Genomic DNA, 72,089 nt, shown 5'->3' with positions numbered 1-72,089 from the left:
TACAGAGGGACCCACCGGAGGCACGTAGCGACACCCGACATGGTGGCAGAGACGAGATGGTTCAGGTCACCGTAAGTGGGTGTGGTGAGCTTCAGCGTGCGGAAGCAGATATCGTAGAGGGCCTCATTGTCGATGCAGAAGGTTTCATCGGTGTTCTCGACCAGCTGGTGCACCGAGAGGGTGGAGTTGTAAGGCTCCACAACGTGTCAGAGACCTTGGGAGAGGGGACAATGCTGAAGCTGTTCAGGATGCGGTCTGGGTACTCTTCCCGGATCTTTGAGATTAGCAGGGTGCCCATCCCCGAGCCGGTGCCTCCTCTGAGGGAGTGGATGAGCTAGAAGCTCTGCAGGCAGTCGCACGCTTCGGCCTCTCTCCGTACTCGGTCGGGGACACCATCCACCAGCTCCCTACCCTCGGTGTAGTGGCCCTTGGCCCAGTTGTTGCCGGCACCGCTCTGGCCTGCAAAGCAGATATATACCATTTCCTCCATGATACCAGGATAAGTAGGCTCTTGAAGTGGGATGCAACATTACCAAATGTTTGCAGCTTCTACACATGAAGGACCTAGAGACAGTGTTTGGGAAGCACGGAAGAGGCTAATAGCGGCTGCCTGGGCAATAAAGAACACTGTTCGAAACGAAGCCATGCCATCTCCAGATATAACAAACAGCTGAGTGGGAGATGTGAAACCGTGTGGTGGGGAAATTCAGGCTGATAATCGCTGGCATCATTTCATCATCAGCATCATCATCATCATCGGCTGGGCAAAGGCCTCTCCCATAGATCTCAAATATCCCGGTTCTGTGCTAACTGCGACCTATTTATCCCTGCAAACGTCTTGCTCTCATCTGCCCATTTAACGTTTGTGGTACCGGGTTCTTGCACCCGGCCGCGGTTCCCCAGAAGGACACTGAGCCCCCTCGATCACACCTTTACTGGGAGTCCCGCTCCGCCAAGGTCCACTGCTCAGCCGATCCGGCTGCACACACGTAGCCCAGCCGAGTCCGCCATGTCCTCCCTTCGCTCGTGTCGCGCCACATCTTCCTCTTCACCCGGCACATGTCCATCCTTGGGGATTGTCCCCCGCCACTGTTGCCCAATTACCACACTCTCCGAGAGTGTGGTAATCCGGCAATAGTTGCGGGGACAATCCCACGGGATGGACATGTGCCGGCTGAGGATGAAGAGTTGGCGCGGGACGAGCTAGGGCGGAACATGGCGGACTCGGCGGGGCGATGTGTGTGCAGCCGGATCGGCTGAGCAGTGGACCTTGGCGGAGCGGGACTCCCAGTAAAGGTGTGATCGAGGGGGCTCAGTGTCCTTTCTTGGGAACCGCGGCCGGGTGCAAGAACCCCGGTACCACAGGGTTCTTGCACCCGGCCGCGGTTCCCCAGTTTATTGCAAAGGATCCTGCATAAGCAGCGGAACTGGACCCGCACTTTTTGGTCCGTTTCTGCACATCCTTGTCTGGGAGTGCAAACAAAGCCATGCACTTGTCTTGCACTCATCTGCACAGCCAGTGAGTTTAATGGTGCGGTTTGGGTGCCACAATCTGTACTGAAAAAAATGGCGAAGTGCTGCACCACCTGAAGTGGTTCACATGCTACAGGCGAATCACAAACCCTCTGTTTGTGCTGGTCGGCTCGAGAAATTGCATGGCAGGCGGTACGCGTGTGAGGCATATTGTACTGAAAAAGCCTTGTGCTGCGGGCTTGTTGGTACATACTTGACAGACAATAACAGCGCTTAAGCGGGACGCAAAAAAGAAACGGGACGCAAGAAAAAGGTACGGGACGCCTCGTCTTGTCAATCTTTCTTGCTTCCCGTTTAAGCGCTGTTATTGTCTGTCAGGCATATTGCACCCCAGACACACTGCATGAGGTTCAAAGTATGGCCACCAAGGACAACACTAGGTCAAGGGCCGAAGACAAACAATAGTCATTGTAGCTCAAAATAAATGTGACAACCAACATGCACCAAGAAAACTTTCTAAGCGGCATCTCCAATTCATATGCACCTTTAATCGAGTATAGTTTGCTGTTGAATTGCAGCGCAGTGTATCATTTAAAGCACCACGAAGTCTGAAATGGGGCATGGAAGTTGTATGTGCCAAGCAACCTCTTTGTTCACCTCATTCTTTGGTTCGTTTAGCTTTTCCTTGCAGTGCTGCTCAAAACACCGCCTGTAGAAAGTGGAGTACCAACAGGTGCTATTGCTTGTTGGCCGTGCTTGCATCGACGTATCATCTTGTGCTATACTTCAGCATGCACATTATATGCTAACTGTTCCTATTTCCCAATCTGCCTAACATTGCATGGAGGTAACAAGACAGCCTGAGGCAAAACTTCCGGGTAAAACTTGTTTATTTGGAGTAGTAGAAATACAGATTGGGACCCATTACCAAAGTTGTGGGCGCGCGTGTGGTCCAACTCCCTTTGCGTTGCCATTCACCTACCTAGGATCATGCTGAAAATAACCAAGAGTCACCGAGCAGGGCACAACAGCGTGAATATAGCTAGAATGATCATTCTCAAGGTAAGTTCAATTAAAACAAATATCGTTACCTTTATTTTCAGCATGCAGTCAAACCCGGTTATAGCGAACTGTAATATGCACCGCGATTAGTTCGATATATCGAATAATTCGAAATAGCCTAACCCGTCTATAACAAATTTTTTTGTTACGAGTTCGCAATACACGGGACTCTACCTGCCATGCCCTGGTAGAGAAAAAAACGCATAAATGATGCCATTACCTTGCACACAACAATAAATTTATTGCATGCAATAAAGCTACTTTCCCCCTGAACTGCCTCTTTCACAAAACAGCGGTGATTTTTGTTTTCACTTTCGTTTCGGCGGAGTCGACGTTTGCATCAGTTCAAGTCCGTGTCCTTCTATATCGAAGTAATATTGGCAGAGCACATCGACTGGCGAAAGCGCTTCATTAACCTTCATTGAATCACCGAAGAGACTGAGGATGTCCCTTGTGACATTTTCAGTCCCTTCGGTGCTTTCAGCAGCACCAGCTGCCATGACATCAGTGACGGCAAAGTCGCCGTTGACACTCAGGAAATCCTCAAAGGACACTCCTTTAGGCACAACATCTGGAACGTTGGCGAGCTCTTAGCGCATTTCGCGGATGATGCCGTCTTGGTCCGGACTCGCTGTCTGGAAGGGTTCCGTCATGAATCCGGTGTGTCGGAAACGGTTACGGAAGGTTACAGGCGTTACGTCGCTCCATGCAAGGCTCAACATCTCAATCGCCGCTCCGAGACCATGCATTTTGGTGGCAATTGTAGGCGCGCCCAGTTCCATATATTCGATGTGAACTTCGTTATGAGGAATATGTTTCGCTTGAATTTTCGTAACGAATTTGCTTTTGTTCGATATACAGCATACTTAGCTCTATCCGGGTTCGTTATAATCGGGTTTGACTACATATGAAGTAAAAAGGCAAGCCCGCATGTAGTTCTAAGAGGGCGGGGGTCATTCGTTAGATTGCAACTGTAAAATGGCCTGTGGTATGCCACTGATTATGACATTTCTGCCATGCAGTCGATGCCAAACGAAAAAAGTACGTGCAAGGTAAAAAGCAGTCAACTTACACTCGGTGATTCCAACAAGCTGTCCACACTCACACATTCTGTCAGTCTCTTGAGTGCATTAGCCTCTACGACTGGGTTCAACATTACGGAAACCTAAATGTCAGCTAGGCTGCGAGCACACCGCAAGAGTTTCTAGAAAACTCGCTTGTCTACTGTAAGGCATGGATGTCCCATGCAACCATATGTCCTTATATTGCGTAAATAATCAATGTCGACTTGCACACAGAACAATATAGGACAGGTAATTGGAGACATCTAGCATGCAACGGCAAGGAAGAAACAATCGTGTAAACAGCACATGAACTCGCAGCCGAGCCCGCACGCATTTTCATGTGAAAGCAAAACAATTTGTAAAGTAAATATAAAGGATTCTTTACAATAACAAAACATGGTATCCCATATATCAGCAGTGACAGCCTTTATATTGAAGGCCAAAAGATCTCCCCAAAATCCCCATACGTCCTGATTTTCACGCCAGGTAAGTATTCCTAGGTGGCCTAAATTAACCTACAACCCTGCACTGAGCTACAGGCAGTTTTGTAAAGCAAGAAATTAAAAACTGTTCTCACTAGTTTGATTAGTGAAGTCAATACAGTCGAGTCCACTTATAACGATACCGTTTATAACAATATATCGGATATAACGATGAACAGCTATGGCACCGTCCGCTTTTGTATGCTTTCCATGAGAAAATGAACCGCTTATTACAATGCTTCAGTGCCGCGATATCGGATATAACGATTGAATCGGGTTACAGCAAGCACCGAAAATTCGAGGTGCCGCCGGCTCTCCACGCCAACCAAGCCGACACCATGCGCCGCGATGCGCCTCGCATCACGTCCATCCCTCAGGAAACGAGGGAACTGCGCAGCTTACGAGGAAGCTAGAAGAACAGGGGAACAGTTCTCCTTCCAAACACCTCTCTCGATGCCGCCGCTTTGGCCCCGTCCCCGTGCCTGCTGCTTTGGATTTGGCTGGGTGCCTCTTCAACTACCTCCGTTTTTCAAAGGATCAGACGTCAGGGCCGGTGTTTTGGAAACGTCTGAGTGCCTCGCTGAAGAGGCGATCGTTGCGCGGATTCGTGCTGCGGACAGCGGTGGCCGTGACAACTCTGACGACGCGGTTGCACAGCCTACTCGGGTAGGAGCTTCGCAGGAGGCCGAACACATGATAGTCCCTCAGGGACTTCGTTTCCACCAAGGACCCTTCGCTCAGCTAGGTGAAGCACCTATAGAAGCTCTTGCAAAAGATGTGCGCCAGCTTCATGTGCAGCAAACAAAGTTGACCGAGTATGGCTTCTTTTCCACAAATAGGTAGCAGTACAAACTTGCTTGCCTGCAACTAAAATGTTTGAGCTCTGCTGTCTTTTTATTTAGCAACCCGCATATAACAATCATCGGTTATAGCGATGGGATTTCCTTGGCACTTGGATATTGTTATAAGTGGACTAGACTACACACAATACCAGACCCATTTCCTTTACATTTTCTTCAACGCAGTGTCTAGAGTTACGTCCGACGGAACCCAAAATTGAAAACTAGAGTTACGTCCGACGGAACTTTAAGCCAGTTTCTAGAGTTACGTCCGACGGAACCCAGAATTGAAAACTAGGGTTACGTCCGACGTAACTTTAAGCCAGTTTCTAGAGTTACGTCCGACGTAACCCAAAATTGAAAACTAAAGTTACGTCCGACGGAACTGTAAGCCAGTTTCTAGAGTTACGTCCGACGTAACCCAAAATTGAAAACTAAAGTTACGTCCGACGGAACTATAAGCCAGTTTCTAGAGTAACGTCCGACGGAACCCAAAATTGAAAACTAGAGCTACGTCCGACGTAACTTTAAGCCAGTTTATAGAGTTACGTCCAACGGAAGTTTAGGCCAATGTTTTGAGTTATGTCCGGCGAACGTAAAGCATTAAAAAATTACAGCTAACGGCACCAAATACCATGACGCTCCATGGGTGTAGCCCGAAACAACCCATTCCCGTTTGAACCCGCCCCGCTTGAACCCATTCCCGAAACGCCCTTCCCGTTTGGCCCGTCCCGTGTACGCCCGTTCCCAAAACGCCCTTCCCGTTTGGCCGCTTTCTGTTTCAACCCGTTCGCAAAACACCCTTCCCGTTTCAACCCGCTCCCAAAACGCCCGCTTCGAATAGCTCAGATAAGTTTCTGAGCTCGCAGTTCACTTCCCAGTGAACGCAAGCACGTCTTGTAGAATTCTCAAACTTATCTTGTGTAGCCGTCCAAGACATCTTGATCTGCACATTAGGACAGCTACCACACTTCTATACGACATCTGGGCAAGACCTCCAAGATGTCTACGCAACACCTGAAGATTTTTATAGACATTGCCAAGACTGGAGATAGCCATCCTGTAGCTCGGCTAACGCGACGCTATGCCTGAGCTACAAGTCTTGCAAGATATTCTTGATGATATCTCAGAGACTGCTAAAAATTCCAACAAGACGTTTACAGGACGAATACTAAACACCTCATAGCTATCTGGATTGAAAGCAACAAAACGTTTATTCTCCGTTTTGACGACATTCTCAAAAATTTTGAATAGCAATCTACGAGAAGACTTCTAAGCATGCCAGATAGAGACATAATGTCTTGTGAAGATGTTTTCTAGTAATTGTGGAGACATAAAGGAAAACCTCTTACAGCAGTTTACGCCAGCGGCATTGTAGCCATCTTGCTATCATCTTATTAAGATGTCATCAAGACGACTCTTATAGCTCTCTTCCTGTTTTACGCCCAGGGGTATATAGAAATGTGGTTATCAGAATAAGAGTGCACATATATAACTTATTTCATCTAAAACAACTTTGATATTGTATAGATGGGACAGCATAACCACATTTTACTGCATTTCGTGTGGCCTGACAAATCTGACTGAGCTAAAGCGTCTAGACACACCTTAAATGCAGCAATAAGCACACTGAGCAACTTTTGCAAGACTAGCAATTTTATTATTCAAAATACACATGACAAGTCAAAATAGAATAAAAGGTGGCCAAAAGATGTGGGAGTAAAAAAAAACTTGATAGGCATAAAAGGCAAAAATTAGAAACAACCCGTTCTATTTGGCTGCCATAGCAATTAAAACATGCTTATAAAAAATGACTAGATACTGAATGCCTTTCAGCCTTTCAATGTTATAGCAAAAAAAAGTCAACTGCAAGAACTAAAAAGAATGATCATAAAAAATAAGTAAGGGATCACCGAAAATATATCAAAACAAGTGAAAACCTATTCAAAGTGGCCGAGTCTTGATGATGTTTGAAGTGCTGGAAATCCAGGTAGGCTGATCCAATGACGGAGAGTTAACCTTCCTGCGATGAGGTAAACACACTAATCTGAGTATACACAGACACGCACCCAAATGAAACACCCGATGGACACATTTTTGTGTAAGGAGACTTTTTTAGACCACAAGGCAGGGCAAAGGTAAATGCTTAAGGTAGCTACTATTTTACAGGTAACCAGTGAACTCTTGCTGAAAAAATTTTTAATGAACCATTCTTTTGATACATGGAAGGCCATGGGTAGGGGAAGTCAACAGCGACTGATGATAGGGGAAGGGGGCTAGTGGGTATACATTTAAGATGCTTCAGAGTGCCACTTATGCAAGATGCCAATAATATGCCCAATATGACAACGTCAGGTTAATAATCCAAATTAGTTGCAGGAAATAGTAAAACGTTGCTTGACAACTATTTTAGGCAATATAAAGCAGCATAAAATCATTTCATCAATTTCCACAATATTAAAGCAAATTTAGAAGAGGGGCAACACAAACACAGGGGGTGTGGAATATTGGCTGCATTCTCTTCCAGGCTACTACCCACAATAGAACATTTTTTTTGTGGTGGACATTTGGCAAAATTGTGCATCTTGCAATGACAAAATATTAGGCTTGTGCGAATAGTGTTATTTTAGTTCGAAGCGAATTCGAAGCAAATAGTCCTGTGTTCGAATATTTTCGAAGTGAATTCGAATAGTCGCGCAGAAAACCGGGCTAGTTGGTACAGATTCATCTTCGCAGCGCACAAATGACAGCCCAGCCGAAAAAAACCATTGGCCAACCAATTGGACCAATTTGCCACCCAATGGGTCCAAATGTAATCCCAATGGGTCCATTTGGAAACCCAATGGGTCCATTTGGAAACCCAATGGGTCCGATTGGACCTATTGGATGGATCCGAATTGGGCCCATTGGCTCGATTAGGATGGCCAGTTGGGCCAATTGGACCCATTGGCTCCAACTATAAAGTTAATACTACTGACTGCTCTAACATGATGACCCAATCGGGGAGCCATTTTGGATAGTATTTGGATAGTATTCAATTACGACAACAATTGGCTGAAATTTAATTCTCTCTCTCACCCTTAATTTGAAACCTTCAGAAATGTTCAGAACTTCAACCTTTACAAATGTATATTTATGAGGCAATTAATTTTGATATTACAATCAGCAATTCAAGATAAAGTTCTTAAAAAAACATAACAAACAAACACAAATGAAAACTTTCCGACACGAGTAGCAAAATTGTTTTGAAATAAAACCCCGATCCAATCCAATCGAATCCAATCCATAGACGGACAGTGGATAAGTGGTACTAGTGGTATTCAACGTGGTGTTGGCGGTGTAGGTTGTAGGCGTGTTGGTCGGTTGCACACGCAGTCTTCTCTGACTGCATTGCATTGCAAATGTAAGGTTGTCTGCAAGAGTGTGAGAAGTGGCGACGGTGATGTCGCACACCCATAGCAGTGTGTTTCAAGATGCATCTTTACGCTGAACGCCGCTAAGCCTCGCACCGAAGGAAGCGTGTATCTGTTTATGTGAGTATACTGTTTATGTGAGTTTTTCTTGCCATTTTCACTCCTCATAGCGTGAGCGGTGTTATTAAGAATTAATTTGTCTTCCTAAATTTATTTCAGGGCTGTTCATGTTACGATTGACGGGTTCACGACATCGCCGCGCAACGCACTTCGCCATGCATGGGACGTTGTTGAAGAGGTGAGCTCACGCCACTCAACATTTCAGTGCCTTGTTGTTTTAATGCGCGAAACTGCGCTTTATTACAAACTTAATCCATTGTTCGCTTTTGCCACTCACTTTGTGAAGGTCCAGCCAGCCTGCGGCGAGCGGAGCACGGCATGGACAATGGCCTGTGAAAAATTGCTTAAACGACGAACTGTCTGCATGCTGTGTATACAAACAGGGCAATAAAGATATTCATTCATTCCAAGCGTTCTTGTATTTGTGATACATGTAACCAACGCACTGCAGCGGCATCTCAGATGGAGTGGCTGCGGCGGTGGGATAAACCAACTAAAAGTGCAACAAGTTGGCGGCCAATGGGAAGACCTATTGGCGTTCCAATGGGTCGGCCAATAGGTCGCCCAATTGGACGGCCAATGGGTCGCCCAATTGGCCGGCCAATGGGTACGCCAATGGGTGCCTAAAACATTAATGGCCGACCAATTGGCCGACCCATTGGCATTCCAATTGGTCAGCCAATGGTTCTTTTCAGCTGGGAGGACAAAGGGGAGGAAAGGCAGGATACATCTTCAGCGCTTGTCCAGTGTTTTCCTCCTCTTTGTCCTGTCATTTGTACGCTGCGAAGATGAATTCGAATAGTTGTCAGGTGTCCGAAGAACAAAACAACAGTTGAAGTTGTTCTATGCAAAAGTTTTTATTTGTGAGGTTAGAACATACAAAGGCATCACAGAGAATCCTGTGATAACATGATAAAAAATCGCGCCAATCCACCCCGTGAATGTGGTTGGAAAGCAAAGCTGTAAACGGCACCCATAACAATTACCCATGCGACGTCACTTAAATTCACTCACATCGCTCTACAAATAGCAAAACCAGAGAGAAGTGAAATGCACTTAACCACACCATTTATTACTTCAAAGAGACATTCTTGTTAAGGTTAAATCAATGCATGAAGCATGAACGGTGTTTGGTTGAGTTGTATTGGTGTAGCACAAGAGTGGAAACTTTTTTTATAAAATTAAAGTAAGCTCCAACCCGGTGTTAGACGATCTGTCTTCTCCGTCTCTGCGCCGCGGACGGAGGCGACGAGATTTGCGGCAGAGAAGGAGCAGGGGGAAGAAATACTTCTGTTCAGATTTCTGAACGGCCCAGAGTGCAGCCCTGGGGAGTGATTCCTTCTTCCGTGGGGCTCATATGCAGTCCGCGCGCCTGTGTTCTGTCCACCCACTGAAGCTGTGTAGGTAAAGAGGGCCTGGAGAGCAGCATCTCCCATTGCTCTGGTTGGGTAGTTGACGGAAAGAGAGGAGGGTGCTCAAGGCTAAAGCCGCACACCCCGATTACGGGGCGGAGTGTTCCTACTTCTGAGCAAAATTTACATTCAGCGTCGTAGCGATTCGGATGCGTTAAGTGAAGACGCGTTGGCTGTGGGAAGGAGCCCGGATTGTATAAGCCGTAGGGTAGTTTGTTGTTCTCTGGAAAGGTCAGGGTAAGGCGAAGGTACGGTCTGTCTCAGAATGCGATAATGCTGGGTTATCTCCCTGAACGTGACAAGCGGGTGACTGACCTCGTGCAGCTCCATAGCATGGGAGGTAAAAGCACAGGCTTGTTGGGTGGGCGTATTTGTTGTCCTCCATTGAAGTGTGAGGGGGGTGTCCAGATGAGCTGAATGAAACCGTTTGGGGAGTGGTTTTTTAGCACGCGCAGTGCAGGTCAGGACACCCAACCCTACTGGTAATTCCAGTAGGTTTGCTGGGAATCAATGACTACCCTCCGAACCCCTGGTTGAGCGAGAGCCAAGGTGATGGCTGCCTCTTCTGCTGGCGTCATTTCTTGGGTCCTAAGAGAGGTACACGCAAGGAGGTTGGTTCTGAAGGTAGCCACGATAATGGCGTATCGCTGCCCTCGATGTTTGGAGACGTCTGTGTAGATAACTGCATGATTCCCATCGAGGGTGGTGTTTAGCGCTTGAGCCCGTGCTTTTCGGTGACCCTCGTCATGTGAGGGGTTCATATTTCTAAGCAAAGGGAGCATCTTTAGTTTTACTTGCCAAGAGTCTGGGAGTACGTCAAGCGGAGTGACATTCTGGGCTGCCCAGCCAATCTGGTGAAGCATGCGGTTACCCATCGCAGTTCTGAGTCGGACCTTATGGTTAGAAAGATGGCCTTATATCAGCTCTTCCACGGTGTTGTGGAGCCCCGTGCTAAGCAGCCTCTGTGTGGACGCACTCATAAGAAGACCAATGGCCTGCTCGACCGCCTTTCTAATCATTATATAAAGCGTCTCTATGTCTTCCTTGTCTAGAAGAAGACAGGGGGTTGACGTAAGTAACTCTCGAGAGGACAAAAGCTTCAATTAATCGAAAGGTACCGGATTCCTTTAGGCCTCGCTTCTTGGTGGCAACTCGCCTGATCATGTGTATGATTTGATTAATGCTGTTTTTGAGGCGCTGCAAGGAGACGTCACTCCTGATGTTAGCCTCGAGATGTAGGCCCGGCTAGGATCTTGATGCTGGGGCTTGGAGTGATGGCCTGGCCATCAAGGATTATTTGAGTGTATTCCTTGGTTTGGCGTGAGGGCGGATGACAAGGAGCTGTGATTGTTTACGTGAACACTGGATGCCACAGGCTTTAGCACATTGGCGTAGTAGAAGTGAGATGTCATGCATTGGTGTGAGCTTCCTTTAATTTTTGTAACTCTTAGCACATGAGTAAGGTGCGCACAGGGCCGCTAGATGGGCGTGACTGGTCGCGTGACGCTTTCACGTGGCATTCAGCGAGAACGCAGGGGGTAAACCCGTAGATGTGCTTGGTTAGTACACCACCTGTCTTCCCAGTCTTCGTATGGGCTCGTAGCTAAATCGGTAAGACAACGGGCTCTCGCTTTGTTAGTTTATTAGTTCCAGGTTCGATTCCCGGCGTTGCCAGTAAATTCTTTTATTTGTTAGATGGAGTTTTCTGGTGACACCAACGGTCGCGAAAGAACCCTTGGGGGGTAGAGGTAAAAAGCTTTGCTTTAAAAGAACTTATATATCTTAGATATGCTGACAACCAGGTCATGCGCAGTGACGAATGTTGTCGCGTTCTGAATCAAGTATTCGCCAAGTCGTTTTCGAATTGTCCTGCGGATGTTGTGCCGCAATTATGCGATTACAACTTTTTTCCAATGGATCCTATTGTAGTAGATCCTGTTGGAATTATGAAGCTGATTCATGACCTTAAACCTTCCAGTTGTGGCGTAGACGAAATTAATCCCAATCTCTTAAAAAACACCGAAGTTTATTCGTCACTAATCCTGCCACACATCTTTTTTCAATCCCTTCAGTGATGTGCTGTGCCAATTGATTGGAAGGTGGGGAAGGTCGTCCCTGTTTTCAAATCCGATATCCAAAGCATATCGTTACCGTGTTTACGTTACCGTTTACCGTGTTTGCGGGAGTAGACTACGCAGCGCGAGAGTTACCGCGAACGGTAACTTACCGGCACAGGCTTCACCGTCACCAGCGCTTCCGGTAACACGGTAAACGGTAACGCAAACACGGTAACGATATGCTAAAACTGCCTATTAATTACGTTACCGTTTACCGTGTTTGCGGGAGAAGACTGCGCAGCGCGAGAGTTGCCGCGAACGGCAACTTACCGGCACAGGCTACACCGTCGTCAGCGCTTCTGGCAACACGGTAAACGGTACCGCAAACACGGTAATGATATGCTAAAACTGCCTAATATCGTTAACGTCTATTTCCTGTAAACTTTTAGAGCACGTCATTTATTCTAACCTTCTATCATTCCTGGAATCCAACTCCTTTTTCAGCCCATTTCAACATGGCTTTCGGAAAAATTACTCATGCGAAACTCAGCTTCTAACATTCACACACGACGTTGCATCAGCTCTGGATCGCGGTTCATCTGTAGACTGCATCTTTGTAGATTTTCAAAAAGCGTTTGGCAAAGTGTCTCATCAATTATTACTTCTTAAGCTCAGTACCCTAAACATTGACCCTAATGTGGTTAAGTGGATAGAATGCTTTTTGACCAATCGCACCTAATTCGTGACTGCTAACGAATGCAATTCTCTCCCTACTGATGTTAAATCCGGTGTACCACAGGGTTCGGAGTTAGGTCCTCTGCTATTTTTAATATTTATTAACGACCTTCCTAATGGTATAAATTCCTCCATAAAATTATTCGCTGATGATTGCGTAATTTCGCGAAATTTGTGACCGAACGGACAACTTTAATTTACACGCCGAACTCGACACTGTCTCTAAATGGTGCAGCAAATGGCACATGATGCTTAACACAAACAAATGCAAAAGCATGACCATTACGCGCAAACGTTATCCCCAGCAGCCCTTTAATTACAAAATTACCGGAGCCACTCTCGAATACGTTACATCCTACAAGTATCTTGGTGTTCATATCAGCAATGACTTAACATGGCACACAGACATTAATTATGTCTGCAGCAGCGCAAACCGTTCCTTAGGATATATTCGCCGTAATTTCTCTCATGATCCATCCCCCCTCAGGTTAACACTTTATCGGACACTAATTCACCTTAAAGTAGAGTATGCCTCGGCAATCTGGGACCCTGCACAACAAAACCTAATTTCTCTTCTGGAATCTGTACAAAACCGCTCAGCTCGATTTATACTTTCCGACTACTCCCGTACCTCCAGTGTTTCACTAATGAAAAATAACCTGGTTCTACCAAGCTTGCACCATCGCAGAAAAATTTCACGACTCTCTCTGTTTCACAAAATCTATTTCCATAACCCATCTATAAGACGCGACCTTTTCTCACGGCCCACGTACATATCATCCCGCATCGACCATCCGTTCAAGGCAACAACGTTCCATCTGGCCGCACCAACGCATTCTCAGATTCATTTCTCCCCAAAATGTCTGAGGAATGGAACCACCTTCCCCACCACATTGTGTCCATTGAAGATCCGGCATCATTCAAGAATGCACTTTCTGTACATGTAATGCAATAACCTGGTTTCCGGAAATATGCTTTTGTTTACATACTGCCTGTACTTCTACAATGTTACCTGTTTTCATGCAGTGTTCCCACCCCCTCTGTAACGCCGTAAAGGCCCTGAGGGTACGTACTCTAATAATAATAATAATAAAACCATGCTCTCACCAAATCCGACGCCAAGACCAACGCCGACGTATACGCTCCCTTCCGTCGCCACCGCTGCCACCAGCTGCCTGGACGACCGCCGGCTTGCCCAAGAAGGGAGGCGACGCACGTAGTTCCAGCAACACAATGCCCGTCGTTCCTTCAGCGACGCCTATTTTGTGCGCTACCTAGCCAATCAGAGGGTGGCAAAATAAAAAAAACGAACTAAGCGATTACAACAGCCCGAAGACGGGACACGAGAAAGGAGGAGACAAACATGTGCACTGACTATCAACCACATCTTTTTTATTGCATTAGGGCGCAACCTTTGTACGAAATAGTCAAATCTACGCAACAATAAATAACAAATAGAAGAAGGCGACGGTGCTGTACGAATTCTTAAAGCACACAATGATGGTAGGAAACCCGTATCAATTCGAAAGATATGCGATCCCTTTTCCGTTCATGCGAGACACTGGGCATACGAATACACTCGTCGCAGCATTGTGCGATACAGAAAGCCTCGTGGGTCACGCGTGCCCTTTCTTCTTTTTTTTTCCAATGCACAGCAAGCTGGCTGCTAGCATGACCCTTTGAGAAAGTTCTCGTAGTCACGCAGGCGATCGTCAATGCAACGTCCTGACAAGACAGCGGGATTTTGTAAACAATTCTGTGCCTGCATTCCACAACCGAGCATATTTCTTTTAGCAAGACTTTTCTGCGTTATGCACTGCGTTCCAAAAAAGTGCGGGCCAATTCACCCTGTGGAGGGCGTTTCGAAAGCGACGCTTTATACACCACCTACCACGGGTGCCTACGGCCCGGTTGCGTTATTCACACGTCACACTGTACCTGTAACACGTTATTTATTATTTCACTTCAGCACAATGTTCAGAACGGACTGATGACCGGTGTGATACGCACTCAGACTTTGCGTTTTCAGCGCAGTTATATTATTCGTGAAAGTTAACTCAAAGCACATTCCACGTATGGTAGTCGGTTGTTTGGTATCGGTATTGCACACGAGTCCAAACTTTTCGAGGTCTACCTGGAAAAACCACTGGTGCACACGGCCGCCACACGTGCCGTGGACGGAGCGCACAGAGGCGCGAGAGGCGTGACGCTATCACGTGGCATTCAGCGAGAACGCAGGGGGTAAACCCACAGCTGTGCTCGGTGAATACACCGTTTGTCTCCCCTGTATCTGCGTGTGCTCGTAGCTCAATTGGTAAGACAACGGGCTCTCGCTCGGTTTCTCTATTCGGTATATGCACGAACAGTAAGCTGTCGGTTTTCAGAAGGTACCTTATGCAGGAAACACTAGAGTAGGTGGTGATAGAAAATTCCTCATACGTCTCCTTCGTGAGGAACTCGCTTGGATCGCCGCAACTTCTTTTAACATCTTCCAAATACATAGGCATGGTAACCTCCAGCCACTCAAGCCTGTCATAGTCAGCATCGCCGTAGTGCCGGACATCGGGGAACTTTTGGTGCAGGTGCCGGGTTGTATTGCTCATGTCCAGAAGTATGAACTCCTGATAGAAGTTCCTCATGAATGTGATGGTGTGGCCTGCAGTTGCGAACAATGGGCTGCATGTGTGCCTGGCTTGTACTTTTAGGTGTTATAAGGCAGCGGTCACAGCCGGAGGCAGAACTTGAATGGTCCTTCTCACGTTCATCTTTTCGCTATTATTCGTATGGACGGGCTTTCGGTGTAGATAACGGACCGGTTTCACCGTCAGGTACTCTTGCAGGTCATACACATACTTTAGGTAAGATACCTAAATTTTCCCCTAAGGTCCTACGTCATGAGCGTGCGTTCTTCATTCTTCAGCACATCGCAGGAGTCGAAACTTAGGAGTACAGGTTTGTTACAGTCGCACGGGGGTTCTACTTCAAACCCCAGAGTGCCCTGGTCCAGCATCTTCATTTTGACTCGGTGGTGGTCGGTGACAAGTTGCACTATGCGGCAACCACAGTTTTTTTTCCTTTTTTCATCACAAAGAGTACTAGCTCGGGAAGCTGACTACCCGTTGGACGTTTAGTGAAGAAGTAGCCTACTGGGATTGCGTACGACGAAGACAATCCACTTAAAACGAAGCAGAGGAGGGAGTGGGCTAAAACAACATCGTTGCTGCTAATCCAACATCCGCTTGCCTAACAAAGCATGCAGTCCCGCTGCTTGTTATACTGAAGCTTTTCCCTAAAGGCCAACTGCACTCAAATTTTCGACGGCGTAAAAATAAGGCCATCCAACAGGGCCAATAAAAAAAGTGCGACATGCAAATATACTGCGTTTCAAGCGTGAATGCGCGCGACGCAAACAGCTCGTGAAGATTGGTGTTTTGGGAACCTAAACTGAAAAACGCGGCCATTACCGGCGGCCGGGCGTCACATAGGTGATGGAACGGAAGCATGCGCATCAGAATCAGAGGCCGCTCACAGCAGCCTCCAAATGCGCGTGATAACGCCGCGTGTCCCATTGTTATTTCCACAGAAGAAGTCCCACTAACGTCTGCCCAAGCTAATGAAGTTAGGTGCAATTCCAACACCACGTTGCCATAGATCAGGATGAAGAAGACCGTCCGACAGTTATTTTTGCATCAGAAAAAGTTGCAGTGACATGTTGGACGCGATAGCGTTACTTTGACGCCGAATGAGCGTTTTAGAAGGGAGTTGCTGCGTTTACAATTTCTGCTTTCCAGTTACCGAAGGTTAGCCAAGATGGTTTTAAATTGCCCTGACACACAAATAACAGACGCCATCTACGCTTGTGTGGCTGAACATGTGGGAGTGAAGGTTGCGGCTGCTTGATCTTGGTCAGTTTCAGCGACAAGGCGACTCTATCTGTCGTACAAAGCGCTTATTCCCTCATGCCGTGGCTCGTCTATGCATTTTGGTTTTGGTTTTTACTCTACGCTACCTCGAGCAGTATTCGCGGGGTGACCAGTTTTGCCCTTGCGCGCTAGAGGTCAAACTACACCCCCTTCCGTAAGCGCCCGGCAGCGTATTCCCAAACCATATCGGGTAAGGGACCAGGCCGACCCCCCCCTCCCCCCTAAATAGCGCCCCAGCATCGTGATGTCACCGACGTCACTTCCACTGAAGCTGTAGCCAAAATGGCGGCGCCCATTTGAAAGCAGTCCTGCTGTGGCGTCTCAGGCTCTCAGGCATTGCGCTTGCTTTGGATCCCAGGATGCGTGCTTTGACAAACTACGCGCACCGCTACGTATTGCTCAAGTCGTCGCTACGCCTTTGCGAAAGTTCGCTGCACGTTTGCTTATGTCGTGAGAGGAGCGCAGCGCTGGCGCAGTTAGAATCTCGGTGATTTGCACGTAGGAGGCATTTGCACGCAATCTTTTGGCTGATACCTTCAGTGCTAGGTGCATCTACTCCAAATCATTACGTCCCCAAAGCACTGGAATCGCGAAACAGTAGCCTATAATCGATATGCATGTAGGTAGGGGGTAAGTGATTGCTATCACATGTACTCGCTCGCACGCGTACGGAGTGAATTGGCGTAAAGCTTGGCGACTTACCGCACAATTATTCTTCCAAATCTCCGCCTGCGCGTCGCTTAGGCCTGGGCGGTGCTCTATAAAATAATTTTGCCCTATTTTGAGCATGTTAGATGCGTTTTGCAATAGTGGCCAATAGGCAAGCTCTGAAATTGTTCGACACGTATGCATATTGCGTAAAAATTCTGGCCTGGTGCAGAGGTAGTGCAGAGTGCTTCCCCTTCTCTACACACACGCCCACACAAACATTTTGCAAAGTATATTTCACCTTACGCGCTGCGCTGCAACGGCGTACCCGTACGAAAGCAGTCGCTGTTCGTTTTAATCGAGACAAGCTGCTTTCTCAAGCTGGTCCACTTTCAGGCGGGAAAACTCTTTATTCCTTAAAACAAACTGAACGTCTATATGTACCCTTGTTTCATCTTCAAATAGGCAGCGTTGGTATAATGTCGACACATTTTATAGCAAAGTTTTTTTAAAGCAAAGCTTTTTACCTCTACCCCCCAAGGGTTCTTTCGCGACCGTTGGTGTCACCAGAAAACTCCATCTAACAAATAAAAGAATTTACTGGCAACGCCGGGAATCGAACCTGGAACTAATAAACTAACAAAGCGAGAGCCCGTTGTCTTACCGATTTAGCTACGAGCCCATACGAAGACTGGGAAGACAGGTGGTGTACTAACCAAGCACATCTACGGGTTTACCCCCTGCGTTCTCGCTGAATGCCACGTGAAAGCGTCACGCGACCAGTCACGCCCATCTAGCGGCCCTGTGCGCACCTTACTCATGTGCTAAGAGTTACAAAAATTAAAGGAAGCTCACACCAATGCATGACATCTCACTTCTACTACGCCAATGTGCTAAAGCCTGTGGCATCCAGTGTTCACGTAAACAATCACAGCTCCTTGTCATCCGCCCTCACGCCAAACCAAGGAATACACTCAAATAATCCTTGATGGCCAGGCCATCACTCCAAGCCCCAGCATCAAGATCCTAGCCGGGCCTACATCTCGAGGCTAACATCAGGAGTGACGTCTCCTTGCAGCGCCTCAAAAACAGCATTAATCAAATCATACACATGATCAGGCGAGTTGCCACCAAGAAGCGAGGCCTAAAGGAATCCGGTACCTTTCGATTAATTGAAGCTTTTGTCCTCTCGAGAGTTACTTACGTCAACCCCCTGTCTTCTTCTAGACAAGGAAGACATAGAGACGCTTTATATAATGATTAGAAAGGCGGTCGAGCAGGCCATTGGTCTTCTTATGAGTGCGTCCACACAGAGGCTGCTTAGCACGGGGCTCCACAACACCGTGGAAGAGCTGATATAAGGCCATCTTTCTAACCATAAGGTCCGACTCAGAACTGCGATGGGTAACCGCATGCTTCACCAGATTGGCTGGGCAGCCCAGAATGTCACTCCGCTTGACGTACTCCCAGACTCTTGGCAAGTAAAACTAAAGATGCTCCCTTTGCTTAGAAATATGAACCCCTCACATGACGAGGGTCACCGAAAAGCACGGGCTCAAGCGCTAAACACCACCCTCGATGGGAATCATGCAGTTATCTACACAGACGTCTCCAAACATCGAGGGCAGCGATACGCCATTATCGTGGCTACCTTCAGAACCAACCTCCTTGCGTGTACCTCTCTTAGGACCCAAGAAATGACGCCAGCAGAAGAGGCAGCCATCACCTTGGCTCTCGCTCAACCAGGGGTTCGGAGGGTAGTCATTGATTCCCAGCAAACCTACTGGAATTACCAGTAGGGTTGGGTGTCCTGACCTGCACTGCGCGTGCTAAAAAACCACTCCCCAAACGGTTTCATTCAGCTCATCTGGACACCCCCCTCACACTTCAATGGAGGACAACAAATACGCCCACCCAACAAGCCTGTGCTTTTACCTCCCATGCTATGGAGCTGCACGAGGTCAGTCACCCGCTTGTCACGTTCAGGGAGATAACCCAGCATTATCGCATTCTGAGACAGACCGTACCTTCGCCTTACCCTGACCTTTCCAGAGAACAACAAACTACCCTACGGCTTATACAATCCGGGCTCCTTCCCACAGCCAACGCGTCTTCACTTAACGCATCCGAATCGCTACGACGCTGAATGTAAATTTTGCTCAGAAGTAGGAACACTCCGCCCCGTAATCGGGGTGTGCGGCTTTAGCCTTGAGCACCCTCCTCTCTTTCCGTCAACTACCCAACCAGAGCAATGGGAGATGCTGCTCTCCAGGCCCTCTTTACCTACACAGCTTCAGTGGGTGGACAGAACACAGGCGCGCGGACTGCATATGAGCCCCACGGAAGAAGGAATCACTCCCCAGGGCTGCACTCTGGGCCGTTCAGAAATCTGAACAGAAGTATTTCTTCCCCCTGCTCCTTCTCTGCCGCAAATCTCGTCGCCTCCGTCCGCGGCGCAGAGACGGAGAAGACAGATCGTCTAACACCGGGTTGGAGCTTACTTTAATTTTATAAAAAAAGTTTCCACTCTTGTGCTACACCAATACAACTCAACCAAACACCGTTCATGCTTCATGCATTGATTTAACCTTAACAAGAATGTCTCTTTGAAGTAATAAATGGTGTGGTTAAGTGCATTTCACTTCTCTCTGGTTTTGCTATTTGTAGAGCGATGTGAGTGAATTTAAGTGACGTCGCATGGGTAATTGTTATGGGTGCCGTTTACAGCTTTGCTTTCCAACCACATTCACGGGGTGGATTGGCGCGATTTTTTTTGTTCAGGCAAAGCTTGTTATAGCGAATGGTAAACTGCTGGCCGCTATCCTTTCCGTACTCGTACAACTTTTTTCTCATGCTCCTCGTTGCCCTGCAAAAATCTTCGTTCACGACCACGTCAGACTCTTTCAGCTTTTTTTTGGAATTCAAGATGCTGTTTCTTCATTTGGATGAGGAGAACTTTACAATAATTGGCCGACATTTACCAGGAATGAACTTGCCTAACCTGTGGGCGCGAGATATTCGGTCGTCGCTAGTAGTCAAGTTTAAGTTCAATACGGAATTCAGAACTGCACAAACCTTTTCTTGTGGTTGTGCCCACGTCTCGGAAGAGCTGTCTGCAAGGCAATGAAATATTAAATTCTCCCTTCGTGAACGATCTTCAAAGTCATCTAGCCGTTGGTTCAGCGCCATTACTTGTGGTTGATAATTTTGCGTGGGCAGCCCTTCGGGGCAGCTGACATGTTTTTCAACTTCCGAAAGCCTATTATCGAGATCCGTAATCTGTTGCTCAAGGGATGATTGCGCCTCTTTCACTTCACTAATAGACTCCATCAGTTCATCGTGCTTTACATATATCTTGTTATGCAATGACTTAATAAGGAAAAGCAGCTCGTTGTAGTGTTTGCCAGGGACATCCTTTGGGGGGCCGGGGTTTGATTCAATATCGCCAGACATGATCAGCAGTTTTACAACATGAACACATTCGCTTGTCACAGCAATCATTACACAAGGGCATGGAAGCAGCAGCAAGCAAACATTGTTTGATCTTTTGCTATAAAGGGAAGGAGCAGAACCCACCCGCACAAGAAAAGCGAAAGGGTTGCTGTAGACTCGCATTGTTGCTGCACTTCCATGCCCACTGAAGGCGATCCTCGGGTCCCAGCTGTTTAAGTAGAGCTGCGGTGATGCGTCGGTTACTTTGGATGACGGCGGTGCGCAGAGGGCCGGGGAGTCGTTCCACAAAAACGGTTGCTGCGCTTGGCAGTCCGGAGTGTTTACTGCAGAATGCAACGCCTGGAAGCCTTGGCCGCCGAGTTGCGCAGTTGGCTGCAGTGTCTTAGCCGGAAGCGGAAGAATTTTCCACGAGGCAAGGAAGGTCAAAATCTGCACAACAAAAGCGAAAGGGTCGCTGTAGATACGCATCGTTGCTGCACTTCCATGCCCACTGATATCGGCTTGTTTGACTTCATGTGAGCACTAACGCAATTTGGTTGGTAGTCGAGGATTTTTGACTTTTCTAGATATAAGCAGTACATCTAAGAGCAGAACTTTTGTTATCTGCAGTCATGATGCAGACGTCGGTAACAAAACCCAACCTAATGTTGCTCACCGAAGGGCTAGGTATCACACGGAGAGAGCCCACGCGGGAGACAGACGGTGCACTCACCGAGCACATCTGCGGGTTTACCCCCTGCGTTCTCGCTGAATGCCATGTGATAGCGTCACGCTACCTTTCGCGCCGCTGTGCGCTCCGCTCACGGCACGTGTGGCGGCCGTGTGCGCTCCTTGTGCATGCGCTAGGATGCGGTTATATAAATATAAAAGGAATCTCACAACGCATGGCATCGCACTTCTCTTTCATCTCTGACACCGATCCCGTCGCCTCTGTCGGAAGCGACGGAAACAGAAGTGAGATCGTCTAACACCGGGTTTGAGTTTCCTTCATTTTGCAAAAGTGTCCACTCATGTGCTACACCGATACAACTCAACCAACCACCGTTCATAAATCCTGCATTCATTTAACCTTAACAAAGAACATGCAAGAAAGGGTATGGTTAAGTGCATTTCACTTGTCTCTGGTTTCATCTTTTGTAGAGCCACGTGTGTGAATTCAAGTGACGTTGCATGGGTAATCACTGTGGGATTCGTTTACAGCTTCGTTTTCAAACCACCTTCGTAGGGTGGATTGGCGGGCATTTTTTGCCCACAGGGATTGTTTTTGCTTACGTCGATGAAACCGTTGGGGGGGGGGGGTAGAGGTATACAGCTTTGCTGTAAAAAAATGCCTGCAGTATGTGTTGTATTCCACTCCATGCCCATGATTCCACTCCATAGAGCCAGTAATGCGCAACGGCTCCTGGCCTCCCTGGAGGTGGTACCTACATTTATTAGTTGGTCCTTTCTACAGTGATGTTTTTGTAACTATAATAGTATATCACGGCTGTGATAGTATTGTTTCGCGTGCAGAGTATGTTATCCCAACTACAAATTCAGGCCGACCGATTACAAGCAACTTCTGAATAGAGTAGTTCCATATGACAAGTCTCAAGCTATGAAAGCTTTGAATATGGGCCGTTTGATTATCCTTGCTCCTGATTTGTTCGTATGCGTGCCAGCACGAATCGCTGCGTAGTTTACGTAACTTTTGCTGTGCTCATTCATACCTGACTTACAGAAGCAATAGGTGCATGCGTCCTCAATTATGGCGCGGCCTTGATAGTTTCCGCGCCACAATACGTTTCCCCATTACATTTAGCACGCGCCTTCTTACAAGTGCAACTCATGGTGCATTAAAGTGAGGCGTCTGAAAGGGACAGACAACCGATTATTGTCGAGTATATATTCTCTATCCCAAATGAAAGGGCATCACTTAAAGCACCTTGACGAGAAACGGTTTTGCTGATAACGCCCTAAAACTTTTTAAATCGAAATTTTTAGATCTGCGAATTTTTAAAATGTTTAGAAATACATATACAATTTAACATTGTACAAATACTTGTGTTGAAAGGTTTTCAATACGTGCATAAACGTTTCAGCAGTTACAGTAGCTGCTAGGTTTGCAGGTCGGCTACCGAGTCGGCTTTCTAAGGAAAGCCACAACGCATTCACAAGGCCCACCTTCACCTGGAACCATAAAACACACTGGCGACGGGGATGCGTACTGAGATCGCATTTTAGGCGTGTGTATTATTCAAATCCAATCCCGAATTTTAATTTTAAAAAATCTGAGAGCTGACACTATAGCTGATTAGCGATCGCAGTGACATAGTTTGTCTCGGGTGTCTGCTAGTTTCTGCATAGTGTGTCTACTAGTTTCTACCTTTAATTTTATGCGTGGTGAATAAAACTTCATGTAAAGATCATTTCAATAGCCAACACGCCCCTTCACCAAGTGTGTAATCATTTCCTTAGCCGGTGCAGTATTGCACTCTGGGTCAATTTTCCTGCTTGGAACTTCTGATTATGCTAGGTGGCAAGTTGAAGGTGAACTTGAGTGAGTTTGTGTTGTGGGTGCCCAAGAGTTTTTGTGAGGGAGTAAAGGTGGGCAGGTGAAGGGCCGTTTTGTAGGCTTTCCATGGAAACAGTGGTTCCAGAAACATCTTTTTTTTTTGCTTTCCAACCAATTCTGATGAAACTTCATAGGCTTGTTCAGTTTTTTTAGCTGATTTCAAATATCTAATTAGTTTTGATGTGAGGCAACTAGTTTCTGTGTTAATTTTAAAAAAAAATTCCTTGGTTGTTTATGAGAACAGTAGAAAAAAAAAACTATTCAAGATTGCCAGCAAGACATGAATAGATACCAGAAGTTGTGGAGAATGAAACATGGGAAGCAGTTTTTTGTTTTGTAATCATATACAAGTTTACACCAATTCTAACTTCTCGGTTTGAACTACTATTGCTAACCAATTAAAAATAATGCTAATTAAACAAATACTGAAATGCAAGATCTGCTTCCCATATCGCATGGTTTACACATTCAGCTTCACAGTGCGAAAGAAGTGATCATTTCTAGTTGCACTACATGCTGGGATGTACTGTCGGCATCAAATGAAACGCGAACATGAAAATATGGACTAGAACGTGCAGAACGAGAACGGGCTAGGGCAAAGGCCAGTTCTTCGTCCTCCTTCGGGTGTTTGGTTTGGGTGGAGCAGGGGTCAAGAACTTTGCTCGAGCAGTCGGTGGCGGCTGAAACCATAGCTCCACGTGGCTGTGTCAATACAAACAACGTGCAGATTTCCTCGAGTTCCTGGACTCGCAGCTCTCTCCGCAGGGGTGGAGATCTTGTCGAAGGCGGTCTTCTCATGTAAAATGCGGAGGCTGTCTAATAGGTGTCTGCTCGCGGTTATCTTGGTGAGGTGCTCCAGGTGCGCAGTGTGTTGCACGGCTTGCACCTTGAATTGTTCTTCGAAAGTGTTGCGCGCACCCAACGCGTCATATTTTTCGTTTGGAGCGTGCATGGGTATTCCTAGGGCTTAGTAATGCTCATATCTTGATGAGGCTGCTTGGCTTGCAGTCATTTTAAAATATTTACGGAATTGTGGAGTTGTTAGGGGTTTGTGTGAGGGAGAGGCTGGAAGATGGGTATTTGTTGTTAAGGGGGGATATGGCGATCCACCCGCCCCAGTTGACTGAATATTGCTTCACTACAGTTCGCAATTTGGGTTCACTTCAAATGTAAGCTGAATAATCTTGCGCAAGCGCTGTTGGGTAATGAAATTGTAGGTGTAAAATTATATTATGACCATTGATCTAAATTCCTGCGTAGGCTAAATAAATGGTGGGAAGCGGCAGCGTCCCGCGGTGTCCTACGGCTGCGGGTCGAATATGACAAGCGTTAGGTCGGCGGGGGCGATGCTACGATATGAACTATACATTCTAGCTTCACCGTACTATCAGATCCGTTCGCCCCTAACGAGATCCGCGGCTTGTTTGGTTTAATATTCAGTATCCTGGAGTAGCTACCTAGCGATGATAAATAAGAGTATCTAAACAAATGGCGTAAACATGCACAAGCAAACCGCGGTATGTACGTGCGTTGCTTAAAATAAGCTGCCGACAGTTTTTACCTACGATTGCCTTTGTGCAGTCGCGCGGGCGCCGGCTGGCAGCTTGTTATGTAGCTTTGTTCTTTACACAAATATTGACGCCCAGGTGCAACATACGACGCGGGGCGCTGCGCGTTTCTCGCGCAAGCACGACCATTGCCCAGGTAAGGTTAGTTTTTCCAGACTGCTCTCACACCCATATCGCGGCCTCTCAACGCCGAAAGTGCACAACAAACGTCTTCGAATCGAGCACGCATTAATAAAAAAAAGTAAAAGCATTGCACGCACGGCATAGGACTCGCCGGCCAATAAGATGGCTCTAGCGGCGCCGGAGTGCGCGGTGTGCCGGAGCACGACCGCCTTTATGAATAGCGACCTGCGCACGCGCCCTTTTCCTACGGGGTTACGCGGTCCTGTTTTTTCCCGCCGTATACATTTTAGGGTTTGGACAATTTATTAGGCTTTGTTGACATTAACAGAGCGATGACAATGCTGACAACCTGGCAGTTGTCATTAGCATCGCGCCACAAAGGCGGTGCGTTCGGAGAGCTATTTTTCTGCCCTACACTGAAGGTGCGGGGAGTTTCTTTGTGCAGCTGAGCCACCCACGCTTGGACCACATGATGGAGCGTGTTTATGCTGCTGACTACTGCGCCGGACGACGGGTCGTCTGCAGCTGGCGAGCCTGCTGAAGCGGAGTGGTGCAGCCTGGCCGAGGGAGTCGGCAGTCTCTACTTTGCGGCCACGGGCCATCACGGATGCACCGCCACCTTAGCAACGCTTGCTTGGGCTGGCTGGTGCGATTCTTCACGGATCTACCTGCCTGCAGACATCAGCGGGTGATGACCGCGCCTGCTGGAACATTGCCAGCGGTGGCATTGGACAAGCGGAAGCCGGCGTAGGGAACGCTATGCAGTGACTAACGATTTAATCGACGAACGAACTTTCCGTCACCTCTAGTCCAGTAGTCAGCTCTCGCCGGCGTACGCAAGAAATTTAGGAGGGAGGGATGTGGGGATCGCGACTTTCACGCGAACCCCTTTCTGGCTAGCTTCCCATCGCGGCTGGCGTTGCACAATGCGCCTCGCTCGCGCGACGGGAACCATACGAGAGGGCGCCAGCGACCGGAGTCTTCGTTGTCGCCAGGGTGGAGGCGTTGACCCTTTTCCCCTCTGCCTTACCCGAGAACCAGTTCTTCCTCGGCACTAGCGCCACCAAATTGCGAGGTCTGGTGGGTTGTCGCATGACGAGAGGACGCGCTCTTGTCTTGGGGATGCGGTGGCGCGCGGACGTTTCGGCGGCCAGTCCGGACCTGGGAAACGCGCCACAATGGGACGTGTCCGGGCGAGCTGGGAGACTGCAACCGCGCTCGCACGCGCAGCGCTCCGCTGCTCCGGTATGCCATCGGTGATTCAAACCATCTCGATCTCTAGCGTTGTTTAATGCCACGCTCCCAGTGTTACCGTTATGGCCTTCGAGTAGTCTGTATGCAGTATATTTGATTTGCACTTTGCAATAAATGCTGCCATATGGTGTTTTGCCCTCTCCGCCTCCTGCCTTTGTCTGCCTCCGCAAACAATGGACCCGTACGCAGCCGGCGCTCGCAAGGCATGTTTGCTGAGCGCGGATGGCTGCGGGGTGGGAAATAACTAGTGTGTGAAATGTAGAATCCTACTATATATATGTGTTTATGTATATGTATATATATATATATATATATATATATATATATATATATAAACATCACGTCCGATTCTCAAGACGCCATGTTCGTTCTCCCCAGGACGGATTCCCCGCTTCTTCCTTCACTTCCACTCGGCGGCTGTCCTCCTCGGTTTGGTAGTGGATTCGCCGGTGACCTAGGTGTCAGCTTTTGGCTTGATGTTTTACGTCTCTACACTCGGCCACACTGCAAAGAGGTGCACCACCGAGCTGTTTGCGTGGGCCCCTGGCTCTGTCTCGACAGACCCATGAAAGGCTAAAGAGTCCGTTGCAGGTCTCTTCCCGTTGGTTATGTCTCGTGGTTCGGTTCTTTCTTTCTGGCCAGTGCTAGAGCAAAGCTTGTTTCCATTGATGAGGAATTCTTCACTGCATATTTCAGAAAGATCCTCTCCGGCGTTTCTAAGCGGCGTGTTCTGCTGTCAATGCTGTCCGTTTGTTTGAAGGTATTCCTCCCTCTCATGGTAATTTGGTTCTCGTTTTCATTTATGCGTAAGTCCGTCTTTTGTCCACGTGCTTGCCTTCAAGATTTTTGTTGTCGGTATCGGTAATTGTCGCAAAAGCATCCTTGTCTGTAGCAGGTGTATCCTTATGGTCGTCGTGCTTTTCATCTTTCGTTCGGGCGTTTGATGCTACCTCGCCGCTGGCTTCGGCCTCATCATTTTTAGCTGAAACGATGTCCTGATCCTCAATGGAGTCTTCATAAACGTTTGTGGATGAGTTTCCCAAGATGTTGGTATCGGTCGTCTTTTTGCCTTCTGGTCGGCACAAGATTCTCTTCCTGGGGTAGTTCATATTACCCATCGTGGTAAGCGGAATGTGGTCTTTCACCGGCACCTTGGAGTTGTTGCAGGGCTCCATTCCAAGGCTCACGTTATCTTTGTTCAAGGATGTGGGCGTCGTGATGTCTGAAAAGTGGTAGGACCCGTCCTCACTTCGTTCTCTGGGCGGGGTAGGTGTGAGCGCCACCACATGCGGCTGCTGCTCCGCCAGACGTCTTGATTGCAACCGGGAGAGCGAAGAACGGTGAATGGTGCTCCTCACATTCATGTCGTCGAGCTGCTGAGCCGTGTCCTGGGGATGCTGCGGAAGGACCTCGTCGCCAACGCAGCTGTTGACCGACGGGGGACGGTGGCAACTACAACTACAACTACAACTACAACTTGTTGAAAGACAGCTGCCGCCTTCGTGCCATCCTGCGGCTGGCACTGCGGCGTAGCTGTCTTACTGTGGGCTTGTTGAAAGACAGCTGCCGCCTTCGTGCCATCCTGCGGCTGGCACTGCGGCGTAGCTGTCTTACTGTGGGCTTGTTGAAAGACAGCTGCCGCCTTCGTGCCATCCTGCGGCTGGCACTGCGGCGTAGCTGTCTTACTGTGGGCTTGTTGAAAGACAGCTGCCGCCTTCGTGCCATCCTGCGGCTGGCACTGCGGCGTAGCTGTCCTACTGTGGGCTTGTTGAAAGACAGCTGCCGCCTTCGTGCCATCCTGCGGCTGGCACTGCGGCGTAGCTGTCTTACTGTGGGCTTGTTAAAAGACAGCTGCCGCCTTCGTGCCATCCTGCGGCTGGCACTGCGGCGTAGCTGTCTTACTGTGGGCTTGTTGAAAGACAGCTGCCGCCTTCGTGCCATCCTGCGGCTGGCACTGCGGCGTAGCTGTCTTACTGTGGGCTTGTTGAAAGACAGCTGCCGCCTTCGTGCCATCCTGCGGCTGGCACTGCGGCGTAGCTGTCTTACTGTGGGCTTGTTGAAAGACAGCTGCCGCCTTCGTGCCATCCTGCGGCTGGCACTGCGGCGTAGCTGTCTTACTGTGGGCTTGTTGAAAGACAGCTGCCGCCTTCGTGCCATCCTGCGGCTGGCACTGCGGCGTAGCTGTCTTACTGTGGGCTTGTTGAAAGACAGCTGCCGCCTTCGTGCCATCCTGCGGCTGGCACTGCGGCGTAGCTGTCTTACTGTGGGCTTGTTGAAATACAGCTGCCGCCTTCGTGCCATCCTGCGGCTGGCACTGCGGCGTAGCTGTCTTACTGTGGGCTTGTTGAAAGACAGCTGCCGCCTTCGTGCCATCCGGCGGCTGGCACTGCGGCGTAGCTGTCTTACTGTGGGCTTGTTGAAAGACAGCTGCCGCCTTCGTGCCATCCTGCGGCTGGCACTGCGGCGTAGCTGTCTTACTGTGGGCTTGTTGAAAGACAGCTGCCGCCTTCGTGCCATCCTGCGGCTGGCACTGCGGCGTAGCTGTCTTACTGTGGGCTTGTTGAAAGACAGCTGCCGCCTTCGTGCCATCCTGCGGCTGGCACTGCGGCGTAGCTGTCTTACTGTGGGCTTGTTGAAAGACAGCTGCCGCCTTCGTGCCATCCTGCGGCTGGCACTGCGGCGTAGCTGTCTTACTGTGGGCTTGTTGAAAGACAGCTGCCGCCTTCGTGCCATCCTGCGGCTGGCACTGCGGCGTAGCTGTCTTACTGTGGGCTTGTTGAAAGACAGCTGCCGCCTTCGTGCCATCCTGCGGCTGGCACTGCGGCGTAGCTGTCTTACTGTGGGCTTGTTGAAAGACAGCTGCCGCCTTCGTGCCATACTGCGGCTGGCACTGCGGCGTAGCTGTCTTACTGTGGGCTTGTTGAAAGACAGCTGCCGCCTTCGTGCCATCCTGCGGCTGGCACTGCGGCGTAGCTGTCTTTATTGATTGATTGTAGGGTTTAACGCGCCGACGCAACGCAGGCGATGAGGCGCGCCGTAGTGGAGGGCTCCGGATTAATTTTGACCACCTGGGGATCTTTAACGTGCGCCGAAATCTCGTACACACGGGCGTTTTTGCTTTTCGCCTCCATCAGAAAAGCGGCCGCCGGGGCCGGGAATCGAACCCGCGACCTCGTGCTCAGCAGCGCAACGCCTTAGCCACTGAGCCACCGCGGCGGGTGCGTAGCTGTCTTACTGTGGGCTTGTTGAAAGACAGCTGTCGCCTTCGTGCCATCCGTATTTGCCGTATTTATCCGTATGGTTTGCCGTAGCTGTCTTACTGTGGGCTTGTTGAAAGACAGCTGTCGCCTTCGTGCCATCCTGCGGCTGGCACTGCGGCGTAGCTGTCTTCCGAAGCATAATCGGTTCGCGCTTCATGAGCTGCGCTTTTTTTTCTCGACTATTGTTTCTATTTGCTTTCGTGTTTGTGTTCCTATTCTTGCCACTGTTAAGCCAGGTTTCCCGTTGTAAATTTGATGTACATAATAAAAACAACTACACAGAGGGACCTGGTGATTTGTTTCTGAATTGTTTTGCAAGTCCCGTAATTGCTTCGCAAAATTGATGCATTTTGTTTATTGTGCCTCGCGGTCCAATTTTTGTTTTATAGATGCATTGTACAGGAAATTATTTAACGAGTGCGCATTAAATAAATGAGTAACGTTAAATAAATTCCTCTTAAAGGGCATGTATAAAGCAGAAATCGGGCAGCGAGGCATCCCATAAAATAGGCATTGGTCATAAAAACTGGCCACAAAGCCAAAAATGTGCATGAGAATTCACGGGGTGCACCCATAGGCATTATCATGGCAACATACTTTGCCAAGATTTGTTCAATATTGGCCTTCCAGAGCTTGGCCATTTGTTGGCTTGTCAACTTTCCCAAGCGCCAGCCAATAATGGTGGCCGAAGTATTGCCAAGCTCGGACACATTGGCCAGGGCCGTACCCAGAAATTTTTTTCGGGGGGTGTTATGAATTTTGGGAAGGGGGTAATTTGGCTGAAAGCAACAGTAAGTATTGTTTACGTGCTGCCTGGAAAAGATTTCGGGAAGGGTTCGAACCCCCAAACCCCCCCTCTGGGTACGGCCCTGCATTGGCCACTGATGATTTGCCGTGCTTGGGCTTGGCAATTTCTGCTGCTTGGGAACGTCTTGTACATACTGAGGTTCGTACGTCTTCTAGTCATCTTTGTAAAGATTACTTATCAACATCTCACGGAGCTCAAGACGTCGGAGATCTTGCACAATTGACCTGTAGATATCTCTCTTAAGACATCTTTGAGACATAAAAAATAGACGTCTTATAGCTAACTCGCATAGTGCAAGATGTCTAAGACCTTGCAAGACCATGGTGGACATCTATAAGACGTTTTGTGTTCAGTGGGCTTTGAGGCCTCCAAAATTGTGCTGGGCAAGGTAGTGTAATTAAGTTACTGAGTAGTTACTACAACATATTTTACTTATTTCTTGCCTAAATATTTGGCGCGTGGGCAAATTCTATTTTGCAATAGGCAGTTTTAGCATATCGATACCGTGTTCGCGTTACCGTTTACCGTGTTGGTGCACAGCGCGAGAGTTACTGCGAACAGCAACTTACCGGCACAGGCTTCACCGTCACCAGCGGCTTCCGGTAACACGGTAAACGGTAAAGAAAACGTGTCGGAAGGACCCTTTAAACCTAGTAGAGTTAGAGTCAATAGGCAGTTTTAGCATCCCTAGCAAAAATTACCAATAGACAAAACCAATAGCCTATTGGGTTATTGACACCAATAGCTATTGGTGTATCAGTCTATAGGTGTATTGGTACCTATTGGTGTATTGGTCTAGTCCTATAGGTGTATTGGTACCTATTGGTGTATTGGTCTAGTCCTACAGGTCTATTGGTACCTATAGGTGTATTGGTATCATGGGCCCACTGGAGCACCAATTGAAATATGGCCAAATGCATGCCAAGGCCTTTAGTTCACTGCATTCATTTGGCCATGCTACACTTGCTTCAGCAAGTTTCTAAACACAACGTGGTCCCACTACCCTTCAAATACCACAAAGCCGTAAGTGCTGCTTGACTGCAGTTTTATTGCACAACAGGCTGTCGAATTTCCGGTGCATATATTCCTCGAGTCAGAGCTGCAAGACCTGCAAAAACAGTATGGAAATAATTAGGAACTTCTGCAATAACTGCACATTTTTATAAGTGAGTCTAGCATTTCGTCCAGGCGAAACATACCACTCTACGGCAGCACGCCGCTCAACCCCAACGAACTACGGTGCGTGAATACGCCAATGTGGTCGCAACGCTTCTAAAGTTAGACATTCCGTTTCGATTCCATCTGGATGAAACATTGCCCGCGGCACTTCATTTCGTTAATCGGAACACAAAGTCTTACATGCATTTGTACTCAGTTCGCACGTGGTCGCATCGATAGTAGCTTTTCCAAAAATGAAAGCGCCGCTTGTCGACCTGCTCTGCTATTTTTAATTAAAATTTTATCAGGAAATAAGAAGCTTCTACAGCTTCGCGGTGAAAAGGAATGTATACATACCTTCAAATGCAAAAATCCGGGCTGCGTAATGCGTGCACGTTCGTCACCTCGCCGTGCGTGAAGACAATAATCCTTGAATACGAGCGACGTCGAAGGTGTCTTTACATTCTAGTGGCTCCACAGATGATGTCCTCGTAACATTAAAACTAGCAAATAAAATGTGAAGCACTAAAATTCACAAGCACGGTGGCTGGCCGCTGGAATCAATGCCCACGCCGGGGATCGTGCCGAAGCGCCGGACATGGAAGAAGCCATTTTGCTTTTTCTTGCATACGAAACCTCCGCCAGGTTCATACTTTCAGAGAAGCATTATTGAGCAGTTTTAATTAATGTATTTCACCTTAAAATTATGAGGCAATTTTAAAATGCGGGGTTAATTATTTTGGTGTTAATTTTGATTTTGTAGGCTTTACTTTATGCAAACATAATGAAGTACGACACCTATCCTAAGAACCGGCCGTTGAATCGGCACCCAAAACAAATATGGCCGCTCCGCGGCTCAGCGAGTTTAGAAAAATTAGAGGCGATGATTGTGAAGGCGAGCGCTGACGCTCGCCAAAAAAAATCTATAACTACTGTAGGCACAGAATCGCACGCGCGGTGTTTTTTGCTTGTCGCAAGCATTGCGGGCAACCACCATGAGCCGGCGGCTGCAACTCGTTGCTACCAGGAAATTTTTGAGCGCTACAGGGACGTTATTTTTGAGGCGTGCTAAATGGAAAATGCTTGCAGCTAACGTGAATCGAATGTCTTCGGGCAGAAACATTGCTTGCAGGGCTGCAGATTAATTTTGACCACCGGCAGTGTGTACCGATCGAGCGCCGCAGCGCGAGATCGACACACGGGCAGTTTTACCTTTCTCCTCGATCTGGAAAACAACCGCTGCGGCCGGGATCGCACCCCCGTCCTTGGGCTTAGCAGCACACCGCCTAAAAAAAGCTAACAGCTCTACGTTTTATTAGTGCCTGTAAATCAATAGCCCCGAACAATGTATTTGACCAATAGACATCCCCGATTGGTCTATTAGGCTGATACAACCAATAGCTATTGGTCCCACTATCCCAATAGCTTTTGGTCCCAATAGCTATTGGTCCCATTGGGATTAATAGAACCAATACGAATTGGTCTATTGGACCAATACATGTCACTCTATTGGACCAATAGATTTTGTATTGGTCCTATAGATACTCAAATAGAACCAATAGCCTGACCTATAGGACCAATACATTATTTCTATTGGACCAATACAAATTTCTATTGGAATTTTTGCTAGGGATATCGTTACCGCGTTTACGTTACCGTTTACCGTGTTTGCGGGAGTCCACTGCGCAGCGCGAGAGTCACCGCGAACGGTAACTTACCGGCACAGGCTTCACCGTCGCCAGCGGCTTCCGGTAACACAGTAAACGGTAACGCAAACACGGTAACGATATGCTAAAACTGCCTATTGACTCTAACTCTACTAGGTTTAAAGGGTCCTTCCGACACGTTTTCTTTTTAAGCTCTACAGGTGATGGCTATATTGTCAAAGCAACTACAGTTATTGTGAACGCTTCACCCGAAAAGTGAAATATTCCAGCTACTTTAAACAAAAGCAAATAGATATCAGCAAAAAAAATTACGCGTGATTTGCTTTGACACTAATTCATCAGATGTCGCTACTTGCGCCGCGGCGGCCGAAATACGCAAACCGCAAACGGTGTGCTAAATAAAAGAGAGTTTTAGCATAGCGTTACCGTGTTTACGTTACCGTTTACCGTGTTTGCGGGAGTCGACTGCGCAGCGCGAGAGTTACCGCGAACGGTAACTTGCCGGCATAGGCTTCACCGTCGCCAGAGGCTTCCGGTAACACGGTAAGCGGTGACGCAAACACGGTAACGATATGCTAAAACGCTATTACAGACGGATAACTACCTAAATGTGTGGTTTTGCTTTTCCACGCACTGCGTGCCCGCTTATGTATTACCCGTAAAAAGTACACGCAAGAGAAAACGGCTTGGGGTACGTGTTCTTAACGCCTGGATGAAAAATATGTGCGAACCGTTTCCTCCGAGGAAAAATTTCAGCTTTAGACTTCAATGGCCATTCTTCTACAGACATTTGCATATAAAGTGACCGTTAGCGACGTACACATTAAAATGAATCGTACCACCATGGCTTGGCCTTTTCTCGCTTTCATAAAATAAGTTTTTTCTGTAGTTAGTTAAGATTTGGTAATAATATTTCGCGATATCTTTTTCCTGCAAATAAAACAGTATACCTGTACTACCCCTAATAAATTAATAGTTGCATTTGTTAAAACCCCAACTTCATTCTTGAGAAGAGCTGCGGGCGCTACAGACTGGCACTGCGACCGCTGAAAGGTTCTATTTTGTTAATTCTCGCTCTTTCTTTTTTTGTGTGCGTTGCATATAAGTGCATTCGTTTATGCAACCGTACGGACTGGCACCATCACCGCTGCCGCGGCGTACGCATGCGAGTAACACGATTTAGACCGCGCTCGACCAACGCAGAAGCAGACGGAAGGTGTGCTGTACCGGGTCGGACGTAACGCAGCAACCTACGTGTTGTTTTTTAACTGGCGCCGCGTATCGTAAAACGGACCATTGCAAAAAGGTTGCAGGTTCATAGAGCGTCTTCATACTTTGGCTCCGCCAGCCGTAACGTTTTTTTACGGTGAAATACGTTTGACGTAACTTCAATTTAATTTTCAGGTTACGGCGGGCGCAAGTTTCTGACTTTCGGTTACGTCGAACGTAACTCAAAACATGAGGTTAAAAAACAGTCGGACGCAACTTTAATTTTAAAAATCGCACGCCTCGGTTCGAGTCACCTGAGTCGAAACTGGGTGCGTTATTCCGGGAAGGGGCTAAATGGGAAAATACGAAACGGGAAGGGCGTTTTGTACCGGGTTGAAGCGGCAGGGAACAAACGAGAAGGTTCAAATGGGAACGGGTTCAAATGGGAACAGGGGAAATGGGAAAGGCGAAGAGCTCTGATTCTCATCGTTTTTTCGCGTTCGTTGTCATCTGCATGCAATTTTCTGCAGCCAGAGCATCGGACCGGAGCTCGCCGGAACATCAAGAGCGTTCGAATAAAAGGGCTCGTTTTGGGGACGCAGGGTGCGCTGACGCTTCGTCAGCTGTTACATCTCGCTCTATCCCGCTTCCGTGTGCTGCCACAACAGAAACCCTGCCTGACGACGCCCCCGTGGACACGCTACCAGATGGATATTCGGGACAGCCTGGAGCGGTGATCCTTGAAGACAAGCATGATGGAGGTGTTTATGTTGACAGCAGATCGGCGTCAACCTTGTTGACTACAGAAAAAGTTAAGTGGAAGAGGAAGGAAAGCGACCTCATGAGTCAAATTGTGCGACTAAACCGCTGCAACAGCTGAGAGAGGATTCCTTCAGTGCGGACCTTTCGTACATACGGCAAAAGGCCGCTGAAAACGTGTCTTCCGCATTATTCTTGCTTGAACAAGTAAGGAATTTTAAGAAAGTAAGGCCGACATGGTCCGAGGAAACAACTTGTCGCTGTGTTGTTCTCAGCCCCATATATCTACAAAGGCATATGAACGTATACGAGGTGAAGCACTTCTGAGGCTGCACTGCAGAAGTGCTCAGTCCAGGCTTATCTGCATCCAAAGTGGCGATATGGTCTTCACAAAACTGGTTGCAGAGCGCTCGCCTTAAGACTGAGGCAGAAATCCTAAGCAAGCCACAATCAATGGGTGTAGCCCGAAAGAACCCATTCCCGTTTGACCCCTTCCCGTTTGAACCCATTCCCGAAACGCCCGTCCCGCTTGACCCGTCCCGTGTGCGCCAGTTCCCGAAACGACCTTCCCGTTCAGCTGGTTGGCTGCCTAATAGTCTTACTATGATGTCTTCTCGCTGAACGTCTGAAAGGCCCTTAGAGGTAGTATTCCCGCGACCATTTTAAGTTTCTCTAGTAAAGAAAATTTAGGCTAGAGACGACCCTGTGCTGCTTAAGTTTTTGAAGGTTTGCCCTACTATGCAAACTGAGTACGCCAGAGTGACGGGAATAAACAGAATCAATAAAACGCAAAGCTAAGTTTATAGTTTTCGCCGCTTCTCATGACTGCGATTTTTTATAGCCAGATGGGGCATATGTATCCAGATACATAGGGTTACTTTATTTTTATACATCTTTTTATCTTTTATAGTTTTCATCTGTTTCTTTTCGACATTGATGTACACTTGCGCTATTATAACGATTACATGTGTTAGTCTGCCAAATACGATTTCTTTCAAAGTGAGGGTGTTTTTGCGATTTTTTATTTGTGCTTCCGCGGCGCTTTTCTGGGCTTTTTTATTTTATCATTTTTTGGTTTGTTAGTTTAAAAGACTTGTTTGTTAATTTAAAAGATTTGTTTATTAATTTGTTAATTGTTACTTTGTTTGTAAGGCTTTGTTAATTTAAAAGATTTGTTAATTGGTATGACGAATTGTAACCAAATGTCGTCGTCTCTAGATTCAAAAAGTGAAGCCCAGGTTTGAAAAGCAGTCAATTGAGGACTCTGGATGTACTGAGCATGCTATCGCAGCGGCTGTAAACAAACGGAAATAAATGAAAAACAATATGAAAATGTTTTTATAACATTTCATAAACTGGGTACGTTATTCCTGGAAGGGGCTAAACGGGAAAATGTGAAACGGGAAGGTTCTTTCGCCCCGGGTTGAAATGGGAAGGAACAAACCGGAAGGTTAAAATGGAACGGGTTCAAACGGGAACGGGCCAAGTGGGAAAGGGCGAAACGGGAAGGTCGTTTTGCGCCGGGTTGAAACGGGACGGAACAAGCGGGAAGGGTGAAATGGGAATGGGTTCAAACGGGAACCTCCCCGCTCCATAGGTGTAATCTGTCACTTGTACGATACACGACGTACGATGTACGATGCAGTGCAGTGCTGGGTTCGAATCCCAGCTGGGTTGATGGATTTTTCAATTAAATAATTCATTTTTTTTATTTATTACAACCTACCCGCCGTTGTCGCTTGAGCTGCGCTTCACGTAGATAGCGCGCTGCGCTCGCGCTCTGCTTCCAGAAAGACTCGTTTCCGCTCCGTCCGATGCGCCGTTCCCAGGGTCGGTAGAAGCGATAGTATAGCTACGTCATCTACAAACTCAGCCAATCTTTCTAGCCTGTATTTCTTTTTTAGCGTATGGCATGCGGTTGCGCCGGCGGAGTTTTCTGCGTACACGGCAGCGCCGGATGTTCCTTTCGCGTGTCCATAAAAAGCTTCGCTTTAACATGTCGTGTATGACCAGCATTTTTTTCTTGCCTTTATTGTAGCAAATCGAGGGTTCAACACGTCAAGTATTCATTTTATTCCCCGTGCGTTTGTTTGTTACATCGAAACTGTATATCGCTAGGATACAGCAGCTCGTCCCCGTGGACGGAGACGAACGATTTTCAGCGGCGGATATATATACTGGGTGTTTCCGGGAAGACGAAGTAATTTTTAAAAATAAACTTTCGGAGCTAAAATTGTTTTAATTGCGCCAAGTGAACAGGAACCGTGGCGGGAGCTATAAAACGGTTTCAAGTGCCATGGCATACTTAACTAGAAGTTATTAATTAACTTTCTATTTGTTCTAGTTAGGTGCTTGGTTGTAATAGGGAAATTGTAAAGGATCATGAGTCCATCCGATATCGATAATTAGATTTTTGAAATTGTAATTGCGTGCAGAGCCACAGCGCTCAGAACCTCAGCTCTCCAGATGCGCACAGCGGTCTCCGTGCGGGAGCTGAGCGCCGCAAAGCCACGCCCACGCGCTCATGGCACTCAGAGCTGTACACGTCACGCGCACGCCGCGCTTTTTCTTCGGCACGAACACAGGCAAGGGGAGTAGTTTTCATTGAACTTTCTCGCCCGCCCAAATGGGAGTTGGCATTATGATTGCCGAGTGTGGCCGAGAACTGCCGCCATTTGCGTGCGGCGGTCACGATTCATCCGCAGATAATATATAAGGAAATACAAGTAAAAGAAACTGAGAACATTGTAATCCGGAAATCCGGCTATTAGATGCTTTTCGCCTGTTCAGATGCCCCTTGCCTCTGTTCGTGCCGAAGACAAAGCGCGGCATGAGAAAAAATGTGAGTGACGAACGAGCTGATAAGCGTCGCGTCCGCATCATGCGCCGTGATTATGACGTACTTACCTCATCCGGAATGTGTCTGAACAAGTGTATGAGCATATTGATCTGATATGTACTACTACATAATTATTTTTGGTCATTTTTTTCTAAAAAAACCACACAAAATAATCCATGCATAATCGAATTATTCGATGCCAATTAATCGAGTTGAAATATTAACTGACACCCAACCCTATTAATTACTCTTGAACCATGTAAATTGGTTCAAGAGTCTTCAAGAGCTGTAAATTTTTTTTGTGCTTTACGTTATGCCGGACGTAACTCAAAACATTGGCCTAAAGTTCCGTCGGACGTAACTTTAGTTTTCAATTTGGGGTTCCGTCAGACGTAACTCTAGAAACCAGCTTAAAGTTCCGTCGGACGTAACTCTAGAAACGGGCTTAAAGTTCCGTCGGACGTAACTCTAGTTTTCGATTTTGGGTTCCGTCGGACGTAACTCTAGACACTGCGTTTCTTCAAAGCAAAATCTTCCTGGTTGAACGTTCTCCCCCTGCTGCTCATACAACTGGCTCACCTTTGATCTTCACGGTTTCCATCCATATGTGCACACTAGTTGCACCATTAGGATGGCACCGTTCTGCAGAAAAATAGTTGAAGTCGCGCCTAATGTGCAACTGCTTGTGCTCTGTATTCTGTAAAGGAGTTATGTCCTCGTCTTTTCGGATAAGCTTGCGCTGATCCTGCTGGTGATGATAGGCGCACCTTTCTCAAGCTCCTTTGCGATTCCCTGCTCTTTCAGCAGGAGTCATACCTCTATTTTGCCCATAGGGGTGCTTTTGATGCGCTGCTTAAATAGAAGCCCTAGAAGGGTAAATAATGCCCTCGGTAAAGGTTATAAAGGCCAGAGAAAGGTCTTGTCAGTCTTTTCCCACTTATCAAATACGCTTCTTTGCATCGCCTGGTTGGGTTCAGCCAATTTTGATTTGTGGCAGCTATACGCTGGTAACTTACCGCTGGCCACGGAAAAAAGTATACAGATGCATTGGACAGAACGCAAGCACAATCGTAATTTTCATTACAGGTAACTGTAACACTATGAACACAATTGACACCATGCTGCCTCATGACAGCCAATGACTGCAAGCCATAAAAAGGCAGAGTGTGCGTTGCGTATAACGCCTATGCGTGGCTACTATTAACGTTAGAGCCAAAACACCAAAACAGTTTCTAGTGCGTCAAAAACTTTCTAGTGCGTCAACGCGGTAGCACCATTAGTGATTAATATTTACATGCGACAGCAACTGCGTGAATTCTGTGCTGCTCATCATCTGAACCGACGAAAATTAGGCTTTATTGCGCCTTTCAGGCCGGGGATACATTACAAGCTCGAATAGAGAAACCGTTGCAATATTCGCACGCTAGTGCGATCATAACAAACGTGGTGGGCTTTGAACTGGGTAGTACTCGTCCTGACGTTGTGCAAAAAAAAAAAAAAGAACCTTTGTCAAAGCCAAGGCATGCCGTGCGGGTGTATATAGAAGAGTGAAATTTGTATCACATCGCGGTGCATCAACACTTGAAATGCGTAGCTGTCATTTGCGAAGAGTACCACACTAACAGGGTAGGGCTAATAGAAATCTGAAACGGAGCAAGACATGAAACAAAACAGTCGTTACTTTGACACATTAATAACGTTTACTCGATGAAATAAACAATATACATCAGCTCATATCTGCATTTCAATGCATTCAGCGCTACCCATGGACACTTCGTACGATAGTAAGCAACGACCCCAACACTAGCGAACCTGTCCGTTTTCTTACCTCCAGCGCCGCCGAAAAATTGCAGCACTATACAACCTCGGCGTTCAAGTTGCGCGGTGCACGTTCCTCTCGTGTTGAGGCACGTTTTTTTTAGACTCGAGAATACGAATACAAAGATGCAAGGACTATTTTCATCGCTTGAAGCAGTTGCATTAGACGTCCGCGCCATTTCGAAAAAAAAAAACGGCAGGGAACGAAAAATCGCCAACATAACTCTACATCCCTCCGTTTGTAAACCGACCAATCAGCTTATAGCTTAAATTGGCCAATCCGGGTGCCACGCCTTCTGGTCCGATATGCTTGTGATTTTTTCCCTTGGCAACACTGAAAGCCAGCATAACAGTAGCCACTGTGCCTGCGCATGCGCTTTGCGCCCGCATCTCGCAGAAAAAACAGCAGTGTGCATCGTCTGCCGCGTTTCAACCCGATTCTTGGCGGGGGCGTTAAGAGATATATATTATTATTTGCACACCTGTTATGTGGTGCCGCTATACTTGCCTTCGATCACTTCGCATCCCTTACGAAAAAACAGCACGCAAACGGACGGGACCAAAGAAAGGAACGTGCACATCTTGTGTTATGCACCTTATTTTCTTTCGTCCCGTCCGTTTTCGTAGTGTTTTCGTAAGACATGCTTCTTTCAGTTTTGCTTCTCATCCGTCGTTTCGGCCGTGGCGTCAACGGACATTTTGAAGTGATGCTGGGATAGAATAGAGAAAAGTAAAGATTAGAAAGGCAAGGAAGAGTAAAGAAGAGTAGTTCCACTGTGGTTGATCCTGTCCCACAGAGCACACCTCGAATTCTGCTGGCTGGCGTCATGCTCCGTCCGGGAGGCGAGAAGCCTCGAAGGGAACGGTAAAGCGCGGAAGAGAGCGAGCTTGCTGTGGCGGTCTTTCCCAGGTGTATTTTTTCCTCGCTCCCTCCCTTCTTCAATAGCGCGAATTCGCGTCGCTCTGTGATTTTAGTTTACTTTTCTTTTCCTCCGGTCGCGTAAATGCCCCGTCCCATCCCGCCAAGACTGCCACGTTCGGTACTGTTGCATGCGGAAGGCATACCCGAGCCGAGCTCCGTCGCCTCCGCCATGCATATGGTAGCGTGGTGAAGCGAGCGGCCAGCCAGTGTTGCTGCCTTGAAGATAACGACTAGAAGCCGAAGGCAAACTTCACTTGTTTACTGCATGGCGAGAGATGAGCCGAAGCAAGACAAGAACATGCCCCGACGGGCAAGGTTACAGTACAGGACTCCAAAGTGACAGCATTGATTCGCTGCTCCAAAACGACCGATCTTCTGCAGTCAAGGCCGCGTAATTATACCCAAAGTAGTAACGGTCAAACGTGTTCGGCCCCTGCTTTTGCACACGGCGCGAACAGTAGAGACACACACAACACTCTTTCCAGAGTTCGTGAGGGGTCGATAGTAGCGGCGCGCGCTGAGCCCGAGAGAGGGGAGAGAGGAGGTCTCTGCAACGGCGTCCGCGTCCTTCGGACAAGTCTCTGCATGCCGCGACTGCCGCCGCCGAAGTTTGAATCACGCCGACAGTGAGGCGCCCGCGATCCGACCGTTCCCAGCCACGTTGCGGTTTGTTGGGATCTGTTGGCTGTCGCTGCAAGCTTGAGTCACGGACAGAGAGTCGCCCACGCGGAAGGCGCACGTAGTAGTGGCTCTGCCGCAAAGCACAAGAGCGCTGCACGAAGTTTGCACCACAGCGGCACGCTGAATCTTAACAACTCATATGTTCGACAGACATGGACGCCAGCCTTACTCGCAACTTATGCCAATGGTGCCACAATTCTGTCGCCTAGTTAAAAAGGCGCCCAACAGAATAACGTCAGAATCTTAAAACCCAAGGAAATCCTGGATTATATCCAGAAACGAACCAAAATGTGTCTCAATAAAAAATAAAAAAAGGCAATAGCAGGTCCAATTACACAAACTTTAAAATCGCTTTTCGAATGTTTCTCGGCCCTTTCACCGCCGTAAGCTCTTCCTGGCAAACTATGAATGGCGCCACGCGGGCAATGAAAAAAAATTGCTGCGGCTGAGCTCAGCTAACCTTGGATATGCAAAGCAAAAGCTTTGCTTAGTCTGGTTGAGCCTTGGCTTCGCTTGGTTAACCTTTGATGTAGCTGTATTGCCGACCACGGCTCAAAGCCGTTCCGTCCCTTGGAACGCTCACCGAAGGAGGCCCGGCCTCGCTTTCATTCTCGGCGGACGCGGCGTTCCTCTTTCATGGCGAACGCGGCGCTAAATGAGTCACATAGCCCGAGACGACATAGCGGCGCATGCGTGGGAGGCTACGGGTTTGGTCGGCTGCCGATAAGCTGAGCGGCCACTCCGGTCACGGCCGCCGCCGCTACGTGAGCAGAACGACTGAAAACGGGGCCTTGTGCGCAGCGCCGACAGCGGGCACCGCGATGCGCTTCGAGGGGTGTGTCGCCGGGGATGTGTATCCGGTCAAAAATTTTACTTGTGCATCCTCCGCGAAAACGCTGGACGGAAGTAGTAAAGCTTTGCTTTAAAAAAACGCCCCTAAATATAGGTCAGCATGTGCTCCCATAGAACACTCCCGTAAGAATGCTTGGCATGGCCTAACAGAGAAGCGGCTAAATCGCTAAAGTACTGGAAATATATTTGACCATTTGGACCACATTCTCAACCGTATGTACAGGGGAAGAGCGGGAATGCAAGAAAGGATAAAATTTATGCAGGTATCGATCATTAGTCAGATATCGTACAGCCTTCCGTACGCGAAACCTACACGCACTGATGAAAGCAGCATGTCAGAACAGCACACTAAGCAGCTCTCAACCTTGCAATGTTCGCGATCTCCGCAATGGTCTTTATATTGCGTCATATAATAGCTTTGAAAAAATCAGAGTTCCACCCCTAGCCCCAAAAAAAAAGGTCCGAGAAAAAACAAAATTAAGACTGGTCATCATATGGAATACATGCTCAACTTCATAGAAAAAAACAGCTGCAAGCTATGAGGGACATGTAGCCGATCCAGCGCCTTTCCATAAAATCCCTACCCCTACCGATAAACATAGATACAAACGTATACGCAATAACAAGTGACAAGCCAGGATTTCGAGGAAAGTTCCAAAACCATGAAAACACCGTCAAAGTCGGGACGTTCGAAATTACGAAGGCATTGTTGTAGTGGTCTACCGTGGCAATGGCTGCGACATCATTACCCTCCTGCACACAGGAACGGAAATAAAGGGGAAATATGACGCATCCTAGTGGTGATCCGCCTAGCGGAACTACAGAATAGTTGCTTAGCTATCATTACAAACGCTCAAAAAGCCATTATTGTTTTGGCTGCAGCCAGATTACCTAAAGCACTTAAACGCTCGAGAAAGATTCTCCAAATTACAATGATGACAGTTAACATCACATTATACCCGGACACAAGGGTCTGGACCAATTGATACACGCTAACTCACATACCGTGCTCTGTGTTGACTGCGGCTACCACAGTCCCCTTCCAGAGAAAAAATGAGAACGTCTCCTTATTCTACCCACAGGAACATCACCCTTCTTCGTTGCACACGTGGATCTCATGGCCGAAGGATTGCAAACTCTGCGCAGCATGCATACAAATCAACACAGATATCCACAAATCTAGATCAGCGAAGATGTTTAGTAGAAAACGTCTGACATTATCTTATAACTGTGCTAAATTTGGACGCAGTTAAACTGTGCTAAACAATTAAAACATTACATATTCCAGTCATATAGATCATGTCACGATTCAGCGTACCGCTACCCTGTTCGTGCGTGCTGCAAGTTTTGTGTAGTGCTTATGGGCTTTGCGACAGAGCCTACCTTCCTCGAACATGATACTACGTGCGTCTGCCGCGCGGGGCCCGTTGGCAGTGACTCAAGCCGTTGCAGCTACAAAACATAAAAATTAGCAGTGGCTTAGCTCGGCTATGACAGGATATACGTAGTGAGCTCAGGTTCAGCTGGTTATTCTTAGCTTTCCTGGTTGTCTAGGATTAGCTTGATTTTCATGCTTGATTGATTTATTGTAGGTCTTAACGTGCCAACGCAACGCAGGCGATGAGGCGCGCCGTAGTGGAGGGCTCCGGAATAATGTAGACCAACTGGGGATCTTTAACGTGCGCCGAAATCTCTTACACACGACCGTTTTCGCTTTTCGCCTCCTGGGGGGCGCTCCGGTCGCCGAGCTGAGCAGACGTGCTCCGCATGGGCTCCGCCGATTTTACTAATTGCGCCGCCTAAATTACTCTCAATCGACGAGGATACATCACCAAAGTGTCCGCATCGATCCCCGGACTCGTTTGACACCTTTTGTGGCCCGGTGACCTGGACTTTTCGTAAAATTGTGGTGCTTCTACACCCGCACGACGCTAGGCCTAACGGACCATGCCTAGGCTTAGCACGAGTGCGGCCGCTGCGCACATCAGCGCCGGCCGCCCGGCCCGACACGACAGCTCAACGTCCGGATCCTCATCACAGGAGATGTCTACCGCTACCTCGCAGCCCAACGCAGTTCCTCAAAATCGTTTTGCGGCCCTCGCAACAGAAGACATGGACTGTTGTGCAAGTGGCAGGGATTCTACTACCACCACCTCGCAAGACCAAGCAGTTCATCGCAGCCCCGGACGCACCGCCATTGTGGTCCAAGGCACCGACCTACATCCAAACGACACCGAAGGATGGAAAATCACGGGAAAACAAGTAAGCCAAAGAATTACTACGCCCCAGAAATATGAAACTACCCCAAACGCCACGACAACCCCGCATTTTAACGAAGTCCACACCAAACGCATGGTAACGAAAATCACCAAAGCATCCCGCATGCCACACATTCTGCCGCGGGAAGAGACCAAGATTGTGATGCGCCCAAGAGGAGGCCTTTGCCTAGCGAGAATTGAAGCCAACATCGTAATGTCCGCTGTCCTCACCGCGGCCAGTATTCCCAGAACTGAAGCGCGAGAAGATACAATCTGCACCAACCCCATGCAGAATATCATCGTGGTCAGCACCCCCGATGACACTAGAGCACGTCACTACGCAAATGTACGCTCCCTATACATCGGGGGCCGCAACTACGACACGCGCGCTTATTGCACTGCACCCCACGGGACAGTTAAAGGAGTAATCCGAGGCATCGCAATCGAGGACACGGCCGAGGACTTACAAGATAACATAGTCAACCCCACGAACCCTATAGCCTTAGAGGCACATCGAATTGGCACCACGACCACGGTAATTGTACTGTTCGCCGGCCCCAAAGTCCCCAACTACGTCAAATATGGTTCCATGCTCCTAAAATGCGGATTATACAGACAGCACTATGACGTATGCAGGACATGCGGGAAAATTGGCCACCGCGCTGATGTATGCCCCACACCAGAAGCCAAAATCTGCTTTTCGTGCGGCACACCCAACCCAGCAGCGGACCACGCAATGCAGTGCAGGCCCCACTGCAGGCTATGCAACGGACCACACCCTACAGGCGAAATGGACTGCACAAACAAGTACAAGGTGCCCTTTGTAGTCACGAAACGCAGATGGGAGCGCAGAAATGCCGCACAACAAGGGTCAACGTTCTCTTCTCAAGACTTCCCACAGCTGCGAATACAATCGCAGCAGCAGCAACAACAACAGAATGAGACACGCCAACAACCACCTATATCAGAGAGACGCAGTTGCTCACGACAGCGAGATAAGAGCAGAGGTCGCTCAGCAAGCCGTAACAGAAGCACGGACGACAATCGCAACCCACACATGGAAACCAACCGCAGCAAGCCACGCCAAGGCGAAAGAATCAGCTGCCACTCTTAAAAAAAGGTCGGCGCACTTACTACCAGAACACTAACCAGTTACTTGTCCCAGTATTGACTAGGTAGGTAGTTGCTTTTACTAATTGGTCATGCATGACCTAGTAAAAAACTACGCGTGACAATGTGGATCTACTGAGTGCGCAGCGCGACATAGACACATTCATCACGCACATATCACACGTGGACAATCAACAACTGAATTGAGCAAGAAAGTCAACGGGATGCACGAGGAGAGCGAGTATTACTTAGTTACCTTAGAAATACATCTGATCTTCTTGCTTTTATAGCCAGCAGCGGAAAGCCCCCGAGAGAGTCGGTGGGCTGGTCATAAAAATAAAATATTTTATCGATAATTTCAGAATTATGCAGTTTAATGTGAGCATATACAAGACAGCATGGGGATTTGCAAAAACTTTTTAATCGTGATTTGGTGTGGAAAAAAAGCTGCAGTTATTATGTTCAATAATTCATAGAATTTGTTACTTCCGTGAATGTTAGTATCAAACCAGCAGCAGTTACTAAGTACACGGTCTAGACTAGTAACGGTTCCACACTTAGTGGTAGGAACTACGTACCGAATTTTGGGGTAGTAAACTGCCTAAAAAGTTAGTAAATACAGCCGTTACTACCCTTTTACGAGCTTTTTTGTTAAGAGTGTGGGCACAGGTGATTAACCCTCAAACGTCGCACCATAATCCTCGCAACGCCGAAGTTCTACAAAGGGACTCTACCATCCAAGCACTGCGAGCGGAGAACGACCAGCTCAAGCGACGCATCACCGAACAAGATGCCCATATACAAGCCATAAACGCCAAGTTGGACCAGCTTCTCAACGCCAAGCAACAACAAATAACTCCGGTACCGACAATGCCACCCCACCAAAGACTTACAGCACAGAGCGAAAATAACGGCACCTCAGCCATGGATACACAAGTCCCCATCGCCACAGACACTAGCAGCAAAGAATCCGAAATGCTGAACACAGTTAAGACAAGTGAACCAGCACCCAAGAAGAGGGCACTCGAAAATGCACGAGAAAGAAGAATCAACGCAAGGCTAGACAGCCTCGAAGAACGCCAGGACAGACTCGAACAGGCCGTTAAAGCAAACAGCGAACGCCTCGACGGGGTGGAGCAACGCCTCGACGCTCTCGGACAAACATGCCAACAAATGATGGCAATGATCCAGAACATACAGGCAACGCTGGAATCGCTCATAAAAGCGCAAACAACGTCAGGAACTCACCCGCAACAAGCATCAATCCATCCTCAACAATGGACGGAATAGCATCAGCAGCCACACCTAACCCAGGACACAACGCCACAACATTACATTACCTCCTCATCTGGCAATGGAATCCCAATGGCATTCAGGGGAAGAAGGCGTCATTACAGCAATACATACAGCAAAGCCCCAAGAGACCAGACGTAATAATACTCCAAGAAACACACAGCGAAACCCCACCAACCCTGCCAGGATACCGATCCTTTGCGAAGCCACCCAGCGCTCGAACTGTTGGAAAAGGGGCAGGGCAAGGGGTCTGTACCTTGGTCAAGAAGAATCTCACCTCAATCGATCACGACCTCCTCCCTAACGGCGCCATCGAGCACACCACAATCGAAATAGTAACCGCGAAACGAAGACATCGAGAAAGCACGTTCATAATCAACATATACAGCAACCCCAAGCACTACCAACAGAAGTTTCGCACCCTCGTCCACAAAACACAACAACTTGCCGGCCCCAACGTCACCCTATTATGCGGAGACTTCAATGCACAACATACAGCCTGGGGATACACCCATACCACAGCCAAAGGCCACAGCCTCTATGATGAAACCATGGATGCAGGCTACCAATTGTTAAACGACTCAAACGCACCTACTCGAAATGGAACTTCGGCACAACGAGACACAAACTCAGATCTCGCCTTCATAAGAACACCCACTGCACCACGAAGTATCACTTGGAGGAACACTGGAGAAACGCTAGGTAGCGACCATTGTATACTCGAAATTAATTTACCCATCGCCACGGCTACCCAGAAACCATGGCACCAGCACCTCACTGATTGGAAAGAATACAGGAAAAAGCTAGACGAGAGAACACCGGATACCATCGAAGACATAGAAGCATGGACCAACTTGTTAAACGCTACAACCAAGGACGCAACTCAGACATTAGAAGCGGAGCAAGAGGTTCCAATGATAGACAGTAGATTAGCTCACCTCCTAGAAGCACGCAACTCCCTGAAGAAGCGGTGGAAACGCCAACGCCACAACCGAAAACTCCGAAAACGCATAGCACAACTCAACCGGGACATAGAACAACACAGCACAACCCTCTGCAGACAACAATGGCATGCAGTATGTCAAGAGGCCGATGGCCAACTTCACAAAAGCAGAACGTGGCATCTTCTGCGCCACCTACTAAACGACCAGACCACCAAGGGCGCTCAACATTACACGCTGAACAGAACCATCCACAAAGCCGTCCGAGAATTGGGAGAAGCCGAAGTACAAAGACGCCTGGACGCCAAGTACCTCCCTGCAACACCACCAGACCCTCTCCCAAACTATGAAGGCGCACCCAATGACCTTTTAGACGCCGATATAGAAGAATGGGAAGTGCGTGCAGTGCTTCAAACCATTAACTGTAAATCGGCGGCCGGCCCAGATCAAGTTACCAACAAGGCGCTCCGAAATTTGAACGACACAGCAATAGAAGCCGTAACCAAATACTTCAACAAGTGCTGGCGCACGGGCAAGCTCCCGCAACAATGGAAGACTGCGAAAACGGTACTCATCCCCAAACCGGGCAAGCCACCCCACATTGACAACCTGAGACCTATATCTCTAACATCCTGTGTGGGAAAGGTGCTCGAACACGTACTCCTCAATCGCTGGCAACGGTTCCTGGAAGAATCCGACATCTACCCAGACACGATGCTGGGATTTCGAGCCAAATTATGCACCCAAGACGCCATGTTGCTTCTCAAGCACGAAATCATTGATCGAAAATTCCCCACCCTGGACAACAGAGCAGTACTCGGAAAGGTACTCAAGGAGCCTTTGACAACGTACACCACTCGGCAATACTTCAGCAAGTGTCCAACCTCAATATGAGACAGCGAACTTTCGCGTATATCAAGGACTTCCTGACCAACCGAATCACAAGGCTCGTGGCAGGGGAACTGCAACTCCCACCTAAGCAGCTGGGAAGCACGGGCACCCCACAAGGCTCCGTAATCTCCCCTCTGCTGTTTAACATAGTCATGATAGGCGTAGCTAGAAGACCCGAACAAGTTAGTAACATCCGGTACACGATCTATGCAGATGACATCACGTTGTGGTTAACAGGGGGTAGTGACAGCCAGATAGAAGCGGCCCTCCAAGAAGCCGTCACTGCAGTCGAAGAACATCTACGCCCCACTGGACTCAAATGTTCGCCAACAAAATCCGAACTTCTAGTGATCCCACCACCAGGAACGAGAAGGCCAACCAAACAACACACCCCCATCAATGTGGTCACCCAGGACGGAATGCCGATAACACAAGTCCCAACGATCAGAGTGCTCGGGTTGCACATACAAGACTCGCACCACAACAACGTCACAGTGCAGAAACTCCACGCCAAGCTCACGATGGCCACTCGACTCCTGCGGAAAGTGGCCACGCGATACCAAGGCATGAGAGAAGATAGTCTACTTAGACTCACCCAATCCTTTGCACTAAGTCACATCGCTTACGTGGCATCCTTCCACAACTGGAAGGCGGCCGAAAAGCTAAAGATAGATGCAATGATCAGACGAACCTACAAGACAGCATTGGGACTATACGCCCACACCAATACGGACCGCATGCTCGCACTAGGAGTACATAATATGACAGACAAAATCGCAGAAGCCCAAAGCACAGCTCAGTATCACAGACTGTCCCAGACCAGGACAGGGCGAGCAATACTACAAAGAATCGGACTCAACACACCTACAACGGCTCCAAAGAAAGCAACTCCGCTACCCCGGACTCTCGCCCAACGCCTACGGATTCCCCCCTTACCTAAGCACATGCACCCACAGGCTCATCAAGAGAGACGGTCGGCGAGAGCCACGGCCCTTACGAAGTGGCACGTCAAAGACACACACGCCTACTACGTGGACATAGCACAATACTCCCAACAACCAGATACGTATGTAGCAGCCGTCCTCGCATGCTCCGGACAGCGCCCAGAGGGCGACACGGAGCCCGCGACACCCAGCGCCCCCTTCGGCAGTATGCGCAACACTGGGTCGGTCCCCGCAAGCCGGTACGCTGCTGTCTCGGGGGCGCTCTTCTTTTTGCAGCGCGGATTAAGCATATTAGTCACCCCTTTTGCGCTTAAAACAAAATAATAGATTGTAAAGTAATCCTGCCACATAGTGCATGTGAATGGAGAAGGATTTATTCGGTTGAACTCGCGTATGAGAAGGCATATAAAGGCCGCATAGGCGTGATTCTCAGAAGAGAAACGCTTGTACAGCCTGCCTGCGGAGCAAACCTTTCTCAAGATCAGCATGTTTCGCTTCAAAAGAAAACGTAATTCATATTGTTGACTCCACGAAAGAGGAGGCTTTGTCTGCAAATATATCAGACTAGTTGCGCGATGTTTCCGCGCGGGGTATTCCATTCATGTGAGTGCACTTGCATGCGACTGCAGAACTACGAACTGGACCACACGGGAGTTACATATAGGTCTTTGATCCGAGTGTGATGCTCCATACATATAACAGTATGAAATTCACGTTTGTTGGGGTATAGCGAAAGTGCGGACGTTAATAAGTGCCCGCTTCGCCGATAAACTTTTGGGCTTCCAGTTGTAGCACAGTACGTTAGTTGCATTTAAGTAAACACGCCCCCCAAAAAGAAACTCATCACGAGAAGGCCATCACAAGAAATTCCTTTGGGCAGGGATGGTATGGGGAGGGGTAAGCAGAAAATCTAATAGGCGTATCGGAATAAATTACGGAATATTCATATTCGGGTATTTTTTTTCTCTCCACGCCAACGGGTTTGGCAGGAGACCTCCGTTAGGAAGGAATAGTAGCGCTTTTATTACCATCAACACTTTTGCAACAAAAGTCACAAGGGAAAAAATTTAGTTCCCTGAGTACACCCCTCACTGGTCCGGAGTGACCGCAATCACAACGGATATGATAAATAAAGTTTGTCCTCCTCCTCCTCCTCCCCAAACACGAATTTTTTTTTCCTGTGTACATATTGTTCCAACTTTGATTGCGGCACGTTTTAGCTCTATTTTTCTTTGCTTTTCAGTGGCTTAGACAACAATTTCATTGTTTCTTTAGCAAGAAGAGGCGGTGATTTTATGCTATCCAAATGCTCGAGAAACATTTGGGAACATTAACGCCTATAAGTGTCCGCGCCCCACATGTGGTTATATGTATTTAATTCGGCGGTATAAGCACGTGGAATATATGAAGCAGAGTACAACCGCTGGGTGATAAAGCTAGAATGCTATAACTGTGCTTGGGAGCCCTCTTTGTTACCAAATTCCGAGCGCAATTATGTGTATTGACCGCCTATAACCAGCCTACTAACAAGCTGATCGTACACCACGGCAGCATGTAATCCGCTTGCTTAATTGGGCCTTTCAAGATTCAGTAACCATGCTCGGTAACTGCGAAAAAAAAAAAAACAGAAGAAGAATCCGCGGGAGAATGCAAAGCCTTGAATACATGCTTCCCAGTTGTGCTAGCCTACGGCTCTCGAAAGCGAGGCGACAGCAGTTTATCAGTGCCCCGTTTTATTTGGAGGCTTCCCCCGACTGCATAACACTTTACATGACTTTGTTGCACTATGTAGTACATATACGCGCAAATAACGTTATAGCAAACGTTTTTTGCTAAGTTGCGTTCACTGGCGCTGAAGGCGGTCAGCGCGGTGGGACCTACCCAGAGTTGCGCGTGCATGTCGCGGCTGGCGCTGCGCTCACGCGGCAAACTTCGCTGTCCGGAGCCTATACTCCAAACATCTGGAAGCATACAGTGCAAGACACCCACACAAGCCGAAGAGCTGGCCATTGCACTGGCACTTACGCTTCCGAAATGCCGCACGGTCCTCAGCGACTCGAAAACGGCCATACTCAACTTCGCTACAAACAACGTCAGTAATACAACTGCCAGAATATGCTCCACAATATCATCAGGCCCCAACATTACCATCAAGTGGTTCCCCGCACACGCTGGGCAGTTAGACATAGGACCGAACCGGAATGAAGAGGCAGACATGGAGGCACACGCGCTAACCAGCCGCGGGTCCCCACCCCGCCCCTCGATTCACCTGGCACCTCGGTCCAATGACGATGAATACTCCATCACCTCCTACGGAGACATTCTCCAGTGGTACAGAACAAATAGATGCCTCTTCCACCCCCCCCCCCCCCCCCGTCGAGACCTCACCCGCAAGGAAGCTACTACACTACGACAAATACAAGCACAGGCTATATGGACACCCGTACTGGCACGACACATATGCCCCGCCGTATATACAACAGACATCTGTCAACAATGTCAACAAGCAAGAGCCACCCAGAGACACTTGCTCTGGAACTGCACCCACCCCAGACCGCCTAGACGAAGCAATGCCTCCTGCCATGCGCAGCAAGATCACAAGCCAAGACCCTGGAGACCAAAGAGACGTGGTCCAGCACGTGCTGGACATCCTGGCGAGACAGCAGCCGAAAACGTCACCCTCACGGGTTGGCATGAGTAGGCTGCCGCCCCAGGCTGTCTAGCACGCTCGTCTCACCCCACCCCCCATCCCATGCCGGACTGTCAATAAAGTTGTTTCTCTCTCTCTCTTTTCGCCTCCTTCAGAAAAGCGGCCGCCGTGGCCGGGAATCCAAGCCGTGACCTCGTGCTCAGCAGCACAACGCCTTAGCCACTAAGCCACCGCGGCGGGTGATTATCATGCTTACTGCTGCTTCAAGGACACACACACACGGTATACGCATTATCTGATACAATACATGTTTATTTATCAAGCGGCTCAGGCGCAGCGTCACCAATCGCCCCAGAGCTAAGCTGGTTCCACAGGCGCACGCCGGTGTGGCTGCGACGCACGAGACATCGGTTCCACACCCGGTCACCCCTCGCATGACCATCAAGTGGACCGGGCCGCCACGTGCGGAACGGAGGTCGGCGAAGACACTGGGCACGTAGGGTGTGGGTGAGAGACGCCGGGCAGCGAGCAACGTTCTGTGCGTCGTGTGACGTCACTGCTCCCCGCGCATGCGCAGCAAGGCTCTCCAGGAGCCACGCGAGACTGCTCAACCTCGGTCAGTGTAGCTCACGCTACAAAAACAAACTGTGCATGCAGAGACATGCACCGCGAAGCGGACGCTGCTCGCCAAGATTTCCGCTCTCCCTCTCTCAGTCTCAACGTGCGCGTGTGCCACTACTGCCGGCCCTCACGAACTCTTGAAAGAGTGTTTGTGTGTGTCTGCACACTGTTCGGCTCTGGCCGCGTGAAAAAGCACTAGGAAAGCGGCGGGGCCATTACTCATATGTATAAATCCAGTGCTTTCTGTGGCCGTTGCCAGACCGCGCCGGGCTTCTGCCAGGAGCGCTGCATGCTCTGCTCGAGTCCGGCTGTAACCTCGCCCGTAAGGGTATTGTTTCTGTAACGTCACACTTCACCTCTCGCCATGCAGTAAAGCCAGTTAAGTTTGCTTTCGCCTTCTTGTCATCACCAAGGCAGACTACTGACCACTCGACCACCTCGCTACCACACATGATGGAGGCGATGGGGCCTGGTTCGGGGACGCCTTCTCGTATGTAACAATCCATGGCAGGCTATCTGTTTAGCTTGGGAACTCTATGTCAACGTGAGCGAATTCTGGGGCCCTGGACCTCGGGTTGAAGAGTTCGGGGCTATCAACTCTTCTGGCCCCCGCCCCCGCCTTTTTAAAACTCACTAAATCGTTCTCAACAAGTATCACGAAACTTGCGCTAAATAGACATAAACAGACGAAGGAAGACGGACGATGCGTCTGTTTATGTCTATTTAGCGCAAGTTTCGTGATACATAATGCACCAACTAGCCCAACAGCACATTATACGTTCTCAACAAGGGCTTTCTCTCGCTGTGTCATATAAAAAACGAAAACGTTCATTTGGGCCACGGCGCTCAAGAATAAACACTTTTAAAAACTGGCACTCTCGCCTGCTCGCTTAAACTGGCCAGTAACCGGCAGCCGCAACTTTTCACGCCCACATCTTAACCCACCCAAGAGTCGATGGCCGTCGCCTCTCCTGCGCCGCGGGGATAAAAACACAGTTGCGGATAGCCTAGCTCTCTAAACTAAGCCTGACTAAACTTTAGTATTGGGAAGCATAAATGCTAAATGCAGCAACCCCGTTTCCAAACGCTCCGCCGATGCCGAGGTAATTAACGCAATCGCGTCGCATGTCACCTGCAACTTTTTTCTTTTTTATTTTTCGCCAACTATGTTCGTGTTTTACTGAATCTGTTTCAGGTGATATAAATGCATTTGGTGCTTGGTAACTCCACGTACACGTCTCTGCAGCGATCTCTACTTTGTTTTCGCTGTAACAACTTTCAAAACGCGCGGCGTCGGTGACGCGGCATCGCGTGGAGTCGCTGCCAAGTACCTATAAAAGTTGGTCGCTGCCTCCGCTTCAAGGCGTGGAAATTTCACGTAGACCAACCATCAAACATCTCTTATCAGTGAATCGGAGAACGCAGGCAACACGAATGTAAAACTGCGAAGTTTGTACTTTAGATGTTTTGATTTGCACACCACGTACAGACAAGAATCGTAAAATTTGCAATAACACTCCTAGTGCAAATAGCACGCAATATTGTGTACGGTTACAATGGTTACAACAGGTGCGTGCGTGCGGGCAGTGTGTTGTGAAGAGCTGTGTGGCCGGTGAGTCAGAAAAGTGCTGATGTTAAATGTTTGAGCGTCTGCGCCAAAGGTTTAAACCTGGCGTTCGTTTAATCTATCAAGAAGTTGTTGTGTCGTAGTGTGGCGATGTTCTATTTACTCGAGAAAGCGGCTTTTTTGGGATGAAATCCGCGGTAGTAGTGAACCCATTGTCACTTTCGACCTGAACGTCGCTACTCAAGAAAATGAGGCGTTTGCAGCCTATCGTCTCCATTCATATTTGTTACTAAGTCCTTATTTTTATCAGCAAACGCTACAAAAGCGACGGTGAGACTTGCCCGGCGTCATCGTACGGTGTAATCCGCCGGGGATGTTAACACGTGTTTTGGCGGTTGGCGCGCTTGCTTTGTGAGTTCGTTTGGGGCGCTTTTGCCCGATTGATCAGAGCAGTCTTCAGCAAACTCGTCCGAATCGCATCGCCGGGGTCGCAGCTTTAACACGGCACGGTAACACAATTACCGGCGCATTTCTATCCGCGCGGACTAAGTCAACTTTGACGGACGAGATTTGTGTCCGCGCACTAGCTGTACAGTCCGCCGGGTTTAAGTGGGACTCACCTTTCCTTCGGGCTTAAAAAAATCATCGTACACCGATACAGAACGTTTTACAGATGCAAGAAAGTGTTCATACGGCCTAGTTCGCTTCTGTTATTAAAAAGTAAATCAAACACATTTTTGTTTATTTATTTAGCAAGCGAGGGTTTTATTTTTTTTATTTCAGTACAGAAGGGACATATTTCCAAAATAAGCAAACTAGGCCGTTTGGAGCATTTTATGGATGTGCAAGACTTTTCGTGTAAGAGCACGATGGTTTTTAAGCCCGTGGGGATCCACAGGAATGTTAGCCGCTCGAGTCCGTCGACAAGCAAGTGTGCGCGCGTTGTGGTTTTATTGATGCAGGCAGCGCTCGGTGAAGTGTGGAAATTGACCCAACCATTGTCCACTCTACTAGTGATCAGTTGTGCGAATCGTGTCCGAGTTGATTTTGAAGGAGAGTTGATTTGAAGTGATGTCTGTTTTCCACCGGTGGAAAGGCCGTGCGTGCTGACGTCGGCTGCGCGAATGGGCACATACGCGGGCATTAACCACGAGCCACCCGAGAGCTGTGTGAGCGGAAAGAGCAACTACTTCCCGTCGAAAGGTAAGTTCTAGTAATGTGCATATTGTGCGGGCAGTAGAGGTATTCTACTATCTTCTGCCATGCTACATAGTTTTTGTGCATGCTCCATCAGTGTGCATTATAACCCAACATCTCATTTAACCCGACCTAATCCATATCATGAAGGCAGGTCTTGATTGAATGGAACCCCAAACGTAGTGGCGCAGGCAAACCTAGCAGAAGACCTGCGTTATGTAACAAGTTTCTAAGAAATCCTGGTCCATCTCCACGACCATGAAACCTGGTGAGGGGCGAAGCATGCAGTGTATCAGTGTATTCTTGGCGCCTTGGCATTTTCGCCTACAGAGATGAAACCGTTGGGAGGTAGAGGTATACAGCTTTACTGTAAAAGTCTCTTGTCTTTGAAGCATGAAGCTCTCTAGCGTGAAGTGCAAATGAGTGTTCCAGTGTTTTTTTAGTATGCGTTGCATTCTATCACGGGGCGTAAATGAGTGTCCTGGTGTTTTAGTACTGTGACTACATGAGACGAACGACGATTGCGGCAACAGGAAACACCAGCAGCCCCCCCCCCTAAAGGTCTTCACCGCTAAAAAAAGCACCACGAATAAGGGAAAAACTACATGTGGCTTGACGTTCACAATGTGGTTTAATTGAACCAATGCCTTTAGGATCAGCAGATGGAGCCAAAACTATTCCGTGCCACGCTGCCACACTTAACAGCGCTAGACTCTGAGGCAGAAATACCAGTCACAATGAAACAAGCTGATTCAAGTAATCCGTATACGGTGCCGGCAAAACATCCCTACAGATTGAAGTGCCGGCAGTATGTACCACTTCCAAGTTTTTTAATACTTGCAACGATGAAACCTTCTTTATTTACGAATGCAACGAACTGGGCAAGTTGGTGTATGTTCACGGTGAAAACAGCATAGAAAAGACAAAGACGGAGATATGGTAAATGGTACACTTTATTTGTGCGGTAACGTTCCGAAAGAATGCCCACCCAAAGTACAGAGATATCAAAGGAAAATTACAGGATGGGCGAACTTTCGGGTCAGCTGCGAAAAACTACAAAAAAGTGGCCACACCGCCAGAGCTGCGGATATATATATATATAAAAAGAAACGAGATGGGCAAATTTTCGGGTCAAGTGTGGAAAGGACAAATAAGTGACTGCACCAACACAGGAATAGATGTTTCGCATTTTTTGTGCTCATTGGTGCTGAACCCATTGATTTTAGGGGGTGAACGATCTTTAGCGTCCTTTAAAGGGGCCCTGAAAGGCGTTTTGAGCACACTAAATGAACTAGCGCAATCGTTAGATTGGGTCGTCAACATCATCTGTGCCAAGTATTACTCTTTTACGCGCAGCGGAAAGCTCACACTTTTGTTGCAAAGTTTGTCGCTTTTTTCTCACCCTTTCCTTCGTGTTTTTGGACGCCGCCATCTTCACATGTCTACATCATCGATTCCCAGATGTTCGTCATGAGCTAGACATCCTGCTATTGGGCGGCTTTTTCACGCACTTCCGGCAAAGAGATGAGTCGTCTGCTCAGCGTCGGCTCGCCGGCTGATCTGCCGGCGGAGTGCCGGAGTGCTTGAACATTTTACGACAAACAAAACAAGTGTAAACAAACGTTTAACCGTTTGTATTAAATGCAGCACGGCCATAACATGACATGGATATTCCCTTACCTGAGTATGTTCCGCAAAGAAAGCGTTGAAGCCCCGTGGCACTTCTTTCGTGCAATCGCAGAGCCCTGAGCCGAATGCCCGGGTTTAACGCATACATTTTATTCTACTTCAAAACAATCCAGAGATGGGTTTCGAACGAACACAACGTCACAACATGCGTTGCAAGTCTGAACCGCGATTGAAAGACGATGGGTTGCCTCCTCCTGCCCGTCGTAAATTCGGCACTCACCTCGCGCGCGGTTTGCGGGGACGAACAGCAAGTCACTTAACTCCGGCGCACAAGCCGAGATGGCTTTTAGCCACGCACACTGCACATACCCCATGCGAAGTTGAGTCGTACGTCGCTCGAGAAAGATAACCCAGACCATGGGAAGCACTATCCACCCGCAGAAGCACAACGTCGCATAGCATCGCGAAACAAAGACGTCCACAACACACACGCACCATCGCCTCCTGTAATGTCAAGTCAAACGCATCTCGCACTTCCCAATGGGAGTGGGGTGGTACGCCTGCAGTGCCCACATGTCGCGAGGTGGGGCCCCGAGCTGACCGGGAACACGCAACCGTAACTGAGTTCTACAGTGGTTTGTGCCTTGTTGTCAAGGCAACCGATGTTTGACATTCTCAAAGAAGTGGCGCTCGCTCCAGCGCTAGAAAGCTCAGAGCCGCGCCGGAGCATGTTTTGCCAACGTTGCCGCTCTCCACCACGCGTCGCCCCAAGCTGAACTGGTCACATGATTGAAGGGTTTTGTGCACGGGTTCTGTATCGATTTAAAATGTCTTTTTCACATGCCGCCGGCAGGAATTACGACCGCCGCAAAATAAGACCCGGCACCAGCGGGGCCACATCTGATACGGCACTTTTTGGATAAACAGTGTCGGTGCATCAAAGGGAACGAGCGCACGATCTTCCCCGTACGGCTGAGAGTTCGTCGCCGATAAAAAGTCACGTGCCACCGATAGCAACTGCACCAACGAACACCGCGAAAGGGCAAGGCCAGGCCGCCGCACACATGCGGCCAGATTTTTCGTTCGGTTTTCCAGCCTTGAGCGAAGTGCGGGATTCATGGTGTCAACAAAGCTTGCCCGTAGCAGACGACAGTAGCAGCGCAATAGCGGAAGTACGTCACCGCTGCGGAGCGCAGCATCATGGGAGGCAAAGCTCTCGCGCCGTCAACAGCGGAGAGTAAGTCGAAAGGAGGAGGAAACGCGGAGCGACGATAATGCGCGGTTTTTGATTTACGATTTCTCAGCTAATACTCATCGCTTTAACAAAATTCTTGCGGGAGGAGATTGCAAATACATTGCTTTATTTGGGTACATATACATCCATGCATCGGCGGAAGGTATTTCAGGACCCCTTTAATGAATTGAATATTTCACCCCTAAAGGGTGGTGGGCGATGTTTTGGGGGAGGGCGTTCTCTCGGAACTTAACGGTTTATTGTACCGTGTGCAGGCACGTCTTGAGTCTCCTGTCAAGCCATCGGGGGCCACCTGTTGTATTAGTGCCAAGCGGTGATGCACTTATTGAGGTGCTCGTGTGGTGAGCTCCATTCTGTTCCTGCTCGGTGGAGGGCGTGCTACGCCAGGCTGCTTCTGCGACGAGCTCGACTTCACCAGTGGCTGGGACACGATGGATCACGGGCTGCAGCTTCTTCCCACATCTGTGAGCCCATCCCGCTCGTTGACCTCAAGCCCTTGCTCTTCTTATCATTGAACTATGCCGAGCCCTCTTGAGACCGTATACAACTGCAATTCTTTCTGTTTTCCCCTTGCCCCAATTTGTTTTCTTCGTCCTTTCTATCCTTTGCCCGTTTTCCGATTGAGAACAGCCTTCTCATAATTTGTGTCATATTTCCCTCTCCACTGACTCCTAGCGCGAGTGTCATTTTCACGTCCTGCATTAAACCATCGCAGATGGGGCCCGCGACAGGACCTCTTAGTAACAACACCTCGAGGGGATGACCAGATTCGCACCAGGGTTTGTGGGCACTGAGGGGTGACTTGGGTGTCAAAAATTTTATTTTACTTCATCCTCAGCTTTCTCGCTCAAAATGTCGAACTCTCAGAAACCTAGTGGAACCACTGCAGGAAAGTTATATTTCGCATGGAGCAGAGAGTCGACTTGGCCACGAACACTGGGAGAGAACTTTCCAGAATTCTAAATAGTTTTTGCCTTACTCGCTGTCAAAGGTTAACGCCCATACATTTCAGTGGAATAGTTTCCTTGGCTCTGTAACGTAGTAAAGTTAAGCACAGAACTTCAAACTCTGCACAATGCAAGCTGTCGCCTTCAGTATTAGCAGTGCCAAAATTCTTAAATTACGCTAAATAACTGCAGAGTAATTACTTCTGAAAGAATTGCGATGAGCTGGAAAGCTGCACATGTTTATTTTATTTTACTTTTATTTTAATTTAACTGAGCTTAAAACCTAAAGGAAAAAACCCTGTGCAAACACCCCAATAAGGAAAAAAAAATAATCGTGGTACGTTTGGGAAACAAGTTGGCAGTTCAAAAATTTGGGATTACAACCACATGTCAACCAACAATGATTGTACGCAACTTCACATTCTGGCATTATGGCCTGTGTGCTACTGTCATTGAGCCCAAGGTAATCAGAACCAGGTTGAAGTCGCCTGGTGTTGCGGGTTGTATTTGTAAAACTTCAATTGCTGACATCTGCCCATGACTTTTTGCAAACAGAGCTCGGTGGTCAGAGAAGTGCCTTGTTATGCTATCAGTCTGGCTCTGTAAGGGTTCTGCCACAGAGGAGGAAAGGGGGTATTAGGCTCGGAATTGTGCCCTTGGGTCTTCTATTTGTGGTGTAGTAGCAATCAATAGGTATTGAGGAATTAAAGGCCAACTGCACTCAAAATTTCGACCTCTTGAAAACACTATTTTCGTATAGTCTGCTGAAAAAGAAAGCAAGATGCAAAATACAACAGCTAAAATATGCACATGGACACCGCAAGCGGTTAGTAAAAACCGGCGATTTTGAAATCGAAATTGAGGAGAGCGCAGCCATTGAAGTGACATTGCGGCCATCCAGCGAGCGGCTGGACGGTCAGCAGTTCGGAGGTACGCCTTGCGTGCAAGCTTTACGTGCGCACGGGCCAGCATATGGGTGAAGTGTGCACAGCAGAGCTCGACCGGTTCTCCAGCTCTGTGGCTCGCCAGAGGAAGAAGCCCCCATCGGCTGGAGCGTCACAGGCGCGTCATGGCTGTTTACGCGATCCGCCAGCAGGGGTGAAGCTTTTTTAAACGCTTCCGACTGAATAACGAGGCGTTTCACAGGGCTATCGTGAAATCAGCTGGGACTTGTGTCCCAGCTGATTTGGTGGTACTTACTAGACGTTAAAAATAAATTTGGCCGAGGTGAAATTTGAGTGCAGTTGGCCTTTAAGTTCTGCATGTAGCTGTGGACTTTGCTTGGCACAAGCTTTCTTGTCAACGTTGGCGTGGTCATGTAGGAGAGAATGTTTTGCCTACTGATGGAGCATTAAAGACTCCTGAAGGCCTTATCACCAACAGGGAGGCAACTTTTAAGCAATGCACTGAAGGTTTTGCCTTCTCCATCATTCTTTTGCACTGGAGGGGATAAAATTGGCTGGTGATCTCCTCAGAACTTGTCCACCATGGCATGCGAGAGAAAACCTTCCCCGTAGTGGTGAGGTTGAGCTTGGTTTCCAGGAGTACACTGTCTTCCGTTTGGTGATGCTGACATGTTCAAGAAGCTGAGGGCTTTCCTTGATGCATGTCTACCTGGAAGCAAGTCTGTAGTGATGAGCGCGCCTTGCATGAAGCGTGGCTACTGACTGTTAGTGTGCTTTGTAGGCCAAGGGGCACTTCATGAAAGCGAAAGCTTTGTTAAAATGGGTAATAGCAACCTGTCAAGTAAATAATGTGTTTCTCCATAGACTGATTGGTCAACTTGAAAGCTCTGGTAATAGTTCTGGACACAACACGGCTTGTGCATGAAACTGGACTTCCATCCATTGTGTCAAAATGGTTACTTGGAAAATGCGAGCACGAGTATGCGGGTTCGATTCCCGGCCGTGGCGGCCGCTTTTCTGACGGAGGTGAAATGCAAAAACACGCGTCTGTACAGGATTTTGGCGCAGGTTAAAGATCCCCAAATGGTCAAAACTAATCCGGAGCCCTCCACTACAGTGTGCCTCATTGCCTGCGGTGCGTTGGCGGGTTAACGGGGGACGCGGCTTTCAACTTCAGAAAAATGACCAAAACATCATTTTTTTGAAAGCCACATATTCGGCTTTTATATTTCCTATTCTGTGCGTCTGTAAAGTTTTTGCGCTGAAAAGCGTCGCAAAGTGGCGTAAAAAATAGTTTTGCCAGGCGCGGTGACAAACTATCAGCGCAAAAGGGCGAAAAAACTGCAATTTTCGGAGCGCTGTATCTCCGCAACGGTGCCACCGGGCGCGGCCATTTTGATATCGTTAGATCGGCCGAGCGTTCGTCTTTCCGGTTCCGCTCGTCTCTTTTATCTTCGTTCATTCACAAACGCACGAACGGCAGAAAAAAAACGGCGCACAAACGAAGCTAGAAATAGATTCTGAAGCGCCATTCGTCCTCCGGTCGGTATTTGTCCTCCCGTTATTCGTCCTCCCGTGCACTTCTAATAATCATGCAAACAGGTTTCAGTTAAGAATATGGGAATAAAAATATGTTCTCTGCGTTAAAAATTTACCTTACTGTCGCAGCATTTAACAGTGACTTTTTTAGGGAAATTATTGATACCAATGCATATAATCTATGGCTTTGGGCATACTGACTGTGCTGCGAGAAATATTGGATGCCTTGAACGTCAAAAGTAGTGAAGAAAAATCCCTTCCATCAAAATTGGAGTTATGCACAATTTTATACCAAGCTTCAAAGTAGCTCATTTGCATCCTTGTGGTATACAAACTTTTGGCAATGAACACCTGCATGTATGAGTACTAAGTTGCTGATCCAGGCAAAGTAATAAAACATAAAAGAAGCCAGAAATTTTCAAATTTAAGTAAAAAAATGCTTCACTTGTTGCCATGGGGACAACACTGCAAAGGGAAGTTGTCCAGTGTGATACAGCCAACCAGCTAACCTACTTTGCATTGATAGCACATTAAAAGCCATCTCCCCCTCCGTTTGGTCTGCTAACTGGGCTATGTACTCTTCACAGAGGAGCTGAAAATGATGTTTTGTGGAAATAGAAAGGCTGTAAAAGGCACTCCGATTTCAAGGCAAGGCCTTCCAGAAGCCCCATGTTCAAAATGACATGAAAGACTACAACCGTGTCGACTTTTGATAAGTGAAACCTATGTTGCAACTTCGGAAGCCGTTTTCTCAAAACTGTTTTTTTTGCCACCTGTGTCCCTTGTTCCAGGGATTTCTTCTTGACTGCTGGGTCTATTTTGATTCCGTTTCTTGCATTACATTCCTTGATGAACAGTTCAGGTCGTGACACTCTTGGTTTTCCAGATTTGTTTTTTGTAATTTTTTTTATTCAAATAGGCGTTCACAGTCGACATGCTTGTTGCACATTAAACTCTAAAAAAAATGAAAACTAAAAAACATTGTGTTGTTAAAAAAAATTCTAAAAGTGTCACGACCTCGTCCATTCATTTGGGAATGCAAAGCACTCCGAACAAGTTTTCTATCATGTTTTATAAGTCGCTCAAGCTCGGTACAAGCAGAACAGAAAAGTTAATAAATAAAAAAGTTATCAAAATATTACCTTGAAATTTTTATGGTGTTATCACAGAAGCATTTCCAGTTGCTGTGCCAATTTTCATCAAAATCCACAAAGAAATAAAAAAGTTGATTTTGAAAACCACGTCCCCCTTTAAAACCCTACAATCAATTACTCAATGCTTGAAAAATGCAAAAAAGAAGCAGTTCTAGATAAGAGCCTGTGGGCTGTGGTCCAGGCAGGTGGAGACACGGGGGCCGTGGCAGCTGGAGACCGGCGGTGGTTCCTGGCGGAGTGCGCGGGCCTGGCGAGAATGGCGAGCTGTCAGTGAATGAGTCTCCACAACGCCGGGAACTGCCCATGCCATCGCCTCTGGCAGCGCACACCAACGACAAACGGAGCATCGCTACATGTGCGCCAGCCTACCACGTTAATGTGGTCAAATGGTGTTCGCAAAGGCAGGTCCTCTGCAAACTTCCGTGCGACCGGGTGCCACATCCGTTTGTGGCTACACGGCGGCAGAACAGGAGGAGGCAAAGACGGGGTCGGACTTTTCCCTTCCAGGTGGGTTAAGCATGTGTGAGCCCTGCCGCACACCAGTGTACTGCAAACATCACTACAGCAGCAGAGTCCACAAAGAGAAGCCGAAGGAGAATGCAGAGGCCGCTGCGGCGGGGTGTCGCAGACGGGGGCTGAAGCTGGGCCACCTGTTGGACTTCCGGCTGCTGGAACTGGGGGGGCGGTGATGTGCACAGAACTCTGCCTTCGCCGCAATGCTGGCACCGGTGGCAGCTCCAACGTCATCGTAGCCACCTCGGGCCATCTAACCCCCACTGGCCCCGCACCAGACACCCCCTGTCGCCTGCCTCATCGTTGACCACTCCCCCGCCACCTCCCACAGCACAGCCGTTGGCACCCTAGGCGCCACCTAAGCTTTGGCATGTCGCCCCACTGCTCGACACCTTCGAGCAGCAACTGGTGATGGAGCCACATGCACCGCCTGTGTAGTGGCAGTGTAGTGGTGAAGCGGTGACCCCGCCATCAACTCTTTACCTCCCACCTTCCATGCATCGTGGTAAGCCAGCGGAGCTGCCACCTAACTTTGGTGACACCTTTTCACGACAACCGCTGGTGACTTTATTTTGTGTGTATGTTTGAGGGGGGAGCCGAGAACTGTATATATATATATATATATATATATATATATATATATATATATATATATATATATATATATATATACAGACGGCAACAAACGAGTGCTCGCACAATGGCAGCGGACGCCAGGATACCCCCGGACAATACATGCATCAGTCATGAAGAAGGAGTGCAATAGTATGCCTTTATCTCATAAACCACACATTGGTATACATTCAGAGCATTCAGAGACGCTTTGACTTAGTGAAAAAAAAAAAAAAATCATTGCATGGGTTCGTTGTTCGTTTGTGATTTGGTGGATGACTTTTTAGCGCAGGTTTTACTGTAGTTTTGATGCAGCTTTAATAGGAGAAAACTTTAACGCTTCTCTCAATCGTTTTTTTACGAAGGGATGGTAGTGTTTTTGTTGCAGTGTGGGCTAAGTCTACAACAGACAAAATGGTGTGCATCGGCATGAAGTTGACCTAGCTGCAGGTGTATGCATCTCAATCATGTGCTGTTATGTGCGACTTTGTATTGGATTTGGATTGGTTGCAGGTGGATGGTAATGGATTGGCAGCAGGGCCAGCCTGCTGCTGACTCACAGGAGTGCAGAGGTGCTGTTGCTGTGGATTCGGGGCCTCGTTAGACGAGAGGGTGACCAGTCAGCTGATCATGGAGGTCCACGAACTGTGACCAAGCTGCCTATGCATTTGCGCATATCCTTTTTGAATACGATTCCCTGTTTGCGGGGACGTGTCATAATGTCCATTCCCCATGCTATAATGGGGTACGAGGTATTCAGAAGGAGATTGGCCGTAGAAATTTGAAGTTATGTTTTTTCCGCTCTGGCAGCAATTACACCATTTTCACTACAGTAAAATACTGATCAAGCGCCCCCACCCATGCAAGCGCCCCCCAAGAATTTTCCCGGAATTTAGAATTTCTGTACACGACCAAGCAACGCCTCCTCCAAATTCCTGCCACTCCGAAAGCGTTTTTTTCCAGGCTTTTGGATGCCACAGTGTTCAAAGCCGATGCCGAATCCAATACAATCCAAGTCGTTACTGCTACGAGAACGCGTTACCAGTCATCGCCGCCATTTTTTCGGGAGTGGTTGTCTTTGTTCACTATGCATTTGTACACCGTAAAAAGCGAAGCTCGAAGTAGTGGACTGGCATCGGAAAAATGGCAGAAACGTGCACCTCACTTCTCGCGTGTTCAAATAGGACGGTAAAAGGATACGTGAGTGGGATAAGAACTACGAAGTTTTGCTGCAACAAAACTTCATTGTCCCCGAGGACCCTGACGAGCTGCAGACTGAGGGCCTGAACCTTATTTTGGGATCGAATTCTGAAGAATCGTTTTGCGGATTTAACAGTGATTGAAGTGAATGTCAGAATTTACGTTTTTAGCATTGCGTAGAGGTGTCATGACTCATAAATAAACATTTTTTATAATGAAGGCTACAGTGCCTTTATCGCGATCGCCGCCATTTTGTGCCGCCGTCTTGAATTTGGGGTCCGATCCGATTAAGGGCCCCCTCCCTATCTCTAAGCCAATTATCTACAAGTTTTGGGGGGGCGCTTGCTTGGTGTTTTACGGTAGTTTTTTTAGCAATAAACACTTGGAAGGGGGACAAAAGTATAGGGTCCAAGGGTACTTCTCATCACGGCTACCTTGCATTGATGTTACATGAGCATGGGGATAAAGGGCATCTCCTGATGGTTTACAAGAATTTAACAAGCTAAGGTAGCTTTTTAATTTTGAAGAGGGTGGCACTCGACCTTTGGGAAGGGTTCCTATGTTTCTTGCCACCTGTGAATGTAATCGGATCAATATTTGTGGTGCTTGCTTTATCAGTTGAAGCAGAAACGTGTTCTTGCTAGGTCAAGGTTATCTCAACCGCCAGTGTTTAGTTCCCTTTGCAAGCACTGTGACATTTCACCTCCGAGACAAAAAAAAAATACACAAGAAAGCATCTAGAAAGACGGTGACATTGCCACATCACACAGTCTCTGGCCGCCAACATTGGGGCTATTTCACTGCCCTGACACATGGTATTTTGTATATTTTGTCCATGATAATGGCAAAAGTTTGACCTCATAAGATTATTTTCAAACAACATTTTTACCGATTTGCACCACTCGAGTCACTGGTTTAAAGAGTAATGAGAAGAGGATGGCGTGAAATCGTTTTTGTTCGTGAAATTATTACTTTAATCGTACCTGTTGAAGGAGTTAAAATCAAGGAGGTTAAAAAAAATTGCTGGAGTGGAAGTCACCTATACCAACCAATGGGCTCGGCTGAAGCCGCGGCGGCCATCTTGCTCGGGGAAAGAAACCAGATGCCGATTGCTTTGCAGCAGTATTTGCCGACTTTCCCAGCGGTTTTAAATTACGTAACGGATTCTCATGCTCTAATTCAACACTGCGAGCCATGTCCGACGTCTCCGTATTGATTTCTACCACAGAAATTTCGTTAAAAGTCAGATCTCCGAGTACAGGGCCATTGTTTTTTTTCACCTTATGGCTCGGATATGCAGCTGCCACAAAGTAAAAAATACATAAGAACTCGTTTATCTTTTTTATTCTAAACTGTTCAAATGCAGAAATTGACCGTGAAAGTTCTAAGAACAAAAAAAAAAACAACAAAAAACAATAGAGTTACAACTGTAATGTGAAAAACAGCAGTCATGACCAGAAAATGCAGCATTTTCCGAAAAACAACAGGAAACACCCAGAATTATTGTGATAATAGACATAATGGAGTGACAAAAAACCGATACAGAAAACTTTCATGAGTGTATGATAGCAACCAATACTATTACGTTCATTGCATTGCTGCCCAACCTAACACACAAATAAACTGCAAAAAAAGAACCACCAATCTTTCTAATAAATCACACCATGAGGTTACATTGCCAGTGACATGAACTACCGAAAAAAGATGAACGAATTTGTATTTTTGGAAACAAAGTGTTTATTTTTTGAAAGAAGACAGACTTATGATACCAGACGTCAATTAAACTGCTAAAACATGCTATCAAATGGCAAACAAAAGACACTGACAAAGGACAGTGACTTAACATCTTTCGGAAGCCTAGCAGCAAAGAAATTAAACATTGAAGGCGCATACTACGCGACACAATGCAACGAGCATGACCGCAGTTTGGAATCAACTTGCACGCGTGCAAGTTACGTGCGCAATGCGACTCCCGGGGCCGGGTTCACACTGTTTGTACAACCGTAAGCCACACACGAACCAACCATACTTGTTTTGATCTCGTTACATGGCGCGCACCCGAATCAACAACACTTTTTCGTGCACGCAAGGAACGCGCGCTGCAACAACTACGCGTCTTCTCCCCTAGCAAGATGGCGTCGCGGCGGCTTCACTTTGCGGGCGCCCCTTCCACTCCAGCAATTTTTTTTAACCTCCTTGGTTAAAATGTGCAAAAAAAAAAAACTGCTTGACAATTGTTTGAGCTCAGGGGATAAAGACAAGCAACAGAGGTTGCTAGCAACTACTAATTCTGAAATTAGGCTGTATATAATGCTGTATAAGTGGGATCAAAATTGAAAAGGGTGAAGACTTGATCAGAGAATCAGTTTTTTCCATGTCAATTGTATGTTTTCCTATGGAATAGGTGGGCAATGGTACATTCATCACAACAAGAAAAAGTTGGGTGCCAGATTTTGTCCTGGGTGCCGCTCCCTCAAAATGAAGTTGCTGCGAAATGGCATTAATAGAAACTCCGGAAAGGAATTACTTGATTGCAGTTCGTGGAAACTTGGTTTCGATACCATTGCTGCAGCATGCATGTTCTACTGTTTGAATGTGTTCAGTTATATCATAAAATTATTGTGCTTTTAGATTCTTATAATTGTTTCCCTGGTTTTTAATAACTAAGGCATGGGGCATCCAACCGATCTTCATGTTTTGTATGCGCATGCTTCTACATGTCATTGTGTGGGATGTTTCAACACGTTTAAAAGCATCCTTAGTGCTGGGGTTTGAACCCAAGCCCCGTTTGTTGCCAAGAAGGCGTAACCAATTGCTCTCGACTCCGTTGTGGTTGTGGAAGCAAAATGATGGTTTTGTAAACGAAATTGATCAGCTAAGACTGTCTGCAATCACAAGAATAACTCATTGTTGGCATAGTTTGCTGAACTGACCTAGCAATAGCAGAAATACGGTATATTGGGGCTCAAAGGGCTGCTGAAGTGGTTTTAAAATTGGGTAACAACACATTTTTATAATTCATACATTTGTTAGTTTAAAATTGGGTAACACATTTTTATAATTCATAGATTGGTTACCGTATTTTCCGGTGTATAAGTCGCGGTTTTTTTCTGAAATTTTTGTTGGTGCGTGTTATCCACCGGTGCGACTTGTGTATGGAATAAATCCGGTTCGCGGTGGCCACGCGCGGCCAGCGCACATTGAGACACAGCTCTATGGTCTAAATAAATACCAAGCCCACCGCTACGGCGTTTCTCATACCCCATATGTCGCTTCAGGACGTTAAACCAAAGAATTTGAAACTTTTCTAGTCAAAAACAATCATAATGACCTGCAACAACTGCACGTCACTTTCTGCCATGCGCAGTAACTACATTTCAGAATAAATTCAAAGTAACATCAAACTGGGTTGCAAATACAAAATGCAGCTTATAAATTATTACAAAGTTATTCTGAAGGAGGTAAACGTGCTCCTAATTTTTAAAATGACAGCTTGCTGATAAGTTTCGAATTTCGGGCCGCTTCCGTTCGCGTCACTTCCGTCCGCCGTGACACCTTTATTGCGCGGATTTACGACAGCACGCAAGACACGCGTGACGTTTGGAGAGGTGGCCAAGTGGGTCTCCAACTCATGGGACTCCATTTCTACAAAAACAGTTGTAGCCGGGTTGATAAAGGCCAGAGTAATCCGGTCTGCGAGTGGTGACGATGTTGGCGAAGAAGACATCAGTGAGTCGGAGGGCGATAGCGATACGCCGGCGGAACTCCCACTTGAAGTTGCTGAATTATTTGTTAGCGAGTCTGTGGAAGAGGCTTCGATGGTTTTGTCTAAACACCGTCTAAGTACACGCCATCTGTGTGTATCAATAAACCATTTTTGAGGAGTTAGTTCTGGCTAGACTTTGGACGGAATATGCACGTCTAGCCCTCCTTACCGAGGGGTGCGTTCACAGGCGGTGGCTGCAGCAACCATGTACTTTCGCCGCACTTTCTAACGATCTGATTCACTATGAGTTTACCTAATTAACAAGTGCGTCTTGTGTACCGGTGCGTCTTATACACCGGTGCGACTTATATACGTTTTTTTCTGAAAAACTGTCATTTTGAGGGGGGTGCGACTTATAGAAAGGTGCGACTTATACAAAGGTGCGACTTATACAAAGGTGCGACTTATAGACCGGAAAATACGGTAGTTTATGCCTGTAAGCTTTTTCGCCGTTTTCAGCATGGGGACAGCTGTAATCATTGATATAGTTGACCCTACATTCGGTCCACTGCCCACTCCTGCACCGTCGAAACAGAGAGAAGTTGAGAGGCAGCGACCGGAAGTAACGTCATATTCGGAAGACTGCCAAGGGCACTTCAGAGTTACCAGTTCAGAGCCAGCACTTCAGAGTTACCAGTTTTCTGGGCAAAGTTCGGAAATAGGCAGGCGTGTAATGTAAACTTTATTAATTAATCTTTATTGTCTTGACTCGTCAGCATGTAGATTTCTTTATCTATAATGCTACTGTGTTTTTAAGTCATTCCCTGAAATGACTCCTAGATGCTAGAGATTTCCTACCTGAGTGTCCATGTCTACTGCATTCCTTCACCAGTAATCTGGGCTGGCCGTGTCGCTGGGTGCTCTGTGCTTCGCATGCGAAGCGATGGGTTTAAACAAATACAGGTCTGCCCTAAGTTTTTGATCCAACGTTGCAGGAGGTTGAAAAAATTTAGGGGGCCACAAAACTCCAGTTCCCCGAATGTTTTGCTCGTTTTCCCAATCAACATTGTGGGCTACGACGATAGCTTAGCTAAGTGTATAGATTTCGCTCGTCGTTAGCGAGGAATCAGTTAAGCTAAAAATCACGGAGCGTTTTCTGCCCGTGGGAATGCTCTCCACAGTGGTGGCCATGCGGGCCTGTATGTTCACTAAAGTGGCTCGAACCGGCACAGGCCGCAGCAGCAACTGCTCATCGGCGCTCTCAAGAATAAAACCAGTTGCGAAAAAAGGTGAACAAGCGGGAGAGTGGATGGTAGTGGGGTGAAAAATTGCCCTAGGGATTGCCATCTGCAGTGATTTTTGAAAGTGAGTATCAAAAACGTGCCACGATGCTAAGCCTACCTTTCTTACACCGTCCGTCTTTTTAGTCTGGTGAGTGACCCGGCACCAGTATGTGCCGAAGCACGCAATGTGCGAGAGGCTGAAGGATGGCACTGCTTGCACGCGAGAATGAGAACAGGCCATGGCAGGTGTCTTGTCGCCAAGTGCCGATTGGGCAACCACAGCGAAAATGAAGTTCCACATGCGAGAAAGAGGATGATGGAGGGATGAAAGACTGTGTTAGGGATTGTCATTCACAATTGTAGCGAAAGCACCAATCCAGTGCCGGTTGCGGTGCTAAGCCTAAAGTTCCCAACATCCGAGCAAAACAAGCCGGCTGCGGGCTGTTTGGGAAGACTCTCTTTAAAACCCATTGCACATGAGCGTGTTGCGTATGGGTTGTCATAACTTCTTTGGAACCCCAAACGATAGACTTAGTAGGACTTGATTGCTTGCTAGTTGGTTCATGACGTACTAAGGAATAAGTTTGCGCAAAAGACGAGGAGGAAGAGAAGACAAGACGAGTGCAACGTCTTGTCCTCTGTCGTCTTGTCCTCTTTTCTCTTCGTCCTCGTCTTTTTTGCAAACTTATTCCTTCGTACCTAAACAAAGGGTTTTCTTATTTTAAACTGCATATCTTGTGCAGTGCTAAACTTAACATTCTTTATGCTGACCGGCTACAGAGCGACCTGGCACCAGCACTTCCGTGCGACCAGTGGCCGTGATGATCCAATATCTGCAAAAGTTTCCTCCGTCCAAGAAATCGGAGTCATTGAGAGAAGACCCCCTTCTGAAGCTCGGTTGCGAGCAAACATGTTGCATTTATGCTTCCCTTAGGCTCCTATTCTAAAGAAAGGTTGTGCGAGTATTCCATTCTCTATAAGGCTTGCTGGCTCGCATCTCAACGTGATCAAAATGAGCTTTTCAGGCCGAGCGGTCAGCGCAGCGCTGGCACTTCCGAATATTTCGTCGCCTACCACTGCCCGATGGAACTTTTTCCAGTAGCGATCTTGCATGCACGGGCTGCTGGTCCGCCATTCTTGGCAGGCACCTCGGGCAAAATAAACAAAAGGGCACCCCTCAGTTCTCTACTTAGGGAGTGGCTATACTGTCTAGCACTGCAGGTTTTATTTTTTTTTTCTCTCTCTCTTTTGACACCTCTTGGTGGGTTCGTACGTGCACACAATAATGGCTTTTTAAGAAAAGGGGCAAAGACATTCGAGGCTGACCACGCTGCCATCACATGGCTGCCAGTGAGGGGTAACGGAAATAATAAAAAAAAAAGCGCTTTGAACACTGCAGATAAGTCACGAAAACGTGCGCCTGCTACTGTTACATTCATGTGAAAGGTATGGGTGACGGGTCAGTGCGGGAGGGACTGCAGGACCAGGATATTTTGTTTTCCGAAAGCACGACTTTCTTGGGGGCGTGCCATACTGCCATTTTTAGTTCGCCGTGGCAGCCGGTAGAGGGACCGGTACTGGAAAAAGGTCCTCCATTGCAAAAGGCAACCAGGGTTCTGCTTGTGCCTCGTATGTTTTGCCTACAAAAAGGTGGTTTGTGTGAATTTACACATGAAGTAAACGTGTTTTTCGAAATAGGTGGGGAGAAAACTCGGAAGTTC

General features: G+C 47.8%; 1 protein-coding gene, 2 long non-coding RNA genes and 2 pseudogenes across 3 annotated transcripts; 3 read left to right on the top strand and 2 right to left on the bottom strand.

Moving 5' to 3' along the window:
• Positions 1 to 490, bottom strand: part of LOC144141822 (tubulin beta chain-like) — a 491-nt pseudogene extending 1 nt beyond the window's left edge.
• Positions 491 to 7,889: 7,399 nt separating this feature from the next.
• Positions 7,890 to 8,841, top strand: LOC144141397 (uncharacterized). Its single transcript, XR_013316581.1, has 3 exons — positions 7,890 to 8,453; positions 8,553 to 8,631; positions 8,740 to 8,841. It is a non-coding gene; the product is annotated as an uncharacterized LOC144141397 (long non-coding RNA).
• Positions 8,842 to 31,276: 22,435 nt separating this feature from the next.
• LOC144141396 (uncharacterized) lies at positions 31,277 to 31,904 on the bottom strand. Its single transcript, XR_013316580.1, has 2 exons — positions 31,764 to 31,904; positions 31,277 to 31,356 (listed from the first exon to the last, which is right to left on the bottom strand). It is a non-coding gene; the product is annotated as an uncharacterized LOC144141396 (long non-coding RNA).
• A 12,138-nt stretch (positions 31,905 to 44,042) lies between these two features.
• Positions 44,043 to 46,811, top strand: LOC144141818 (uncharacterized). The gene is made up of 2 exons (XM_077673308.1): positions 44,043 to 45,511; positions 46,180 to 46,811. Exons 1-2 carry the CDS (start codon positions 44,101 to 44,103, stop codon positions 46,809 to 46,811), a joined length of 2,043 nt encoding a protein of 680 aa, XP_077529434.1. The 5' UTR covers positions 44,043 to 44,100.
• Positions 46,812 to 47,634: 823 nt separating this feature from the next.
• LOC144141395 (uncharacterized) lies at positions 47,635 to 52,374 on the top strand (annotated as a pseudogene).
• Positions 52,375 to 72,089: the final 19,715 nt, after the last annotated feature.

Source organism: Haemaphysalis longicornis, unplaced genomic scaffold (assembly GCF_048455015.1).
Source record: "Haemaphysalis longicornis isolate Haplotype H1 unplaced genomic scaffold, Haemaphysalis longicornis Haplotype H1 scaffold_6, whole genome shotgun sequence".
NCBI lineage: Eukaryota > Metazoa > Arthropoda > Arachnida > Ixodida > Ixodidae > Haemaphysalis > Haemaphysalis longicornis.
Note: the sequence above shows the minus strand (reverse complement) of the source record. Positions and strands in the feature narration are given on the sequence as shown.

What these genes read in the sequence shown, in the direction of transcription:
- LOC144141818 (XM_077673308.1), top strand. Translation starts at nt 44,101, where the DNA reads ATGCCTAGGCTTAGCACGAGTGCGGCCGCTGCGCACATCAGCGCCGGC. An exon ending in ACGCCAAGGCGAAAGAATCA is followed by an intron (nt 45,512 to 46,179) that starts GCTGCCACTCTT and finishes TTTTGTTAAGAG; the next exon opens with TGTGGGCACAGGTGATTAAC.